Source organism: Suncus etruscus, chromosome 1 (genome assembly GCF_024139225.1).
Source record: "Suncus etruscus isolate mSunEtr1 chromosome 1, mSunEtr1.pri.cur, whole genome shotgun sequence".
Classification (NCBI taxonomy): domain Eukaryota; kingdom Metazoa; phylum Chordata; class Mammalia; order Eulipotyphla; family Soricidae; genus Suncus; species Suncus etruscus.
This window is the reverse complement of record NC_064848.1, coordinates 77,619,151-77,676,105: the sequence shown is the minus strand read 5'-3', so window position 1 is coordinate 77,676,105 and position 56,955 is coordinate 77,619,151. Positions and strand designations below refer to the sequence as shown.

General features: G+C 37.7%; 1 protein-coding gene and 1 pseudogene across 1 annotated transcript; both read right to left on the bottom strand.

Annotated features, from left to right (window-relative positions):
• Nucleotides 1-7,157: 7,157 nt before the first annotated feature.
• FKTN (fukutin) lies at nt 7,158-49,254 on the bottom strand. The gene is made up of 10 exons (XM_049770852.1): nt 49,137-49,254; nt 41,015-41,201; nt 37,524-37,583; nt 34,677-34,880; nt 33,585-33,862; nt 30,131-30,263; nt 25,221-25,350; nt 20,964-21,097; nt 18,587-18,714; nt 7,158-7,473 (listed from the first exon to the last, which is right to left on the bottom strand). The coding sequence occupies exons 2-10, from the start codon at nt 41,117-41,119 to the stop codon at nt 7,260-7,262; spliced, it is 1,386 nt and encodes a 461-aa protein (XP_049626809.1). The 5' UTR covers nt 41,120-41,201; nt 49,137-49,254; the 3' UTR covers nt 7,158-7,259.
• On the bottom strand, nt 42,285-48,674 carry LOC126010157 (BTB/POZ domain-containing protein KCTD6-like; annotated as a pseudogene).
• Nucleotides 49,255-56,955: the final 7,701 nt, after the last annotated feature.

Below are 56,955 nucleotides of genomic sequence, written 5' to 3'. Positions count from 1 at the left end.
CTAAGTACTTTAGATTTTCTTTCATTCACTGATTAGGATTTTGGCTACACCAGCAGTGCCCAAGGGTTTGGCTCAGAAGTGACCCCTGGCAGTGTTCAGATATATGTGCTATAGGGAATCACTGCATGCAAGGGAAACACCTTATCTCCAATATACTCTCTGCCCCAAACCCTAAGAATCTCAGAATGTATCATTTCCAAATTCACTAGTGTAGAAATTAGGTTCGTTCCACATGAAGTTGAAGTCAAACTCAAACTTTATTTATTAAAGTCCAAAATAGGTTTTATTTAGAAATTCTGAGGAAGAGTAGAGAGAGAGCTTCTCTAACAGCAGAGAAACCCCCAGTACACATTCCAGAGGTAAAAAAATGAAAGATACACATCTCAAGAGGAAAATATGGGTGACAATGCAAACATACCACATGGATGGACTGGCAACACACAACTGTTGATATATATATTATATATATAATATATATATATATATATATAAATTTTTTTTAATTTGTTTTTGTTTTTTTTGGGTCACACCTGGCAGCGTTCAGGGGTTACTCCTGGCTCTATGTTTAGAAATCTCTCCCTTGCAGGCTCAGGGGACTGTATGAGATGCCGGGATTTCAAACCACCGACCTGCATGCAAGGCAAATGCCTTACCTCCATGCTATCTCTCAGGCCCCTAACTGCGATATTTTTTTTTCCCACCCTAACTGTGATATTTTTATGACAGCATTGTTCCTTCCTTAAGTGAGATGTTAGTTAGTGGTCCTTTGACAAAGTGAAGAAGAATATACTTATTGGGATATTACTTCAGATTTTATCTATGTATACTTATGTATATATTATACATATATTGGTTTTTGGGCCACACCCAATGATACTCAGGAGTTACTCCTGGCTCTGCATTCAGAAATTACCCCTGGAAGACTTGAGGGACCATATGGAATGCCAGAAATCAAACTTGAATTGGCTGCATGCAAGGCAAATGCACTACACACTATGCTATTGCTTTGCCCCTAGATTAATTCTCTTTACTGCTAAGAATTGGAGTTTTCCTATGTTTTAAATTTACCACATATATCTATGTGTTAGAAAGTAGAAATGGGGGCCCGGAGAGATAGCACAGCGGTGTTTGCCTTGCAAGCAGCTGATCCAGGACCAAAGGTGGTTGGTTTAAATCCCGGTGTCCCATATGGTCCCCCGTGCCTGCCAGGAGCTCTTTCTGAGCAGACAGGCAGGAGTAACCCCTGAGCAACGCCGGGTGTGACCCAAAAACCAAAAACCAAAAAAAAAAAAAAAAAGTAGAAATGGTATACAAGCTTTAAATAAATATTGAGTTATTTCTTCTCCTATTGAAAAATTAAAGAATTGTTCATTTTTCAAGATAAAAGAGAAGACTTAGAAAAGATTAGTAATATATTTAAAACTAGAATATTTTCCATATTCAGTCCTATCCTCTCCAATTTATACCATAAACCCACAATAAATGATATACTAAATTGGAACAATAAAGTTCTTCCCTCTAAGGTTAGGCACAAGACAAGGCTGCCCACTCTCATCACTTCTATTTAATCAAGTATTGGAAGTTTCCTGCTATATCAATTAGGTAAGAAACAGATTAAGATCATCCAGATAGTAATGGAAGAAGCCAAGTTTCACTATTTGTAGATGACATTTAGAAAACCCAATATAAAGACTATAAATAAAGTAGCTCTTATAAACAGCAGGTTTAGTAATTTGGAAGTTTCAAAATCAACATGCAAAAGTCTATGGTTTTCCTATATGTAAATAATGAAAAAGACAAGAAAGAAAAAATTAATCCCTATGCACAACTCAAGTAATTAATTAAAAAGCTCAAAGATTTATACAAAAAAATATCCTACAAAACACTAATAAAAGAAATAAAGAGGACACAAGGAAATGGAAATTCATCGTCCCTACCTCCAACCCATGAATTGGGAGACGTAACATCATCAAAATATCAATACATATCAAAGCATTATACTGATTATATGCAACCTCTATAAGGATATCCATGACATTTTTTCAATGAAATAGATCATTCCTGAAATATAAACAAAAACATCACCCTGTTCCATAGCCTCAGACAAAAGATAGAAGAAACACTTTCCCAACTTCAAACTTCTACAAAGTGGTAGAAAATAAAATATAGTACTGGAATAAAAACAGCCACATAGATCAATTAAGTAGAATTGGAAAATCAAGAGACATATCTCAGGCATAAAGTCAGTTAATTTTCAATAAAGGAAGAAAATATATGAAATGGAGCAAGAAAAGACTTCAGTAAGTGGTCCTGGGAAAAGAGGTTGGCCACATGCAAAAAGCTGATGTAGGATGTCAGACCTCAGTGTAAAGTGGCAAGCATGATACCCATCAGTTAACAGTATTTTAAATCACAGTATCTAAAAGGAAGGAGAGAGAAAAAAAAGTGTCTGCTATAAAGGCAGCTGGGGGATCAGAAGGAAATGAAAGGCAGGTAGAAGAAAGTGGACAGTGGTAAAGGAATTGGTGTTGGAATACTGTATGCCTGAAATAACTTTATAAATTTATGTCAGTGATTTAATAAACAATTTAATAAAAATCATCTTTGAGGAAGTTTCTATTCATCTCTTCTTATTTTTTTTTATGAGTTTTCGTTGTTGTTAAGTTTTACAAATGCTAATAACTTTGTCAGATGGGTGCTGAGCAAGTACTTTCTCCTACTCCATGGGTGCATTTCTTAATTTGATGTAATATCATTTTTATTTTTGTTTCCATTTGTTTGGCCAGTGGCATTGAATCATTGAGATGACTCTAGATTTAATTTTATTAAAGGTTTCACAGATTTTTTATTTTTACAAAAAAGAATATAATGACCAAAGGTTGATATTGCCAGACACAAACAAGTTTGTGTCTTGAAGTCTGAGTATTTTTCAGAAAAAGGGTTTGAAAGCAGTCTATTATTTTAAACAAGAAAATAATACTCCTATCCTGATATCTGATGTCAAAGAATTCTGAGCACAGGAGAAATGGCATACACCCTAATTTCTGTCAAGCATTTCAAGAATAATTAAAAATTCTGTTCTATGGTACAATTAAATGGGTTGGGCCAGAGGTCATGGCACTTTTGAGTTTTTAATTAGTTGCTTCTTGTTCCAATGACTTTTTTTTTTTACAGGCTTATTTATTTTGTTATAAAATAAGAGGGCTTCCAGCTTTGTAAGGTTATATGCCTGGCTTTGTCCCCTGAGTACCTCCTGAGCACATAGCTAAACAATGCCAGATATGCTCCCACACACCCCCCAAAATAACAGTTTTTTTTTAAACATCATTTATTTTTGGTTTGGGGGCCACACCTGTTGGTGCTCGGGAACTACTTCCTGGCTCTATGCTCAGGAATCACTCCTGGCAGACTAGGGGGACATATGGGATGCCAAGGATTGAATCCAGGTTGGCCACATGCAAGGCAAACACTCTACCTGCTTGCTATCACTCTGGCCCCTTTTCCCCCCTCCCCCAAAAGCTGGGGCTACAAACATATATTGCAGTGAGGTTCTAGGATTCAAGATTCAAAAGCAAGATAAAGGATATTTGAGTGTTTGAGTTGGTTGGTAATAGACATTCTGCCATCTAGTGGTCACACTTATGGGTTTGTAGCTAGAGGAACAGAAAACAGCTTCTGAGGGATGTTCAATTTGGGAAACTGATTTATCAGAGAGGTTATATTTCAGTTGCTTACAACAAAGAGAAGGATAAGCAAGTGTTCCCTGCTAAGAACAGGTTCTCAGCTAAGAACTGAATGGTCACCAAGTGAGATGTTGTTACTCTGGTCTCAGTTTCTCTTAGAGATTTGTAAGCTAATATAATAGGTTTTCATCTTCTACCTTGCAAACTAGATTCTAGAGTGTCATAAAAAGCATGACTTGGGATATTCACGTGAGGAAAGAAAGGTGATCCAATAAGGATCACCTTTATTCACATTTATTTACATTTAGTGGTTGATCTACCTAACCTAGTATGCTGGATACTTACTCAGTGAAACAAAACTTAAGAAGCACAGGGTGAGTATGGTTTGAATCTCTCTCACAGACTATCCTGACTTTTAGAATCTGGAGAAAAGTTTTCATACTCTCAATTTAAGGAGGCTAAAAGAGGTAAATCTTTGAAACTAGATAAAATCAAGGGAGATATTTAGTATCCAGTAGCTAGTAGAGGAGACCAATGTAGCTTATATTTGGACACTTCAACAATTTTTACTCTAAGAACAATTAAAAGATAATCTGGCATCGGATCAACAGCACAACTAGCAGGGTATTTGCCTTGTTTGTGGCAGACTGGGTTTGATCCTCACCATCAAATTGTATCTTGAACCTGACTAGGAGTGATTCCTGAGCACAGAGCCAGGGAATAAGCTCTGAGTACCAACAGTTTGGGCCCCCAAAAATAGAAATCTAGGCGTAGGTGAAATTTCCCCAGGCAAATCGCCCTCTGAAAGGGGCAGAAATCTAGAGTATATGCAAGTCTAAATGCTCAACACAAATGATGCTAAGCTGAGTGGAATTTTCCAAGAAACAATACTGTTAAGTTATAATTTTCCAATCATAAAAAGGAAAGTTAGGCTCAGCTATTTAAATTTGGGTATAAATAGTAAGGGGTGATTTTCTAGCAAAGTAATAGCTACTTATAGTAGCTCATTATTTTGGGACAAGTTTGCTGATAACCTATAAAGGTTTCTAAACACCTGATTCTGTTATTGAAAGATGGATTAATATGCACTGAGAATTCATCCTAATGAAAAAAGCCATTGGTTGTTATTTATTAAAAAATTCTTTTTGTTTCAATGGTTTTAAAACCTGAAGAAGATATAGATCACTTCCCCAACCATACTGTGTCTTTTGTTTTGGGGTTACACCTGCTTGTTCTTAGGGTTTCCTCTTGGCTCCGTGCTCAGGAGATAATCTTCCTATAATACCTTTCCAGTCCTACTTTCTCAACTTTGTTTTAGGAAAAACTGTCAGTTTATTTCTTCAGACATTCTGATTTTCCCTGTTGGTCCCCTTATTATTTTCCAGTTTTAAAGTAAAACCTGGTTAAGAAAGAAGTCCAGGCTGCCTAGACAATATAAAGAACTTAGCTTTCTAACTCAGAAGAAAAAAAATGCTTCTTTAACCTTCACATTCCTTTACCTTTCACTTAGAATCTATACTCAAAGATACTTGTAATGAATAGGTAATACAGAACAATCTCAGCATATTCAGGGATGTATCTTGAGGAGAAAAGGGGAAGGGGAGGGTTTTAGAGTGCGGGTACTTGATAAAGTAGGAAAGTCTGAGTTTTTAATTTCATCAGTTTTCAACAGAATAAGTATGAATGACCAAACTCTAGGAACACTATCTAGGGTGGAAACAGTTGTGAAGTTTGCCATTTTTCTTCATTTTTGAGACCTGATACAAAGTACTAGAAGTGAAGAATAAACAGGTAGGCTTATATACCACTAAAATTGGTTTTATTTATTGGTTTGGGTTATTATCTGGTGGTGCTCAGACTCTATTCCGAAATCTCTGCTTGGTAATCAGTCATGGTTGAGTTGGGGGATGAAGTGCTGGGGATCAAACCTGGGACTCCAGTATGCAGTATGTGCACTCCAGCCATTGAGGTATATTTCTCACCTCCATTTATATTGACTTAGTGGCCATAAAATAAAAATAAAAATATGGTGCTGAAACTAATTAAATATATATTTAGTGCACTTAAAACTTAAAAAGGTATTTATATTAATATTTTAATGTTATTATTAAAATTTGAAGTAAAGGAAAATAAATTTAGAAAATATAAAATGTCCTAGCTTCTATTTTTACCCAGTGGTTGAAACTAAAATAAGGATGAATTTTGTGAAATCATAAACCTTTCAAAATCATGTCTTGTAGCATGGTCTCACTTGCATGATCTGTTAACAAGTACTAGTGGAGGGGCCGGAGCGATAGCACAGTGAGTAGGGCATTTGCCTTGCATGCGGCCAACCCGGGACTAATCTGGGTTTGATTCTGGACATCTTATATAGTCCCCAGAGCCTGCTAGGAGTGATTTCTGAGCATAGACCCAGGAGTAGCCCCTGATAGTTGCTGAGTGTAACCCAAATACCAAAAAAAAAAAAAAAAAAACCACCCCAAACCCCCCAAACCATCACCACCACCACCAAAAACTCAAGTACTAGTGGAAGTCAGTGAAACTATTCTCAGAATGGCTGGAAAATTTAGCGTTATACAATCACAAGCTTTCTTCTCATTGAAATGCTAAAATAGAAAGCATATGAAAATTCACTAAACTTTGACAGGGCCATAAATAAGCTTGCTTTCTCTTAAAGAATGGTGTTCTTTGTCTAAATCAATTTCATAATAAGATTGCTTAAAAATAAATCAGCTATCATCTGTGTGTGTATTGTTGGGAATTAAAGTTAATGCATCACAAATGCAAAGCAAGTATTCTAGTACAGAGCTACATACCCAACCTAGTATTTCTTCTTGACTACATCTGAAAGTATGATGAAAATTAACTGACTCCACAATTTATAAAGTAGTATTAACACTAACCAGCTTAAATGCTCATATCAGGAATGACTTATTCTTTTAAACTAGGATAACAAGCTTTGCCTGGTAAGCCTATCTTCAAGTGCAAATATTATCAAGTTAGGCAAACACTAAGAGCATTTTCATGAGTTCTATAGACAGAGATGTTTCTCTCATAGAAAAACTGGAGTGCTTACCAAAAAAAAGGGGGGAAAAAGCAGATTTCTTTTTTTTTGGGGGGGGGGAGGGTCATACCCGGCAGTGCTCAGGAGTGGCTCCTGGCTCTACATTCAGAAATCGCTCCTGGCAGGCTCAGGGACCATATGGGATGCCAGGATTCGAACCACAGTCCTTCTGTATGCAAGGCAAACACTCTACCTCCTTGTTATCTCTCTGGCCCCGATAGCAGATTTCTGATTAGATTATTTCTCTTCTCAGCATCTACATTATAACCTAGCATTGTATTGGGCACAAGGAAATTCCTTATAAATGTAAGATCAGAAAATTAAATCAGATGACTCAGGGGTCAGGACTTGTTCTATGTCATCAAAATTTCTCAATTTTTCTTTGGCCCCAATTTAAGTTTGACAAAAAGTTTATTTTTTCCATGTTTTAAAAAAGATAGACTCAAAATCTTTTTCATAAAGTTATCTATCTCCCAGGAGGAAAATTCATTCTATTATTTCAATTTAATATCTTAATATAACTGGATAACCTCATCCCAGTCAGAAATAGGCCAGACTCCATTAGGCTGCACATTGGGGGGAGAATTCTTCCAGTCCCATGTCTTCACAGGAATCTTCCAGGTCTTACCATAGTTGGCTTCAATGTATTCAGTGGTTTCACAGGGCACATGAACCTTCATATCTAAAAACTCAGTCCAGCATAGTGTAAACTTAGGAAACAAGTATCTGTGGCAAAACAAAGGCAATGTGAAAGGTATTAGGCTTCAACAATGAAAGTTTCAACTAACGAATCCATCTGCCAATAAAAAGACAGTTCTCTCCCATTAAATAGCTTTGGACATAGAATGGATGTTTTATTCCTTTTGACTGTCTAGCATCTCAATTCTTTTCTAATTTAACAGTGGTGCCTCAATATCCCACCCTCCCTTATCCCCCAGTTCATATGGGGATACTTCACCTCTAGATCAGAAGCAGAAAAGAATCCTAAAAGTACACTATAGTGAGTAAGGAATGAAGTTATACACAAATCAAGCAAATGACAGTTTTAAGAGTTATATTAGTGCTATCAAGTATAAGGAGCTCTTTTTCAAAGGTTTCTAAGATATTAGGATAATAAGTAAGCATTGCTTTTTTTATTAGAGTATCTCAAAATTAAGTAAAAGCAAAAGATGCAGGAAAATGGTAAGAATTCAGATATTTAGGGGTGGAGGAATAATAAAGGGGAGGGCTTTTCCCTTGCATATAGACTACCTGGGTTCAATCCCCACCATATCATGTCCTCTGAGTATCACTGGGAGAAGTCCCTAAGCACATGGTCAGGGATAACCCCTGAGCACTGGCAGTTATGACCCAACCCTTCTCCCCCCAAAACCTCCAACAATTCAGAAAACCCTGGAGAATTTAGGTAAATCAATAAATATTATTTTTTTTCTGATTTTATTTTTAATGCTAGTACTCTTGAGTACATGAAAGAAGCCATGAATAGGAGCAAGAAAAAACAGAACCCCCTTAGTCAACTACAGAATGTGAAATAGTCTGACAATATAACATTATCCAATGGCATCATGGATGCTTACACTATTGTAATAAATCACAAAACCCTATGTCCTGGGTTTTAATCTGACCCCAGAAAGTGTTAGAGTAGCGGGGGCTGACGGTGGGGAAAATTATTTGACATCTACTGTGCTCAAGGACTATTCCAAGCTCAGTGGTCAGGGATCACTGCTGATGGGACTCAGTGGACCATGTAGTGACATGGAACAGATCCAGGCATTCTAGTTATGCAATGAGTGTATTCTAATTCAATGAATTACCAGATGAGTTTTTGATGACCTCTTCAACTATGACAGCTGAAAAAGAAACACCAAGGTGGGACAAATTTTTCTCTTCTCTTTACTCATAAGTAATAAAAATTTCATACACAGCATATTAAAATAATAGTTAGGGTCCGTTAAATTGGCTTTATATGCAGTTTCATAACCTTACCCTCTCTTCAAATGCAGTATTGCAAATCTAATGCTTGAAAATGCAAGACTTCATTTTAAAATTCAAGATTTTTTTTATCTTCTTCCCTTTCTCTCCTTCCCTTCATGGTTGTAGAGGTTGTTTCAATGACCAGAGGTTTCACACATGCCTGGCTGTGGTGCTTGAGGAGGGTTGAACATCATGTGGTGCTTGCTTGCTTAGCTTCAATGCTAACCAAGTTTTGTAAACCTTTAGTTGCAGAGCTTGTATGCTAATCAGAGGGTTGCTGAGATGCTTATAAATATGCTAGCCAAGGCAAATCACTTCCTAATTAGTCTTGTATATCTTTTAGCTGCACAGCTCATGGGATTACACCACTTTTTGTGTGTTATATATACCTGGCTAGAGTATGGCCTGAATTGGTTGCAGTGGGAGACTCAGAACAAAGCATAGATTCTGGGCTCTAACATCAGAGCTGCCAGAGTCACATCTGGGTCACATGGGACAATGGAGAGTTGAACTTAAGACCATATATTTGCAAGGCAGAAATTTTAAGTTAATGAATTATTTCTCTGGGCTATAGTACTCTCAGTTTTATATATCCACTTTCATCACATTCTTTTATTTTACACTCTTCTCCATTCTTAAAATCTTTTCTTAAAAGTGTCTGCAATAGAGGCAGGCTGGGATGGGATGGCAGTGGAAGTGGGCATGAACACTGGTGATGGGATGGGTATTGGAATGTTCTATGACCAAAACCCAACTATCATCAACTTTTTAACTGTATATCATGGTGATTTAACTTAAAATTTTTCTCAGCCTTGATATTACTTTTTAATATCATAAAATCTATAAAAATCAAAGTGCTCCTAAGGGCCAGAGCAATAGCACAGCAGTAGGGTGTTTGTCTTGCATGTGGCTGACCCAGGACAGACCTAGATTTGATCCCTGGCATCCCACATGGTCCCTCAAAGCCAGGTGTGATTTCTGAGCGCAGAGCCAGGAGTAACCCCTGAGCATCACTGGGTGTGGCCCCAAAACCAAACAAAATAAAAACAAACAAAAGATCAAAGTGCTCCTAAAAGAACTTAGCAACACCATGAAGATAAATTTTTCACAACCTAGATTTCCAAAAACTATATGACAAGCATAAATCCAAAATGCATTATACCTTGGTTCATGACTCACATGAATGTAGCTATAGTTTCTCAAGTTGAAATATGTGAATCTAAGACAACTCAATGAATTGAATCCTGTCTAGGGAAATAGTTTAGTAAGTTTCAAAAATATACCAAGACATGTTGCTTAAAGGCTTTTTGTATCAGCAAATTAAATTCCATATATTACAAAGGAAAGCAAATGCTATAATTTTAAGTTTATATTATGGTGCTATGCTCTGTATTGATGTTTTCTGAGATATATCTCTTCTCTTTACAACATGAGAAAAGTTTCAGAAATGAGATTGGATATGTCAATAGAAATATCAATGGAATTTAAAATATAGTAGAATAAAGGTGGAAAGAAACAGGAAAAAGCTGTATCAAAGTATAATCATATTCCCCAGAAACTATTCTGTAGAACGTCTACCTTCCCATACTATCAAGCAGTTCTAGTGAACTTGAAATAACGTATAAATCACCAACTATCTAGTAAAAGAGGCCTAGAAACCTTTCTGAAAGTTTCCAGTCTCATAAATGAGGTGATAAAAAAAATCTAGAATAGATTAAGAATACTACATTTCTTTACATATTATTTGTGGATTGGTGAGATGGTAGAGGGGTTAAAGCACATGCTTTGCAGGTAGCCAGTCCATTTTAATCCCTGGTACTATGAAGTGCCCCATCATAGTAAGGTATAGGCCTGGGGCCCTACATACTGCTGGGGTGCCTGGGTAATTCCTGGTACCACAGTGTGAGTAATACCTTATCCTGGGGCCCTTTTGACTAAGACATGCAGAAGAGGTAGCAGTGTATCCAGGCACCAATTGGAAGCCTTCCCCACCAAAAAATATTTGGCATAATAAATTAATTATGAGCAAAAAAGAAACATCCAAAATGTATAAACAAACTGCTGTTAACAAACAAAACAAACCACTAAAAATAAAAAGGCCAGAGTAATAGTACAGAGAGTAGGGCATTTGCCTTGATTGTGGCCAACCCAAACTCAATACTCAGAATCCCAAGCACAGCCAGGAGTAATTCATAAGTGCAAAGCCAGGAATAATCCCTGAGCATTGCTGGGTGTGGCCCCAAAACAAGACAAAAAGAAAAAGGAATAAAGAAAAGAAAGAATTTACGTAAAATAATTGACCTTAATTTTTCCTAACAGGAAGCCTAAACTCAATTTTAAATGTGTTTACAATTAAAATAAAAATCCATTTTGAGGCTGGAGAGAGAGTTCGGCAAGTAGAGAACTTGCTTTACATATAGTCAAACTGGGTTCAATCCCAGCACCACCTATGGTACCCTAATTCCTGCTAGAAGTCAGCCTTGAACTCAGCTAGGTGTGGCTCAAAGATAAAAATAAACAAGCAAAATCTATCATCCTAAGAAAAAAATAAACCATAAAATGTAAAAACTGGTTGTAAAATGGGGCTGTAGCAAGTAGGCAGGAAACAGTAAATGACACAGAGGAGAACATACCAAGAATTCTGTCCAGGTTACCAGTACATAATGACTAAGACTAATGCACTATATATTTGCAATGTTACATTGTTTTTTTTTTAAGCTAATACATTCATCTGAACAATCTCTAAGTTTAACACCATTAAACTTTGTTAAACTGTTAAGCTTTGAGATAGGAGGATATAACATGTGAACAGATTTTTTTCTTCATAATACTTTAGGCAATATACTTACAATAGTGTTTAAGTTTTTGGTACTGATGCACAATGTTACTGCTCACCAGTAAATTACCCAGGTTCCCCTCACTATCCTATGTACCTCTCCCCACAGACTCTTAATAATTTATAATTATCAAGGCCAGTGGCTTGTTATTATTCAATACCATCTATTTCTGTGAACAGATTTAAAACCAGATGAAGTTGATTCTAAGTCAGAATTTAAGTCCAAGGGTTCTAATCACAAATACATTCATAAGCATTTCCAATCATTTTCTGTTTTGTATATGTCACTTAAGTTTTACACAAAACAATAGTTATTATGAATAACGTGAAGTATCGGGAAGATGGTTCGAACAAGGCGCACTTTTGCTAGCAGGTGTGAAACTCAAAGTTAGATCCCTAGTACGGCTGAACATACAATTGTAGCAATTCTGCCGTCTAACTAGGAACTCTGTTATCTGACCACAACTGACTTCTCACACTGTCACAACTGACTTTTGGCCCAAGGACAGCTGAGTATGTGCTAGCTGCAAGAATTGTAACTAAAAATGATTGACTGCCATGAGCTGAGCACCTGAGCACGTACAACAAGCTGGAATGTGAGATACTGATTCATCAACCACAACATCAACAGACAAAGAAAGGAAGAGGGATGTTTGGGGGACCAGGAGGTACTATGGACCGAAAACCTCCTTCATACAAAGTATATCCTCAATCTGTTGAATCATCTCTCTAGCCCCACTCTGATTTTCTTTTTTCTTTTTCTTGTTTTTTTTTTTTTGGGGGGGGGGGGACACCTATTGGTGCTCAGGGTTCACTCTTGGTTCTGTGCTCAGAAATTACACCTGGAAGGCTCAGAGGATCATATGGGGCGCTAGAGACTGAATCTGGGTCAGCCGCATGTAAGAGAAGCACCTTACCTGCTCTACTATCGCTCCCTTCCCCAGGATACTTTTTTTTTAACTCATTAATTATTGAGAGCATTTAAAAGCTTTCATACATTTAAAATTTAATTATTGGTTACTAATTTAATTCCACTGCAGTTACACAATCTATTGAAATGACCATGTTGATTTTTTTACTTAATTTGTCAATAGGTTAATTACAAATACGTAGATGAGTTCTTCTAATACTTTTAAATTTACTAACATTGCCCTTATAATGCAAAACATGATTAATACTTATAAATTTTGTAATCACACAAATAAAAGTATATTCATCAGACTCACCATTTTTTGTGAAGACGCTTACATATATATAACATATATATATATATCAAATAGAACTAGCTTATTAATACTTTTCCCTTTTTTGACTTTTGGATCACATCATGCAGTGCTCAGGGCTTACTCCTGACAGCCCCAGGGAGCTGGGGTGATACCAGGGATAGAACCCAGAGATACTTTGGTATGTAAGGCAAATGTCCTACCAGCTTTACTAACATTCTAATCCAAGCTTATTAATCTTATTCATATAGGTTTTTACTAAATTTTTCTTTGCTTGAGTTCATAATTTTTATTTCATTATTTTTTTTTTGTATATTGCTAGCCAGTATTCCCAACACCATTGGATCAACAGCTTGTCATCAATTAGTTTCCAATATGTTTTCTCTCTGTTTCTCTTTGGATTTGGGGCCACACACAGCTGCATGTAGGACTTATTCCTGGCCCTGTGCTCAGGGATCTCACCTAACAGACACTGGGGGACTCTACATGCTGCTAGAGACCAAACTGTGTGCAAGCATTTTACACACTGTACTATGTCTCCAACTCCCTTCTCATTTTTAAAAAAATATGGACCATGCCTGATAGTGCTGGGGTGAGGTGAAGGGCACTCTCAGAAGAACCCTGTCCATTATTGCTGGGAAACTACCAGGAATATACCAGCTACTGCTTGAAGGTATATTTGCCAGAGCAACCCTTACTGGTACTAGGGGAGGAGGATGAAGATATGCAGTGCTAAAGATCAACCTTAGGGTTTTATAGCTGCTAGGTATATGCTCTACCATCTGAGCAATCTCCCAGACTTTTTAGACAAATTTTACAGCATTTCTCTTTAGGGAATAGAGAAATAGTACAGCAGGCAGGGTACTTGCCTTGTACACAGCAGACCTGGGTTTGATTCCCAGAACCCCATTATGGTCCCCTGAGCTGAGCAAGGAATAATCTCTACATGCAGAAGCAAAAGTAAGCTGCAGAGCTTCCAAATCTCTTTCTTGGGGGCTCCCAAACAGTACTCAAGAGATCTGGGGGCCACTTCTGGCAAAACCCAGCTAACCATGTTGGTGGTTCAGTGCTAGGGTCCGAGGATGGGGTGTTGTTTGGTTCATGTAGTGGGGAAAATTAACTGACGCCACCAGGGAATTGCCAGAAAAGGTACCTATGATAAGGGACCAATCACTGCAAGGCTGCTCGGACCATCTCTCTAACTCAGCCAATCCAAGAGGCTTTTTCTGCATGCAAATTAGACAGTGTTTTGGACCCGAATCTACACTGTAAAAAGCCTGCTCAGATTGGCCAGAGTTAGAGAGGAAGTCTATTACAGTATAACCTTTGAACCTTTGCTTGTTGTGATTGGCTCACTGTGGTACATACAGTTGCAGCACAGAAACATTCTGTTTGATACAGCGAATATAGGCCTAAACCTATGTTTTAACTACAAAATTAGGGGTCGTCTATACACCGGAAAATACAGTATGTAATTCAACAAAACACTTTAGACCATAAGTACAAGGTCTTGGTTTTAGTTTCATGTACAGATTAGGTCTCATTCAATTTGACTGAGTCACCAAGCCCAATTCAATCAATAAATAACTCAGAAAGAAAAAACATCAAAAGAACCAAAAAAAAAGAATGAAAGAATTAAAGAAGGAAAGTTTATGGAACTCAAATAAAGGAATATTATTTCTAGTCCAAGGTAATAAAACTATCTTCAAAAGTAAGGCAACTCAACACTCTTAAAAAAGCAAATGTGGGTTAAGTGATGACATGAAATAATTTTATGTTACTAGTGACACAATCTTCAACTAAAACCAGTCTGTCTTTTAAAAAATTTGAGTGTCTAAATGCAATATGGTACTTTTGGATTAGGTCCTAGAATAAAAAAGAAAAGCAATAGTGGAATAAACTGATGAAATCCATCTAACATCCTGAGCATCGATGTTGGTACTCATGGTATAGTTTTACAAATATATCTTGGTATAACTACATTAAAAATATGAGAAACTGAGTCATAATATAAGAAATCTATATTATTTTTTAACTTTTTTTGAAAAGGCAAAATTATCACAAATTTAAACATTTATGTAAAAAATAGAAAATAAGAATAAAGCAGGGGGAGAATAAAAGAAAAAAAGAAAAACGAAAATAAGAATAAAGCATGTTGACAGAAAGTTATTCTTACTATTCTAATTATATCTCAAACATCTGGGCTCCATATCAGCTGATTTAGAAAGGAATAAGGAAATAACCCAAATAAACCTTGGTAACAATTATAAAAAATGTGAACTGGAGCACAACAATTTCATATCTTGGAGGTATAAGTGATAAATATAATATATTCTGTAATATATTATATTCATCATTTTTTATTATTGGTAATTGGATGATCAAAGAAAAATATAAACAATTCAGACAACATTAAAGAATTTAATTAATATTTTGGTAAAAGGAACGTACTTAGATAAAAGTATAATACATTAAGGACTGAAAGTGAAATGAATAATTCATCGGAAAAATGTTGCCCAGATAGGAAATAATACAAGTTATATAAAGTACCTATTTTTGTACCAGATACTTAGCACAAAGCTTAGTAATTACCTTTAATATTGGTATTAATATTTAAACCAATTACATAAGTACCAAAAACATTCTGAGTTCCTAAGATCCTAACTTTCTAATCAAGCATTAGGAACCTAAGTTCTTAATCAAGCATTTTTTAAAATGGTAATCAGGGGCCGGAGAGATAGCATGGAGGTAAGGCGTTTACCTTTCATGTAGGAGGTCATCGGTTCAAATCCTGGCATCCCATATGGTCCCCTGTGCCTGCCAGGAGCAATTTCTGAGCCTGGAGCCAGGAATAACCCCTGAGCACTGCCGGGTGTGACCCAAAAACCACAAAAAAAAAAAATAAATAAAAAAAAATAAAATGGTAATCATTCTATACTATAAAAATTTTCTCAGAATGGACTATTCATGAATAAAAAGTAAAATATTATAAAAATAACCTTAGACTAGGGTCAGCATGCACAGAACTGACATGGGTTCTACCCTAGGCCTGGGTGTGGCCTCAAAAAAAAAAAAAAACCAAAAACACCTTAGACTAATAGTTTTTTCCCCCTCTGGGAATAGTAGTAGCCATAAAAATACTATGGCTCCTTAGAGTAAATAGAGCTGAAAAGAATTTTTTTAAATGGCATATGGCTGGGGGAATTTTCCAAAGTATACTCTATACTCTGTATAGAGCAGTTCTTTTCTCTGCCTTTTAAGGTCATGGTAATGTGATAGAAAATTTGGAACTCACACCATCTGTCCAGACAGTTCTATCACTGCTCATTTCTCTTGCTAAATAATCAGAACACTTCACACTTCCAAAACACTGCAACTATAAAGAGAAGTTAAAGCAGAATGAAAGACTTTTCCACACAAAAATGTTAGAAATGAAAATTTCTTCAGATCATTCCAGTGAGAAGAAATCCAAGCCTTAGAAAGAAATTTAAGAATAAAATGATTATAATACAACTCCTAGAAAATGTGTTTTTAAAGAAAAAAGGTGGCATTTGCAAATAAATTTTGAATTATCTAAGAACAGAAGGGCTAAAAAGATGTATAGAGATTAAGGTACTGGCCTCAACACTTCTGACCTCAGTTCAATTCTTTCATTTATTTATTTATTTATTCATTTATTTATTTATTTTATTTTTGGGCCACACCAGGTGACACTCAGGGATTACTCCTGGCTATGCGCTCAGAAATCGCTTCTTGCTTGAGGGACCCTATGGGACACCAGGGGATTGAACCGCGGTCTGTCCTAGGCTAGCAAGGCAAGGCAGACACCTTATTGCTTGTGCCACCGCTCCGGCCCCCTCAGTTCATTTTTGTTTTGTTTTGGGTCACACCAGGCAGCACTCAGGGGTTACTCCTGGCTCTACACTCAGAAATCACTCCTGGCAAGCTCGGGGGACCATATGGGATGCCGAACCACCATCCTTCTGCATGCAAGGCAAATGCCTTACCTCCATGCTATCTCTCCGGCCCCTCAGTTCAATTCTTGACACTATACTTGGATAGGGAAACCACCTCCCAAGCATTGCAGGAGTAATCTCAGCACAGAGCCAAGAGTGATAAAAAAAAAAAAAGGAGAGAATTATTTGGTAGCTTAACATTGAAATAATTATACAGGTTTATAAATCTATAAAATTTTCATTAGACTAAGAAGAGGAATAGTATTTTACTATTATTACTATCACAACTACCATAGTCACAACTACCACCTTTACTACTACTAGCACCACTATCATTGCAACTATTAAACCTGGCAAAATAGCAGCTAATAATTGCACAGTAACTGTAATATGCTTAATACTCTTCAAAAGATTTTTAATCTATTCACTTAAAAACCACTCTAGATTGAAATTTCTATTACTCATATTTTACATGAAGAGGCTTAGACACAAGGTTTCCTTTCCTCTTATCCTTCCACCTTTATCCTTCCCATTTCCCTCTCTCTGAGAACTGAGTACAAGCTAACTGTATCACAAAGAAGAGTTATTGAAAGTGATCACTGTCGGGGCCGGAGAGATAGCATGGAGGTAAGGCGTTTGCCTCTCATGCAGGAGGTCATCGGTTCGAATCCCGGCGTCCCATATATGGTCCTCCCGTGCCTGCCAGGAGCAATTTCTGAGCCTGGAGCCAGGAATAACCCCTGAGCACTGCCGGGTGTGACCCAAAAACCACAAAAAAAAAAAAAAAAAAAAAAAAAAAAAAAAGAAAGTGATCACTGTCATTGAAAAAAATTCTGAAAGTGTCAAAAATGTCTACATTCCATCAATTCTAAGACCTTTTTTCCCTTATTGTTCCATGGACTCATGTATTTTATCATTCTTGCTGACTTTTTTTTCATTAGTAGTACATAAAAAAATAATGGGGCACTTTACATTTCATATCATCATCTTACATTTGACAAAGATGGTAACTCTTAAATCCAGTAAGTCTCCATCCTTTAAGCACTAATTTATATTAAATACTATGATAAAAGCACAGCTCAGAGGAAGTACAGCATTCATGGCCTCAATTTATTCATTATGAACTGTGCTCCTTTCAATTTCACTATACCTTCACTGTCTCTTTACTAACTCCTATCCATTCCCATTAAATTATCAAGATTCTGTAGCTCTGATAACTAGTTTTGGTTAGATTCTGTGTTTGTTCCTTGTTTTAGTTTCTATCCACAACTCTCTAGATGGACAAACTCTGGGCACTTCCTCCTCAGAGATTTTACTTATAAGAAGTATTCTTTTCACAAGCATAATCAGGCTCTATAGGTAAACAAAGTATTGCTAAGAATATAAGCTTGAGTCTTCCTTTTTCGTCATGCCCAGCAGTGCTCATGGGTTATTCCTGGCTCTATGCTCAGAAATCGCGCCTGGCACACACAGGGGACCATATGGGATGCCGGGATTCGAATAACCAACCTTCTGCATGCAAGGCAAATGCCTTACCTCCATGCTATCTCTCCAGCCCAGAGTCTTTCTTTTTTTTTTAAAGGTATGTCCTTATATGGGGCGCAGCGGTAAGACATTTGCCTTGGACGCGGCTGACCTAGGATGGACCACAGTCCGATCCCCAGGCATCCAATATGGTTCTCCAAGCCAGGAGCGATTTCTGAGCACAGAGTCAGGAGTAACCCCTGAGTATCACTGGGTGAGGCACAAAAACAAAACAAAACAAAACAACACAAAAAAGGTATATCCTTATAGCTAACTGCTTATGTTATTCCTCTAATCCCATTTATAAATACTGAACTGATTCATACTTAAATTTTTTTCCTGTTTTGGCTTGAGTGCCTCCATTCCATATATGGTCAGATTCTTCATAGAAGAAAAAAACATCAAGTTTTATATCATCTTTTCCCAGGAAAGAGAGTTCCAAGCTATCTTCCACCTAGAAGATTAAAAAATTTTCATAGATTTAAATAAAATATTATTCAAACTTTCTTATAATTTAGGGGTGGGAAGATATCACAACAGGATAAATGGCATGCTTCACAATCATTAAGGACTGGTCCAGGACTGCTCCGAGGCAATGTCACCCAACACCATCAGGAGCAACTATTGAAAACTGAGTGGAGTATCTCCCAAGCACTGCCAGTTAAGATCCAAAAATATAAACTAAACAAAACACTATATTTTACATGTAGTATTAATTGTATTATAAAATTGGAACTATACTATTTTAAATTTGGAACAACTCTAAAATTGGGATGTATCAGCAGCATGTTGAGTTCTTTCTAAAGTACATATAAAATGTTGCTTCATATAACTGACAACTGAGTAAGTGACTTACAATAGTTTAATATTATCACTGAGTAATATTTATGAGCTCTATCCTACTAAGGGAAGAAACCACAAGGAAAATATTCCTTTTAATAGCTAAGTAAAACTATCATAAATGTCTCCTATTAATAGTCAATAAGTACTCAAGTAAGAACGGTATTTTAGAGAATCATATATATGATATACTCAGAGCATCGCCAGGTGTAGCCCTGGTGGTCCTTGAGAAGCAGCAGGGTGACCCAGGTAATCAATAGCATTGCACTGTTCAAGCAACAGCACATCTTTGTTCCTTCCATTGAACTGCTAGCTGGTTGCACTGCTAGCCTGGTTGGTACTCTGATCTCCTGATTACCATTTGGCAGGACACACACACACACACACACACACACACACACACACACACACACACACACACACACACACACACACACACACACACAGCTTGGAGATAACAATTATAATACCAGCCATATAAAAAGTGGTTTCTTTTCTCCTCCCAATTAGACAGGACTACTCAAGGACTGTGATTTATTCACCTTTTTACAGGTGCAGAACACAGGTATAAAGTGGTGAAAAATGTTCTATGACTTTCATTTTGAATCCATCAAGGTATTATTAAATATTTTAATAAACTGAATGATTAAAGTTAAAGTAGTTAATTTTGTGGTGATTCAAACATATTTTTGCTTGCTTTCCAAGAAAATATCTCCCTGGAACAAGGAAATTAAGAGCATGATGATTGCAAGGTATCACGGAAATAAGGTATAGGAATTAAATTGCCTAAAAGAAAATTCCATCTAAGTCACAAAAAAGATATCTTTCTCTAAGAAATTTGTTATGACATAAAAAATTGTGAAATAAACATTAAATTCAGGTAAACAATTTTTAACAATTGCATTAATTCTCTTCTTTATCAATGAAATGTTTCATGTTCATAATGATATCTGTGCTGCCAAAATTAATTTAACTGCCTCATAAAAATATAATAAGAATATATGGTAATATTACTTATAATATTAACTGTAAATTATTTATTATAGGCAATATAATAACAATCATTTCATCCTAAGAGTTCAGATCTTCTCTTTTGGCAACAAACTTCTGTTAAATGTGTCTTACTCAACATTCATAATAAGATGATGTAGTAATGATAACTGTCTTTAAGATGTTTTTTTTTGTTTTTGTTTTTGGGCCACACCCGGCAGTGCTCAGGGGTTACTCCTGACTGTCTGCTCAGAAATAGCTCCTGGCAGGCATGGGGGACCATATGGGACACCGGGATTTGAACCAACTACCTTAGGTCCTGGATCGGCTGCTTGCAAGGCAAACGCCGCTGTGCTATCTCTCCGGGCCTTCTTTAAGATGTTTAATATAAATGTTTTCATTTTTTTGGTGTGGGGACACACAAAACTTTGCTGAGGGATCACTCCTGGTGGAGCCTGGCTATGGTATGGGTGCCAGGGATCAAATCCAGGTCAGCTGCATGTACTACAGCTCCAGTGCCCATACTTTTCTTTTAAGGCTTAGGGTCTTTAGGCAAGAAGATAGTACAGCAATTGGGAGCATATGCTTGGCATTGACTAGCCTGGATTTTATTCCTGACATCATATGCTTACCTGAGCATCATTGGATGCAGCCCTGGAAGCCCCCAAGTATCATTGGAACTTGTTCTGGAGAAACCCAAAATTGCCTTGGTGAGACAGTAACAGAGCCTACACAGTTGACATCCTCCAGCCCTGTGTTAAAACAATAGCTCAGTTGGCCTAAGAATCATATGTAAGGGTCTAGAACTACCTGAGAACCACTTGGACAAAAATATATGATACTTCAGTGGTAACGCATATTTTTATTACTGACCTTCCCAAATTTATGTTTGAGTGGAAGTCCTGCATTCTGAAATGCTGAAATAATATCAGATTTGTAATCTTGTATAAAAATTCCTAAGTCAACATCTTTACTATAAGGAATAATGTTGCATTGTCGATACCACCCTAAAAATAAAGAAAAAGAGTAAAAAAAATTATATGAGCTACCTCATTTAACTTAAAAAGATTATCTTTCTTTAATACTAGTCTAAACACTCAGAATCCACAAATAACCTTGCTTTAAATTCGAAATAGACTAATATAACTTAAATAAATTTAAATTTCCAAGTAAACTTATTTTTTAAAATGTCACGAAACTATTCATTTAAAATTTCAAATCACTATTGATACCTCATTTATTTAAATTTAAGTTACTTTTGTGAAGTTTAATTCTAACCTCTTAAGATAATGACTACTTAAAATATGCTTTAAAACATACTTTAATTATTTTTAACAATTTTTTTTTTTTTTTGGTTTTTGGGCCACACCCGGCAGTGCTCAGGGGTTACTCCTGGCTGTCTGCTCAGAAATAGCTCCTGGCAGGCACGGGGGACTATATGGGACACCGGGATTCGAACCAACCACCTTTGGTCCTGGATCGACTGCTTGCAAGGCCAACGCTGCAGTGCTATCTCTCCGGGCCCTATTTTTAACAAATTAATGTCAGCAATGTGATTTCTTTTAGTTAAACCATCTTTCAGGGTGAGCCACTGGTGGCCCCAACTAGCTTAAACCAATATTCCTTTGGGTTTTTTTCCTTTATTTTTTTTCTTTGCTCTTTTTTGTAGAAATTAACAGTTTTAACAGCTTTCATCTATGGTGGATCACTTAAAAAAGAAAAGGGACCAGAGTGATAATACATCAGGTAGGGCATTTGCCTTGCAAGTGGATGACCTGGGTTCCATCCCCAGAATCCTTTATAGTCTGCTGAGCCCACTATAAATTATTCCAGAGTGCAGGGTCAGGAATCCAAAAGTAACCTGAGCACTGACGGGTGTGGAAGAAAGGAAGGAAGGAGGGAGGGAGGGAGGGAGGGAGGGAGGGAGGGAGGGAGGGAGGAAGGGAGGAAAGAAGGAAAGGAAGGCAGAAAGGAAGGAAGGAAGGAAGGAAGGAAGGAAGGAAGGAAGGAAGGAAGGAAGGAAGGAAGGAAGGAAGGAAGGAAGGAAGGAAGAAAGGGAGGGAGGGAGGGAGGGAGGGAGGGAGGGAGGAAAGAAGGGAGGGAGGGAGGGAAAGTGGGAGGGAGGGAGGAAGGGAAGGGAAGGAAGGAAGGAAGGAAGGAAGGAAGGAAGGAAGGAAGGAAGGAAGGAAGGAAGGAAGGACGGAAGGAAGGAAGGAAGGACGGGAGGGAGGGAGGGAGGGTGGGAGGGAGGAAAGAAGGGAGGGAGGGAGGGAGGGAAGGAAGAAGGAAGGAAGGAAGGAAGGAAGGAAGGAAGGAAGGAAGGAAGGAAGGAAGGAAGGAAGGAAGACAGACAACAGTATCCATCTCAATTTTAGCATACTAAAAAAAGTCTGAGTATTTACTATGTATCTTGTTCATAATTAGGTGCCATAGTATTGCTCTAAAAATTAAATTTATACCTCAATATTACTAATGGACTCCTGGGTGTACCCTACATTTAACTTTCCATCTAATTTTTTTCCTTGTTTTTGTGTTATATCCAGTGGTACTTAGGGCTTACTACTGGCTCTGTGTCAGGGATTACTTCTGGTAGTCTTGGGGTCAACATGGGATACCAAGAATAAAATATGAACATTGTGTGCAAGAAGCACTGTACTATCTCCAAGGTCTTCAAATTATTTTAAAGGTAAATAAGTATCAACATTTATCTGTATAAATATTGCTACCAGTTGATACTGCTTGGAATGCTAAATCTTTCATTTCATTTTAATATAGATCTTTAGAGGCCTAAGATAGGATCTTACCTCTACTCTGAGAAAAACACTATTATCTATCAATAAATAAAAAAGAAAAGTGAATAAACTACATTTGCCAAAAAATAAAATTGTTAACAATATAAGTCTCTACAGTGAGGTGGCTTAAAGGTGGCTTAAAGGTGCAGCTTTGTTATGTGCAGGAGCCTGGTTCAATGCCCTGTATCACAAGTCCCACAAGGTGCCCCTAAGCACCAACCAGTATTTCCCTGGAGGTTCCCAGCACTTCCAAGTATGATCTGGGTGCCCCAGGAATGAAAGACAAACTTGGTACTTCCCAGAACTGAAAGACAAAGTAACACTATGCTCAGGCCCTAGCATTAAATTGTCCAACTTGATCTGCCAGTACTGCTGAGAATTTCCCCCTGGGACCCATTAACACTGCATGGAAGCCCTTAAACCTCAAAAAAAAAAAAAAAAAAGAATTAGAAAGCTCTTTAAATAGCATCCAACCCAACTCTTATTTTATACATTCCTTTAAATCAAGAAAATCATAGGGCTAACATTCAAAACAATTAAAGACAATTAAGAAGTTGTCTTTTTTAAATGGCCGATAAGGAGTTTTTTTGATTGATGAGGACATTATAAAGGCAGCTATGACAAGTAGGAGGAATAAGAAAAACAGACAATAAAGCAAATGTTATTAGGACTGAGGATTTAGCTCTAAGGGCTAGAGCACATATTTTATATATTGGATCTTTTAAGAAGAATTATTTTTGTTTCTTTTTTGAGCCACATCCAGTGACGTTCTGGGGTTACTCCTGGCTATGTGCTCAAAAATCGGTCCTGGCTTAGGGGACCACGTGGGACCTTGGAGGATCGAACTGCAGTCCATCCTACGCTAGCACAGGCAATGCAGACACCTTATCATTCTGCGCCACCATTCCGGCCCCTTAAGAAGTATTTTTTTTTTTTTTAAGAAGTATTTTTGATGGCACGATTCACAAAGCAATTTTGCTTCCATAAGTTAAATCCTAAGGAATATAAAATATATATAAAATAACTTTTATATAATATATAATATATAAATAATAAAGTGTTTTATAATATACCTATGTTTAACATATATAATAACTAATATACATTACTATTATATTACTAATAGCAATTAGTAATTGCTATTACTCCAGAAAAAGGTGTGCTTTTTCTATTAAGTTTATACTTTCATTTTTTAGAGTATCTTGATTTAAATATAGACACACCAATCCTAAAAGCAAGAGAATTGACTTTTATATCACTATAATCATGAAAGAGCAAGTATAATTATAATTAACTGCAGTTGTAAATAAGAAGAAACAATTAAATTTAAGATGTTAAATAATTATAAATGTTAAAGAAGTTTGATCTCATGGATAGTGGGCTGAGTTCTAGAAATCTTTCTAGTTTTAACAACTTGCCTAAGAAATCCAGCAATCTTTTTTCCTCATCTCAGAGTAAACAGAGGGCAATGTATGATGCCCGACAATGATACTACTGGTAATTAGAAAAAAAAATTTTTTTTTTTTTTTTTTTTTTTTTTTTTGGTTTTTGGGTCATACCCAGCAATGTTCAGGAGTTACTCCTGGCTCTATGCTCAGAAATCGCTCCTGGCAGGCTCAGGGGACCATATAGGATGCCGGGATTCGAACCATCAACCTTCTACATGCAAGGCAAATGCCTTACCTCATTGCTATCTCTCCGGCTCAGTAATTAGAACATTTTATGGAAGAACTCATAATAAGCCCTCTTAGCTTCCTGTATTAGAAATTTTTGGTGTAATATATAAGCTGTCTTTATGATATTAAAGAAAAGAAAAAATTTTAATGTTGAGATTAATCTTTCTGGATTAGCTGAGAAGGTAGTTCAACTAATAAACAACCAATTTCTATATTACTTTATACACAATACTTAAACATTTATATAATCACAAATATCTCCTTCCTGTTTCTTAAATTAATTTCTTTAAAGAAAATAAACAATTCCTTTGGGCTGGAATGATAGCACAATGGGTAGGGCATTTGCCTTGCACACAGCTGACCCAGAACCAACCCAGGTTCGATCCCCGACATCCCATATGGTCCCCCGCGCCTACCTGGAGCAATTTCTGAACGAAGGGCAAGGAGTAAACCCTGAATACCGCCAGGTGTGGCTCAAGAACAACAACAAAAAAAGATAAAAGAAACACTCCTTTTTCCAGAAAAAGGAGTGCTTTTTCTATTAATATTGACATTTCAAAATTATTACTATTTTTTCATTTCAAATTATTTGGCATTTCAATTCCTACAACAAAAAAGAGGATAAAATGACAAAAATATAAACATAAATCAACAAGACTTACCTAAACAAGTTCCACTGCTCAGCCAAAACTGTACTCCCAAGTTGTTTAAAGTTTTGGCTGCTAGTTGTAACAATTCCTTAGCACTCTTCCTAAAGGCCATAGCTTCCACAGTATTATCATCAAGGTACTGCTACAGATGAAAGAAAGATTATAACAGTTTAAGATTATTAGAAATGTTCTAAATTCTAAATTGTTATAAACATTCCTGTCACACTAATTTTTATTTTTTGTTGTCTTTTTTCTATTACTAAATCAAGTTTTTGAGTTCCCATTTAGTCACAAATCAAAATCAAAATACAAAAGAAAATTCTAGGAAAGACAAGTTAAAGGGGAAGACATATAATCAAGATTCCTAAAGGATGAGACATATTATCAACTCCTTCTTCCACAACACTATTTAGAAGGTTTGGTGCATGGCAGAGAAAAAAGGCTAGTTAAGAGAACTACTGTACACATACCTAAATTAAATGCATTCAATGACATTTCATAATTCATTGATGCAGCTGGTCTTTAGAGACTAGAAGAGTCTTGATTTGAATCAAACTGTATCTGCTCAAGTTTAGCTTCATTTCTTTTCAACTATGATGCTGGGTATTGATAAACTTAAGAGAAAAATGACTTTATTCTGTTTATCACTGTATCTCCACTATTTATAAGAGATCCCGAATTTCTTCTAAATAAAAGAATGAAAAGTTATTTGATATTTTTAGATATAAGAATATAAATATAATGTTTCTTAGATATAATGTTCTCATCAGCATTTAAAGGATGATAATTATACAATGCTGGACTGCTGTGAAGATTAAGTAAGATAATATCAGGAAAAAGTCTCATAAATTCTGAAGTTCTATATGAATATTTTTGTGTTTTAGACTTCCTTCTTATATATCTTTCTGTTTTGTACTTTTTTTTTTTTTTTTGGTTTTTGGGCCACACCCAGTAACGCTCAGGGGTTACTCCTGGCTATGCGCTCAGAAGTTGCTCCTGGCTTGGGGGACCATATGGGACACCGGGGGATCGAACCGCGGTCCGTCCAATGCTAGCGCAGGCAAGGCAGGCACCTTACCTTTAGCGCCACCGCCCGGCCCCCTGTTTTGTACTTTTAATGTTTCATTTTTACTATTCTGCAACTGAAGGAAGAACCATAAATTTTTCAGTGGGATTTTATTACCTAAGAGACACAATCTATACTTCTATGCATGACAAAAACATTTTGTATTCAGTTCCTAACTATTCTACTGGTCCAGTCTTATCTCCACCATACTCACATTTCATGTATAATATAGCAATAACCTGTAACTCCCCAAATGTACTACAATTTTTCAAGTCTTTGGGCCATTACATATGCCACCTATTTTTTGTCTGAAATGCCCTTGACTAACAAATTCTTTCAATTGTCATATTCACTCACTGAGAAACACTCCTGTTTTTCCCAAGAAGAAATATGTCTATTCTCCCTATGGCTCTCTTCAGTTCAACAGTATCAAGAAAATAATTATACTTGGTACTGAATACAATACAAAGACAAAATACTATATTTAATGAACTAATCTTATCCACTAGCACATATACACTTACTATCATTCTTATTAGATTTAGTTCAACTGTTGGTTTTATTTCTCTTTTTTCAACTAGGGCAATGTTTCCTAAATTGGGTACTACCATCACCCAGGGGCTGGATACTGGAGCAATTCTGGAGGGCAGCAATAGCCTTGGATGCAACTGGAAGGCGCTTCCTGTTTGTTTGCTAACTAAAATAGATTTCTTTTTTTTTTTGTTTGTTTGCTTTTGTTTTTTTTTTGGGTCACACCTGGCAGCACTCAGGGGCTACTCTTGGCTCTACACTCAGAAATCACCCCATCAGGCTTTGGGGACCATATGGGATGCCGAGATTCAAACCACCATACTTCTGCATGCAAGACAAACGTCCTACCGCTGAGCAACCTCTCCGGTCCCACTAAAATAGATTTCTAAAAAGAACTGGGTAATTCTGTTCTGAAAAGGTTCAGTAAGTCAAATTAATTTGGGAAACAGGCTAAAAACGATAGTTCCGTAAGTGTGTGAATGGAATCTTTGATCACCCTACATACACCTTTAGAATGGTATTTAACGCAAAAAATAAATACTATAAATACTAACACATGCATAAATGATTGGATAAGCCCTTCTCATATCTGCAGTACATTAAAATATCATGCCATTCTTTTATATCTAGATGAAATACAATTCCTAAGAGGACTCTAAGGATCCTAAGTAAAAACACATTCCTAGAGAGAGGAGTTCTTATTTATGAATTGCCTTTTCCAGAATACATAAATTATGTGGCCTCCCTTCATGATGAAAGCATTCTCATAGGTATAACTTCTCTTAAAACATGTGATCTGAATGAAAAATGCACTTACCTGAATGACAAATTATACTTGCTATAGTGGGAAAAAACCTAAAGTTGGAAGGTTAGTTAGGGAACCCAGGTTGGTTCATGCTCAGCCTATTAGGGCTGTATAACTATCATTCTGAAGACTGTTTCTTAATAAAATATGTGTCTTGTTTCAGGGAATTGATTCAATTAAGTAACATGTACCTTGGAACTTTGATGGTACAATAACTTTGTATACCAAGGCATAAACATTAACACTACTCTAACCATGATTCTTCAGTTACCAAAAAAAAAAAAAAAAGTAAAAAAGAAGTATCTTCACACAGTATCTATTAATAGGTATCTATTAGCTACAAATGTGAAAAACCAAAACTTTACAGGGGTGTAGCTAGCAAATAACATTCTCATCAAGTAATCAATGTGAGCTATCAATAGTTATAGGGCAAATAAAAATCATGCAATATCTATTAGGACATAATAAGAAGAGAATAATATCAAAACCTGACTCCAACATCAATTAAAAAGACAAACTTTAAATGAAGTAAATTTATGAAATATTTATCTTGTAATCTTCAAATGTACTTAGTCATAGAAGGAAAACAAGGAAACTGTTCTAGACTGATGGAAATAAAAGAGAAAAAATTAAAAACAATGTGTTTCTAAAATACTTTTTAATTTTATTATTGGCACAATATAAAAATTTTAAATAGGATTAAAAGCTAAAAATTTGTGTGCTGATGTACTGATTTTAATACTAAAACATGTATAAAAGAGAATATTCTTTTAGGAAATGCTAAATTATTTGAGGTATGGGACACACAATTTACTCCCAAATGGTTCAGGGAAACGTTTTATTTGTTGTATATTTGTAATTTTTCTGAAAGCAAATGTTTCAAAACAGTATTAAAAAAATTAGGAGGTGCTTTATTAGATGTATCAAGTGAGTTCATTGCTTTATACCAGTTATAAACTGGCGCCATCAAGTGGTCAATGACATGATAGTCACTTTAATTTAAAAACCCATTCCTGTTATCAAAAATAATCAAAAGCATTTTATTAGATGAGCACTGTATTATTTGTGTTTTTCCCACAATTATAGGATCTTTTCTTTGCTCCAGATACTACACTGAATAATGGGGCTACAGAATAAAACAACATGCCTGTCATTAATAAATTCACATAATCTAATAGGGAGATAAGACAAATATTTACAATAAAATTATGCTAATTCCTGTGAAATGGCAACCAAAACTCCTTTAAAGCAGGAAGTGAGCAGTCAATATCAAGCAACAGATCACACTCTTCTGTTATATGTTGCTGTGTGGCAGGATTGTGATGGGCAGTACTTTTTTTTACTAGAGAATGCCTATTCATTCATGTGGTCCTCTAGCTTTTAAGTTGTGAGGCTGCCTGAGCAAATTCCAGATTTCAGGGATAGAGCTAGCAAAACTTTTGTAGGTTCTCAGACCAGTTCTTAGAGACCAATACAACATGCCAGAAAAGACTTGTGTTAGACTGTTGGCCAATGATGGTAAAGTTTTATTATTTTCCTGTTCTGCTTCTGACATTCCTTTGAAGGGAATTCCAGAAAACAAAGGGCAAATGGAATGATTAGAGCATCAAACCCCATGGTAAATTTGATTCTTTTCCACTGCACCTCTGTTTTAAGTCATCTCTTAGAGATAAACTTTTATGTGCTTCAAAATCATCTTTATATCCCCAAGGCCAGTAGACTTCCTGGAAAATAGGCTTTTCAATAAATGTTTATTAAATGAAAGCAGAAGCAGCAGAATAAAGTAAAGTTCAAGAGCACTTGGTCTTTGTATAGCATTTACCTTAAAGAACGTTCATAAAAGTCACAAAAAAAAATCATATGCAGTGCATACCCTATGAGAAAAGCTGAATTTCCATAAAATCTTTTCTAAATCCACATGGCCCATCTTCTACAGGGCTTCATTCTATTAGATTGCTTCAGGAAAAGAATATACCATGTTTTATAAATTTAGGCCTATCCTGACTGAAAGCAGAGGCCAGAGATAAGCCTATCAATGTATTCAAATAAAACAAAGTCTCTAAAGGTCAGGTGATCCAGCCTACGGTAGAAAGCTTGACACAAAGAGCACTGAGTGTAACTAGAGTAGAGAAGGGTCTCCTAGGACGATAGTTGGAAATGATTGCTCTGGAGAAGAACTCATGCTGCAAGTGAAGAAATTAACAGGCAAGGCAGCCCTTCATTAACAATAGTGCAAACCACAGTGTCATAAAGGAAAGAGAGATAGATAGATGGGAGGAGGGGGTTAATTGCCTATCTATGCAAAGGGGTGTGGGTGGAGGGTGAGGGTGATTGAAAGGGTGCACTGGTGAAGTATGATGTACATTGTAGGACTTAAACCCAACAATGAACAGTTTTATAACCATGGCATTTAAATAAAGCAATTAAGTTAAAATGTGTTTGTGTATTTTCCATAAATGCCTTCATTTTTACCTTGGGAGTATGAAAAACAAACAATTTAACATATTTAGTAAGCTCTACCTGAAAGAATGCTCGAGCTTCTTTATACCTGCACTCAATAAACCTAGAGTGTGGTATTTCTTCTAGAAAGCGCATTGAATCTTTTGGGACGAGAACTTCTAGACCATCAACAGTTAGTGGCTGTAATATTGGCCTGAAAACAAAAATTAAGATTTATTATAGTAACTTACCCAGTATACTGGACCACCTCCTTAAGATATACAACAAAAAGCTTCTTTTCAAGCATGCTTTCCTAAGTTTCTCATCTTTAAAATGTCCCAGATCTTTAATTAGCCTAGAATTTTCTGTTTGTTTTGTTTTGGAGCCACACATGGTAGTACTCAAGCCTTACTTCTAGTATGTGCTCAGGGGGACCACTCCCATCAGTACTCAGGAGATTCAATATGTTGTTCAGTATTGAACTGCGATTGGCCACATGTGAGGCAAATATTTTAATCCCTCTACTAGCTCAATAGCCTTTAGCCTAAAATTTTAATTATCTATTGAAGCTGATGACTTACAGCAACTGCATTTTTTATGGTTTGGTAGTGTATTTTAAAATGCTTTTTGCATTTACTCATATGTAATTTAAGACAGAACATTTACATGACTAAATAGCCCCCAATTTTTTAAATAACTTTTATTGTGATCAACATTTTCACAGTAATATTTAAAGGACATAGTGACATTGAATAAGGGGTATTCCCACCACCAGTGTTGTCCTCCCTCCAACCCTGTTCTCAGCATCCCTCTCTTGTGCCCCCCAGACTGTTAGTATATCTGGTTCCCTTTGTGTATAGCTTGCTGAAGATTGGGTATCAATTCTGTTGTCACTGACTTTGGGATTAGTGTTTAAGTCTGATCATTTTTTATTTCTACTCAATGTTCATATGACCCAGTTTTCTTTTTAGAGAAAAGTTTTCAGCATTTAAAGAACAAATAAATGCCCTTTCCTTCTGCCTTCTCTGATTGGCCCTCCATTCCCTTCACTGGTTTTCTGCAATGGTGTCTCATGACAGCAACACCGGTTATGGTGCTTATTATTTTTAAATTTGCAGTGATAGCTGGGAGTTACACATTTTAGTATAGTACTCATACACATTTTCGCTGTAGTGCTTACTAGTTTGCACACACAATTACAGTTCTCAGACTTGTTTAGGTTTGGACACTTGCCAAGGGTCACAATGTTGACCACAGCTAATACACATAGCTATAGTGATGAATGGATGTCTCATACTTTAGTTGTCCTGTTCCAGAGATTAAACACTTTGCTGCAAATTGGAAATCCCACATAGCAGTGTCTTTGCGATAAAACTGGGTGTGAGGGACTCAAAATCAGTGTCAAGAATCCAATATGTATGGCATTCCTGGTTTCATGATTGCAAAGGCATTCTACCGCTGAGCTATCCTCAGGACCTGTTCTTAATATTTAAGACAACTGGTTAAATTACACTAGTGTGAGGGGCAATCTCATTAATGGGAAAAATGCTAATTTAGAATTAATCTTACTTATTTTGTATTTCATATTCCTAAATATTTCTTGAAAAAATATTTTTGAGCATTTTCTGTTCCTTTCATTAAATATTATTTTTCTTGTTTTCTTGTTTTTATATTAATAATTTTTATTTTGACCAAAATCGATTATAAATCATTCACAGTCGTATTTCAGGTACACAGTGACATTGAAACAGGGGCATTCCCACCACCAATATTGTCCTCCCTCCACCCCTGTTCCCAGCATGCATCCCATATCACCCTACCTTTGCCCCCCGGGCTGCTAGCATAAGTGGTCCCTTCTGTGTCTAGCTTGTTGTAGATTGGGTATCTATTCTGTTGCAATTGGCTTTAGATTTGGTATTCAAGTCTGATCATTTTTTATTTCAATGTTCATATGACTGTTTGGTCTTGGTGCCCTCCATTATTTCCCCTCAATTTGTGAGGCAGAACAAGATGGTTCAAGTTATGTGGGCTTCCACTAAACATTATAAAATGTACAGATTACTTACTAAGGATTGACACACATGTTTAATAGGTCTTTGTTTACTGACAAATTTAAATTTCATTGCATTTAAAACTCTGAAGTTAAAAAAATTGGGGGTGCTCCAACATGGATCATAGTGAGAGCCTGGGGATGCAGTGCTTCTCAGCACTATAGCACTGGAGATTCCCCAGTGGCACTCACTATGAAAGTATACATCCATCAAAACACGTGGTTTAATTTTTTGGAAGTATAAGCACGAGATTTACATTCTTTTATGTCTTGCTGTTGTTACTCTACATTGTTGGCTTCATCCAAGTTGCTGCACAGAGTACACAACTTTTTATTTGAGCCACTGAAAACAATGAATATATATGTGAATAAATAAATATTTTAATATATGTTGGCTACCGTGACTGACTCAGTGGTTACTTTTGCAAAACTCCCTGCCATTTTTTCAGTGCTAAGTGCTGTTTGCTATAAGCCCATATACCAACAGGAAAAAGGCAACCATCAAGTAATAAGTAACTTCTCAGCCTAGGGGAGGAAGACACTGCCTGATACCATGGAGCCAAGTCTCCCTATAACTTACATTCCTGAGTTAATAGCTAAACCTCATCGCCCTATGCAACAGAGCTTGCCCCACCATAAAACCTGCTGAGAGTTCCAGAAAGTGGTCTGCAAACCCTACTTTAGGGTCATAGGGCAATTCCTTGAAAGCTGCTGATTTAGGAGTGCTTGCAAGATTGTCACTGCTTCTCCCTCCCTTCTGGAAAATGATTTACTCTCTTTGTTTCTTCTTACCTATACTGGGCTTATACCTTATTTAGAATAATGAAGCAATTTGCCCGCCAAACGAATGATTGACATGCCTTTTGCCTGCCCCCTTCACCTTCCCTATATAAGAGGTGCAGGACCCCAATAAAATCACCTTTGAACGGTCTGATCGTCTAAGGACATTTTTACTAACCTCTCTCAGATTTTTACAGGTGTGGTTGTGCTTCTAGCCCTGCTAAATAAAGGTGCGGTCGTCCGTAAGCCTCTCGACTGATTCCTGCTGGCCGGGCCCCTCCGGGGGGCTTGCAGGACCCCGCAAATATATATTCATATGTATTTTGGTAATGTATATATATGAGTTTCCTGTTGCATTTTTAAAATTTAAAGTTAATATATAAAACTTATAGATTATAATTCATTCTAGTATTGAAAATTTATGACTGGATGATATAGGTTTGTTTATCTTGTGTTTTTTATCTTGTTTATTATCTTGGGGTTTTTGTTTGTTTGTTTTTTCTTTTGGGTCACAGCTGGCAGTGTTCAGGGCTAACACCTGGCTCTGCACTCAGAAATTATTCTTGGCAGGCTCAGGGGACCATACTGGATGCTGGAGATAGAACCTGGGTCAACTGTATGCAAGGCAAATACCCTACTCACTGTACTATTGCTCCGGCCCAGGATGACAGTGCTTTTATATGTCCTCTTAGGTCTGGAACTTACCTATCAAAAGCTCCAGGGAAGCGACCAAACTGTAACTTTCGAAAAGGAACAAATTTCCTATCAATGTGCCCTTTGAGTCGTAGATGGCCATGCCAGAGGTAGTTGCCACTCCTCTCATGAAACACCACCAAGTGGATGGCATGAGTGGCCAATCTGCAGATGTAGTGTAGGGGAATCTCTGTTCCAGAAAGTGAATCTATTCCATCTAAACGAGGATCTTTGCTCTCAATCTTTAGGCATTGGAACCCCATATTTTCAGCTATCTGAAACCAACTTTCCTAAAAAAAAAAAAAAAATCAATTTTAAATATGTCAGACCAAACACTAATAGCAGCACTAAATCAAACCCAACTGATTTTTGTACTTCATGCTTGAACTTTTTAATCTATATTTTGCTTTATTTTGGGCCATACCCAGTGGTACTCAGAGATTTTCCTCCCAGTGGGATCACAGTCCATATGGGTTCTGGATATCAGACCAAGATCGGTCATATGCAAGGCACAACTTACTCTCTGTTGTACTATTGTTCCAGTTCATTAATGAGCTTTTTAAATGAAGGTCATGAAGAAAAGAATGGTAAAAGGGGAAAGTACCCAAAAAAGAAAGTAAATAAAAGTTATGTTTAGACTCTTTTTATGAAAAGTAATCAAACCTTTTTCTTATACTTTCTTTAAAAAAAAACTCAATGTAGTGTTCTTTGGTTAGTATCTATAAAGTAAATGTTCCTATTTTTTTTCTATTTTTTCACATACACACTGATAAAATGCTAATTACATGCCATTTTAGTTTATTTTACAATCAGAATACATGTAATTTATCGTTCCAAATAATCAACTAGTATTAGTTTACCAGGGCTTCTGAGAAAATTTTTGCTTTAAAGGAAAGATGGTAGGAATCCCTGTTCTTTCTTTCATCTTACTACATTGAACATGGATGTGATGCCTCAGAACTATCTCCAGAAAGCAGAAATAAAAACAAAATTTCAGTGATGCAAGCCCTGAGCAAGAAAAAGTATTAATGTTTCACATAAATGTTTCACATGGTATTTTATAAAAGACACATATTCTATTATCTAAAAAGAAAATTATCTTACCTCATTCTTCCATAGGTGATACTGAAGTGCAAATGCAGTAAAGTCCCTTGGACCACAGAAAAACTTGCATTCTGAAGTGGAGTCATGAGAAGAGTTTTTTACATGTTCAAAGTTTTTATTAATCAATTCCAAAATCAAAGGATCAATAAGAAATATTGGTACATTTTGGCTGGATGTTACCATAATAAATTTTTTAACTGCACGCTGTTCAAAATAAAGATAATGTTCTTAATTCTATTAAACCTATATAATAATCTATTAAACATTTATTCCCTGCTTTAATAAACTGTATAGAGCAGGGGTCTCAAACTCAATTTACTGTCAATTCAAAATTGCAATCAACACCACGGACATAAATTGTGAGCTGTGAGCTGCGTAGTGTCTGTCATATCTGTGCCCTTGTCAAGAGCAACATTTGGCTTTCTCACACAGTTAATGATAAATGTCACTTGACATGTCAGAAATGCGCTCTGCCACAATGTTGGCAGAAAGGCTGATTTTGCTAAACTGACCTTTCTTTTTAGGATAGATAATACTTGCAGCCTGTAACATTCATTTTTTTTTTTTTTTGGTTTTTCGGGCCACACCCGTTTGATGCTCAGAGGTTACTCCTGGCTAAGTGCTCAGAAATTGCCCCTAGCTTGGGGGGACCATATGGGACACCGGGGGATCGAACCGTGGTCCTTCCTTGGCTAGCGCTTGCAAGGCAAACACCTTAACTCTAGTGCCACCTTGCCTGCCCCGTAACATGAATTTTTTAACAAACTGTCCTTCTGTGAGTGGTTTCCCTGCCTTAGCAATCATCTCACTAACCATGTAACTAGCTTCGACTGATGCAACATTCTCTTTGGTTGCTTTCTTGAGAAATCTTGTTGCCTCATTAGACATGCTTTAAGACTGGCAACCAGCTTGGCTCTCTCATTTCCTTGATATTTTGCACATTCCTCAGCATGTTTAGTTGAATAATGGTGTTTCAAGTTGTATTCCTTGTGCACTGCAACTTTCTCTGAGCAAATAAGACATGTGGGGATGCCCCTGTGCTCAACAAAGAAATACTGCGTCTCCCACTTTTCCTGAAATTGTCTGTGAAGGGGCCGGGCGGTGGCGCTAAAGGTAAGGTGCCTGCCTTGCCTGCGCTAACCTTGGACGGACCGCGGTTCGATCCCCTGGTGTCCCATATGGTTCCCCAAGCCAGGAGCAACTTCTGAGCACATAGCCAGGAGTAACCCCTGAGCGTTACTGGGTGTGGCCCAAAAACCAAAAAAAAAAAAAAAAAAAAAAAAGAAATTGTCTGTGCTTGTCATTGATCTTTCTCTTCACTGCAGGCTTTGATGAAGTCATGATGAAGGTATGACAATATCTAATTCTGTAATAAACTTCTCTCCCTTCTCTCCCTTAGGCCTCTGATAATGCAAGGGACAGTGGGCAGGAGCAGCGGAAATGACGTCTGCGCTAGGTGCAAAGTATTCGCAATTATTCGCTTACCGAATATTCGCAATAAAAAAATCGCAAAAAATCGCATTAAACATTTGCATACCCCGAATGGAACTGTTCGGGGTATGCGAATGTTTAATGTGATTTTTTTCTTACTAATGCAATTTTTATTGCGATTATTCAGTAAGTGAATAATCGCGAATACTGCGATATTTGAAAGCCAGCCGTGGGCCACAAAATGTTGTACTGAGGGGTCGCAAATGGACCGCGGGCCACGAGTTTGAGACCCCTGGTATAGAGTATTTTCCTTACTATATACCCCATGCTAAAAAATAAGATTAGATTATATACTGTCCATGTTTTTTTTTTAACAAATTTGCAATGTACTGAGAAATATAAACAAATATATTCATCATAATATGCTGATAATAAAAATACATGTTAACATATAAAGTACATATTTCTGAGCATAATGCTAATAATAACATCCAATAAAATATTACAAAATAAACTGTGACACTCCAAATGCTGATCAAAAAAACACTTAACAATAAGAGGGCCAGAGAAATAGCACAGCAGTAGGAATGTGATAAGATGTGTATATATATATATATATATATATATATATATATATATATATATATATATATATATATATATACACACACACACATATATATATACACACATATATATATACACATATATATGTATATAGAGATAGAGTAGGAAATCAATCCACTATCAATCAGACAAAAACGAATCAGACAAAAAAAAAATAAAACTGCAAAGAGTGGCTTGCTAGACAAGTGGCTTATCCTGGAACTATACCTCCAGCTCTTTTATTCATTTTGTAGTAATAGTTTTTAGTGAGTAGAAGTGCTAAATTTTTACAAGAAAATTTACTAATTTTTTTCATAAGTAGAAGAATAAAAGAAAGAAATCATTTTGGAATTGATAAAATGGTAAACACTTGTTCATAAGTATTTAATAAAAGCTTAAAGAATAAATCCCTTTCAAATTGGTGCTAAAATATGAATATGGTGAGCACATTTTATAGTACTTAATGAGATATTGGATGTAAGGCTTTTATTATAAGGCCTGTCTCTGTCACTTTTTCTCACTTCCCACTAAGGCAGTTATTACTATAGTCATCAATTAATGAATACTTGTTGAATATAGTGAATAAATAAACTAAATGAACATTATAAGTGATAAATTTGGGAGGGGTACACATGACAGTGCTCAGGGGTTAGTCCTGGCTCTGCACTCAGAATTCAGTCCTGGTGCTACTCAGGGGACCAAATGGAATGTGGCAATCGAACCTGGGTAAGCCATGTGCAAAATAAATGCTCTACCCACTGTACTATTGCTCCGGTCCTAAATAAGGAATTTCTTGCTTATAGTACATACCCATTGTGTGCTATCAAATCCAATTCTGCTTCCTTTGGATTTTGATAAGCCAGCTCCATTCTAGGATGATAATAAAAGGAAACTTTAGTAATTGAAAGCCCATCAGGGCAACATTATATTTAGCTATATTCCGTAATTATATAATTGGCTCACAATCTTTAAAAAGCTTTATCCAAATACCTATTTTCACAGTCACATGCTAAGAAATTTACAGCTATATAATTACCCAAGGTGAAAAACATTTTGAAGAAAACATTTCATTAAACAGTAAGGTGATATACATTTGATTGCCATGGGTTCGCCAAGTCACTCATAATGGTCTCATGTAAATTTCAAATCTATTCCATCTCTTGCTTCTATAAATCTATTCTTAACTACGTATTTAAGACCATTTTTTAAAAATTATGTTACAAATTATCTCAAAACCTTTCCTATTGTTTGATTTCCAATCCCATTCAGAATACAACTCAAAATCCTTCAGATAGGTTTATTTCACCTTATACAACTCTCAGTTTATATACTGGCCTCCCCTTCTAACTCCTTTATAGCTATACTGATCTTTTGCTGTTCTCAAATGTGTCAGGCATGTTCCTGCCTCAGAACCTTTGTGTTGTTTTGTTTTCTACTTTCTATGCTGCTCTTCCAAATAACTATATAACTTGGGGCCCGAGAGATATTATGAAGATAAGGCATTTGCCTTGCATGCAGAAGGATGGTGGTTTGAATTCCGGCATCCCATATGGTTCCCTGAGTCTGCCAGGAACAATTTCTGAGTATAGAGCCAGGAGTAGCCCCTGAGCGCAGCTGGATGTGACCCAAAAACCAAAAATAAAATAAAATATCTTTGTAGCATATGATCTAAACAGCTACAAATCTAATTTCTATCTTCAGTAATGCAATTTTAAATTGTTCAATGTAAATGATTATTGCAAAATTTGAAATCCAAATTCCCCTTTCAACTCCTATCAAATACGTAACTATTATTATAAAATTGAAAGTTGTATTATAGTTAATAAAAATGGCTGTTTAATTACTATAAGAAATAGTATTATTTTTGGTCATAACTCAAAAATATCATTTAGGCCTATCTTGAATATAGGCAGGGGGTGGGGGAGGATGGAGATGAGGGACACTGGTGGTGGAAATGTTACACTGGTGAAGGGACGTGTTCTTTTTTTTTATTACTGAAACCCAACTACAAAATGTTTGTAATCATGGTGCTTAAATATATTATTTAAAATAAAAAATATCATTTAGGTTTGGTTCACTCACTGCTTTATACTGTTCACTGGCTTTATCTTCCTTACACAAAGGTATCAATTTTTTTTCAAGACATTTTTGCTGAGATTCAGTATTTCATAATGTCACCTCATTTTATATCAATTTACTAATGCTATAGTACTTTATTTGAACTTACTTGTACTTATATGTTGGAGTGGCTCTATGAGTAAAAACATAAACTTTAAAATCTTAATTAGCAATATTCACCAAGAAACATAACATATTATGTCAATGTGAAAAAATGTAAGCAAATGAGAACACTAGAATCACTATACATAACTTTATCAAATTGCAACATCGACCTTAGAAGGACTAGATCAGTGTTTCTCAAATAGTGGGGTGCGCCCCTGGGGTGCATTTGACCTCGGCAAACACTGTCATAACAAGCTAAGCCTCATGTTTATGTCTCTGTATGTCTCTGGAGCTGAGCGTTGCTATGTCCTGCTTCAAACCCCGCTTCAAAAAGCTATGCATTGCAAAACGTGCTCATTGTAGCCATTAATCCGGACATCATCTCTGATTAAAACATCAGCTCAAATTATTTTATATATTTTTGTTTTGCAGGTTAAAGTTTTTTTTTTTTTTTTTTTTTTTTTTTTTTTTTTTTTGGTTTTTGGGCCACACCCGGTGACGCTCAGGGGTTACTCCTGGCTATGCGCTCAGAAGTCGCTCCTGGCTTGGGGGACCATATGGGATGCCGGGGGATCGAACCGCGGTCCGTCCTAGGCTAGCGCAGGTAAGGCAGGCACCTTACCTTTAGCGCCACCGCCCGGCCCCAGGTTAAAGTTTTTTAAATAAAGATTAAGATACTATTTACAGTTGCGTGGGGGGTGTGTGCAAAAATGTTTTCTTCTTCCTAGGGGGGCATGACAGAAAATAATTGAGAAGCACTGAACTAGATAAACCACTACTTCTGAGCATCTGCCTTGTATCATACAACATTATCACAACAGCATAATTGCAAATAACTGCATTTAAAGACATCTGGGGGCCCAGAGAAATAGCACAGCGGCGTTTGCCTTGCAAGCAGCGGATCCAGGACCAAAGGTGGTTGGTTCAAATCCCGGTGTCCCATATGGTCCCCCTTTGCCTGCCAGGAGCTATTTCTGAGCAGACAGCCAAGAGTAACCCCTGAGCACCGCCGGGTGTGACCCAAAAACCAAAAAAGACATCTGGGCCTAAAGATGTCACATTCTAAAGAAGTCACATCCTATAAGCCAAACAACTGAAAAAGAACCAAAAATTATCTAGGTTCCAATCCAAAGAAAATTTGTATTTTATGTAATTTAAAAGAGATGTTAAATAATATTCAGGTAAAATGTTAAATATCCTGGTAAAACAAAGTTTAATGAAAAGAAAGAAGGGGCCGGAGAGATAGCATGGAGGTAAGGCATTTGCATATGCCCTAGGAACACAAAAACGCCCTGCTGAAGCCATACCTCCTGCTTCCATCATCCACAATCACCATTTCCCAGATGGCTCTGCCTCATCGACTCTAGGATTCCTTCGGAGGACACCAATGTGACCAAACTTCAAACTTCAGGTATGCCTGTTTGGGGGCTGATATCAGTAGGGCTTTTTATAGTGAGTGTGGGCTCCCCATATCTTCCTTCTTCCAGGAAGCCTGACAGCTAAGTATATGCCCCTAAAAATCATAGTATCGGTAATGGTGCTTGAATATCTGGATACCTTCATTTGTTTGATGCAGTCATCACTAAAGGAACACCCCAATTTAACAGAATGAATGGCTAAAAGCAAGAGTTTACTAAACCTTATGCCACTGTATTAATAACTTCATTGGAGATAAAGAAATTTTATCTTGTGCTTGCTACTGTACATTTCACTTTTCTTTTTTTTTCTTTTTTTTTTTTTTTGGTTTTTGGGCCACACCCGGCGGTGCTCAGGGGTTACTCCTGGCTGTCTGCTCAGAAATAGCTCCTGGCAGGCACGGGGGACCATATGGGACACCGGGATTCGAACCAACCACCTTAGGTCCAGGATCAGCTGTTTGCAAGGCAAACACCGCTGTGCTATCTCTCTGGGGCCTCACTTTTCTTAACTTTCTTCAATATTATTTTTCATTTCTTTTTTTAATAACTTTGCTTTCACTTTGGAAACAAATATATTATTGTCAACTACATCAACTATGTGACGCAATTTCTTTAAATAATTTTTAATTAACTAAAAACAAGAAAAATGAAAAACATTACCTTTGTTGATAAATAGTTCTTGTAGTAATATAACTGAAACAGCAGAAATGCAGAACTTGTCAAAATTAAAAGGAACAAAATCACGTTCTTATTGATTCTGCTCATTGGTCTCTGGTGCTCACTTGATTGTCTTCTGATAGTAACCCAGTTGATTTCATCTTTTTAGATAAGTAGATAATCTTATTTTCTGTAAACAAAAACAATTTCCAAAGAGACAAATTTTTTTTTACCTTTTTCATACTTAGTAATCAGCATAGAATTAAAAAAGATGCCTAAAGTTCTATGGTGAAATAACAAAATCATATCTTAGCTATCACAAAGAAATAAAAAATATAAATTGTAAATATATGCAAAGCAACAACAGAGACCAGATAGTCTCTCCCCAGGGTTGGACTCAGCACACCTGGTATTGGGCATCTGAATTTGCACTTCTAAGATTCTCAATACTGCTGACAATACTAAGAATCACCATAAAGAAATGGTTTTGTCAACAGACATAATTTATGAGAGTTCTGTTAATTGTATGGCTTTTGGGGAGGTAATCTAGGATGTGTTCAGTGCTTATAAACAGCCGATATGTATTTACAGTTTTTAACAAGTGTAAAGAAAGTCATAACTTAAGTTTTTATTTTTTCACCTTTGGTCCCATCTCTAATTTCTTTAGGGCTAAGTAACTTTATTTCTTCTTACTCCCTCCCCACTGTTTGGTTTTGATTAAATGTTATTATATTTCTTTAAATATGCTAATGCATCTTTTATTTGATGTCTTTTGTTCTATATTTTGTTCTATAGTGTCTTTTGTTCTAGTTATAAAATTCTAGGAAATTGGCAAATTTATACTACCTCCTGTCTTCTGTCTTTCAATCCTGAAGTAACCCCTGAGAGCTGCTGGGTGTGACCCAAAAACCAAAAAAAAAAAAAAAAAAAATGTTTATGTAATATTTAAAAACCAAATTTTCCTCATTTTGCATTTTTCATATGCAGAATCACTTTTTTCCTTGTGAATTGTTACATGTTTAAATATTTTTCTGATCTAATGTTGAATTCTCTATTTCCAGAACTAGAGTTAAGCATTTCTTTCATCTTTTTATTCCAATTTCACCTTGTTTAACTTCTAAAAAAAATGTCATTGTGTCCTTTACTGGATCTTAATTCTTTTTCCTTCTAATTTTTATTTATCTGGCTTTTTTTATTTCTTGAGTGTCAGGTTATAATTTATCATATACCATATTTTACCAGGTCTTGCGCTTCCTGAGTCACTTTTTTTTTTTTAATTTTTTATTTTGGGCCATCTTAAAGTAAGAGTCCAGTTTTGAGAATTGTGAAAACCTTGTTTGGTAATGTATTCCATCATGTGGACCCAGAGAGATACTTCCTGGTGATAATCACAGGGTTCAAAAGTAAAGAAAACCTGGCAATCTCTGGTGTCCATTATGTGTTTATTCCATTTCATAAAATAGTTTGAGATACCTCTTAGTAAGGAATAGATCTTGGTGGTGATGGTTAACTGAGTTATAGTGACAGCTACTGGATTAACCTTACTTAGAGAGCACTTCTTCAAAAGTATCCATAGGGACAATGAATCAATAAAAAATCTGCTTCTTTCCTCAGTAGGTCAATTCTTTAAAATCCAGGGGTATGTTTAACTCTGAAGTCCTTAAGAAATTGAAAATATAGCAAAAAAGAGGTCCATCCCGATCAATGAAATAATTGCCTTAAGGGTCTAGAGCTGTGGGAAAGTCTCCTCAAAACATGATTCCAAGCATGGGATCCAGGTATATAGTTAACATGGTGAGAGTTGTATACAAATACCAACCTACAGGGCCGGGCGGTGGCGCAAGAGGTAAGGTGCCTGCCTTACCTGCGCTAGCCTTGGACAAGACCGCGGTTCGATCCCCCGGCGTCCCATATGGTCCCCCAAGCCAGGAGCGACTTCTGAGCACACAGCCAGGAGTAACCCCTGAGCATCACAGGGTGTGGCCCAAAAATAAAAAAAAAAAAATACCAACCTACATTTAACATGACAGTTACCAGTTTCAAAATGTATCTGTCAAAAAAGCCTGTCACCATACATATAGCCCCAGTCTCCATTATCCATCTGCTCCAGTGCTGAGTCCCCAGGAGCCTAGGTTCCAGCCAAGGAGGCACAGAGGATGACAGAGTCTATGCCCGGAGTTCCAGCTCCAGCTGATGGAGTGGGTGGAGCCTCCCAACACTTCCATCTGTTTTTATTAAGAGATTTATGACAAGGGAATATCTAGAACATCTGATTTTGTCATAATTTACTCTTATTGTGTTAGACTACCTCCTACCCTTGGTCCTCCCAGGTCCATAGCCAATTCATTAGTTCACAAAAAGAAGCCTCAGATAGCAGACCCTTAGACACTAGAACATAGGGCAATACATTTTGTCCCTATGTCTGTCACTCAATTTGTTCTCTAAAAATCTGATGTTAACTCTTGTTTGAGGGCCACACTCAGCTGTGCTCAGGGCTTACTCCTGACTTGGCACTCAAAAATTACTCCTGGCAGGCTCAGGGAACAACCATATGGGATGCTGGTGTTGGGAGGCAAACACTCTACCTGCTGTACTAATGTTCTGGCCTGTTAATTTTTAATAAGCCAGAGAACAGCAGGTAGATAAAATTTTCCTCTATATTCAACATAAAATTTTCAGCTGATCTGAGCCAAAAAAGTCTGGAATCAAAAACCTAAACACTGCTTTTTTTTAATGTTCTTTCCTTTTAATGCTTTTTAAAGGGAGGGATACAATAGCTGGAGGATAAGACTATGAGGTTGAGATATCTTTTATTCTGCTTATTATTAATTCACTAAAGGGTCCCCAAACTATGACCCTTGGGCCACATGCAGCCCGACGAGGACATTTAATTATCCCACTGCACTGCTTCCTGTCCTGATTAGCAGCCAACTCAGCCTCGGCCCACAGTATGCATATATCAGATGTGGCTGGACTCTCTTACTCCTCCTCTCAGTCTCAGGCAGGGATCCAGCCAAAAGCAGGTTCACAGCTCCCACTGAAATACTGCTAAATTTGTTATTTAACTTTACTTGTTCATTTTAAATATTGTACTTGCTCCTGCCTTTTTTTTTTTATGTCAAAATAAGGTATGTGCAGTGCGCACAGGAATTTCTTCAGTCTTTTTTTTTTAAACCTCCAGTGGTCTGAGGGACCACTGAGGGCCAGTGAACTGGCCCTGTTTAAAAAGTTTTAAGACCTCTAACTAAACATCCTATCTCAATACGCTGGTACTTGAAGATAAAATAGTAAGTTCATGTGATGCTCTAGAAAAGTTATAAACATATAGTGTCAGATGTCTATGGAGAAATGGGCTTTTGCAAAGAGAGTAACTAAAAAATAGACCTCAATAATGAAAAGAAGTTAAGAGGGGACTGATATGATAAAGAGAAAATAAAAAGGTAAAATGGCTACTAAATATCACCTATTATGCTGTTTGATATAAAATTTGTTTATTGGGGCTGGAGAGATAGCATGGAGGTAAGGCAAATATTTGCCTTTCATGCAGAAGGTCACCGGTTCAAATCCCGGCATCCTATATGGTCTCCCATGCCTGCCAGGGGATATTTCTGAGCATAGAGCCAGGAGTAACCCCTGAGTGCTGCTGGAAGTGACTCAAAAAACAAACAAACAAAAATCTGTTTATCAACTAATAAGATTATTTCTTTGTGCTTTCTTACTCTTAATGATTAGGTAAGCATTCCATGTCTGCTGGTTAACTCCTAATAAACATTTCAGCAGAAAACAATAAATATATAATTAGTATATATGCATTTTATAACATTAATATATGAAATATGACGACCCATCAATTTTATGATTTTCCCATCTATTCTAGTAATGCTCTCATTTTCTCTAGTGATTAAAAAAATGTGCAATTCTAAGCCCACATGTAATGAGTCACCAAGCTATAATTTTTGTGTCTATTTTTTTTTTAATTTTTGGGTCACACCCAGTAGTGTTCGGGAATTACTCCTGGCTCTGCACTCAGAAATCACTCCAGGCAGGCTTGAGGGACCATGAGGTGCCGGGAATCGAACCACTGTCTGTCCTGGGTTGCTACATGCAAACACCTTACTGTTGTGCTCTCTCAGGCCCCTGTGTTTCTAAATATTTTATTTTATTATTATTATTGGCTATACCTGGCTATATACAAGGGTAATTATTGGCTCTGCACTTAGAAATCACTCCTGGCAGGTTCAGGGGACCATAAGAGAAGCCAAGGATTGAATTGGGTTGGTCACACTGCACTATCAGTCTGGCTCCTAAAAACTAGCTTTATTCTTTTTTTTTTTATTTTTTTTTTATTGTGAACAAAGTGGATTACGAGTCTTTCACAGTAATATTTAAGGTACATAGTGACAATGAATCTGGGGCATTCACACCACCAGTGTTGTCTTCCCTCCACCCGTGTATGCACCCTATATCTCCCTCCTTTGTATCCCCCCAGACTGCTAGTGTAACTTGTCCCCTCTGTGTATAGCTTGTTGTAGATTGGGTATCAATTCTGTTGTTGACTTTGGGTTTGGTGTTTAAGTCTGATCATTTTTTATTTCTACTCAATGTTCATACAACTGTTCGGTCCTGGTACCATCCTTTTATCCCCCCCCCCCTCAATTTATGAGGCAGAACAAGATGATCAAGTTATTTGGTTCTATGTGAAAAGAAAAAAGAAAAGAAAAAAGAAAAAAAACTGGGAGGAGTTCTATCTAAATGTTATAAATATCAATTCAAAAGAAGGAAAAAAGGAAGAAATACATAATAAAAACAAACAAACAAAATTAAAAAACTAGCAACTACAAAAAAGCACAACAGTGGGGCCAGAGTGGTAGTGCAGTGGTAAGGCATTTGCCTTGCATGTGTCTGACCTAGGATGGACCAAGTTTCAATCCCCCCTGGCATCCCATATGGCCCCCCAAGCCAGGAGTGATTTCTGAGTGTTATCAGGTGATGCCCAAAATAAAAAAAAAAAAGCATAATAGCAATATAAAAAACCAACCAAATAATAACCATAGAATGAAAGGAAAATAAAAGAGGAAGGAAGGCTGGTGTGGCAAGGTTTTGTGTATGTGTGTGTGAGTGCGTGCGTGTGTTTTATATAGGCACAATAAGTATTGAGGAAATTAGAAAAGGAATTCTCTTGGCTTAAGAGATACAGGGTTTCTCTGCCCTTGACGCATACTGTCATAGGAACAACTACAAGCTCTATACATGCTCACTTTCACACCCCAAGGTCTTTTTTTGCCTGTCCCCCTCCCCACTCCACCCCAAGGTCTTTTAATGGTGCCAGGAAACTTTCTGCTCAGTTGTGGATTATAAAATCAGGTCTCTGTAACTAGAGATCTTGGTATTTGCACAGGTCATAGGACAAAGCCTAGGATAGTCTTTCTAGATTCTTTCTTTATAGTTCTAGAAATTCTGTTCCATCACTGTTGTTGTAATCAGTCTCCTTTAATTAGTGGTCTTGGTTTTTGCTCAGATCCTAGGATAAAGCCTAGGATGAAGTCTTTCATTATGGTTCCAGAAGTTCTGCTCAGTCTCAGTTGTCAAAGTCAGACCTCTGGAATTAGAGATCTTGGTTATGGTACAAGTCCTAGGCCAAAGCCTATGCTAGGGTCTTTCTTTTTGGTCCCAGGATAAGTTCTGCCCAGTCATGGTTGTCAAAGTCAGTCTTCTGTAGTTAGTGATCTTGGTTTTTGCACAGATCAAAGGATGGTATGTCTTCTGACTTCATCTTACCATTAGGTGATGAGCTAGGGCAACCTGCCATTTCCTCATTGTCAGGATGTTATATCAAAACTGGTACATGTTTGTGCCAGAGCAGTATTAGAAATTTCCCAAGGGGAGTTTGGTTCCTGGTGCTGTTGCAGGGAACTGTGTCAGTTCTATGTCTGAGATCTAGGGTTTGGGATTGGACCATAGCTGTCCGATCACATGGAGTCTAACTTGGTCCACTTGACACATGTTCAAGATGGGTGGTGCCCCTATATTATAAAATTAAAAGCTATCATTTCTTAACTAAGCTTGTGGGGGTAGGAGAAGGAAAAGAGATAGATGAGAAAGAATCTATAGAGGTGAAGGTAAATTGGCACTTGGTGATGGGCTGATCTAATAACACTGTGAATCTAAAATATACATACACTATTATATCAATTTTTTAAAAACAATACCTGTAATTTATTTTCTACTTCCAGTATAGTCTATATGGAATATAATGAAACATAGTAAGAGAATATCAGTTGATCAATGGTAATGGTAACTAGGAGTTGTTCTACAGAATTGAGTCTGCCAATGTGATGGGGTAGGACACTGAGCCACTGGTAGAGAGATGCCAGCATGGTGGTTCGTGTGGTGAAGGAACCCTGTCTGCTTTAAATTCTATAACTAATAGTATTGTAAATCATGAATTAAAATTGGGAGGGGATAACTTATCTTCAGGATCAATAATATCAAATGTTTACTCAGTATTATTCTTTTTTTTTGGGGGGGGGGGGCATACCCAGTTATGTCAGGGGTTACTCCTGGTTATGTACTTAGAAATCATTCCTGGCTTTGGGGGATCATATGGGACATGGGGGATCAAATCGTGGTCTGTCCTAGGTTAGCATGTGCAGGCAAATGCCCTATCGCATGTGCCACTACTCTGGCCCCAGTACTATTCTTTTTTTCCTTTTCTCTTCTTTTGGGCCACAGCTGGCTGTGCTCAGGACTTACATCTACCTCTGCACTTTATTTTTATGATCATAATATTTGTACATAAGGATATTTGCTATAGACACATCATGGTTCACCTTATCTGGGCAGTCATGGAGATGGATGTAGCCTCTTGGGAGGTGGGGAGAAGTTATGGGGAACACAAGAGAGATGATTACAGCAGATAGGCTGTTTGCTTTGCACATGGGCAAACTAAATTCTAATCCTGACACACTCATAAGTCCCCCGGAGCACATCAGTTGAGTCTGCATTGTATCTACCCCTTCAAAAAAAATAGCTCTTTATCTTCATTGATTATGATTTTCAGAGAAGGGACTTGGTCCAACCTCATCACCTTACAACAAATATAGCCCAGAGCTTAATGACTGGCAGTTGACAAAGTATAAATGCAGAGCTGTACAATGTGCGTCACCTTACTACAAGCACACTTGATAGTTTTAGATAGCACAGATAGAATTCGTTGTTGTTGTTGTTGCCCAACAGCACTTGATTTTAAGGCCAAGCCCCTTGAAGCTTTAAGAAGTCCAAGACATCAAGTTTTGGACACTGCTGACATTGCTTTTTCTTCTTCCTTTTCAGAGCCATTGGCACTTTCGTCTTTGGGGTGTGTGTGTGTGTGTGTGTGTGTGTGTGTGTGTGTGTGTGTGTGTGTGTGTGTGTGTGTGTGTGTGTGTGTGTGTGTGTGTGCCATCCACCTCAAATTTTGTGGCCTTTTAAATCTACCTACATAGGCTGACTCTCAACTACATGCATGGTGTGGGAGTGTCTACTGCTGCCAAAGTTGGGCTCAACACAAGATGAGCCCTGGTGATTATTCCAACCTGCACATCCACCCTCGGTGGACAGCTCGGTTCCCAGCCTGGCCACCTTGCACACGACTGTCCCCTCCACTTCCAAACGATCGATGCATATTGTCAGAGATGTCTGTTTCCAGGCTGCTTGCTGACAGTTCTTTGCAAAACTCACTGCACCGGCAGGACGTCGTCGTCTCGATCCAGCTCCAGGAAAGCAGAAAGAAGCGGGTGGTGGTAGTGTTCTCCACGTCGCCTCTTGGGGGGTTCCCGGAGCGGCTCTCCAAGGAGCCCCGCCATGCCCGGGCGGCAGACGGGATGGCCCTTGCTCCGCGTGGCCCCGAAGCCCAGGACAAGGGCAGGCCCGGCGGCCGTGGCCCAGGAGGGGCTCGCGAACCGACTGGCCCACGAGCTAAAAAAGCCGGTTCCGAGGGCGCTCAGCTCGAGTTCTGCCTCGGCCTCCACGGACCCCGTGGGTACCCGGTTTGCAGGAAAGACCCCAGGACCGCGCCCCCGAGTCACGGACGACGCCCCCGCCCCCGAGCCCGCCCGGCGCCCTACAGGCTGCCCCGGCCACTTACCTCCCGCCCCGGCTGCCACGGCGGCTCCGCTTTACGGCAGCCGCTGCAAACGCCGCGAAAGGGGCCGTTAAGCGCGGCGCTACGGACGCCGCCTGGGCGTTCGTCGCGACCCGGGGAGCTGCTGCTTTGGTGTCTCGCGCGTCCAGGCCACCCGGTCTCGGGAGCCGGGCAGGTCTTTGCACGGCCGCGCACGGGGGAGGAGGGTTTCTGCAAGCAGCGCCTGAGCTCGCGCGGTGGGTTTCGAGGCCGGTGAAAGGGACATTTCTGACCCACGCGTCTTGGCTGGTTCTTGTGCTCTGCAGAGAAGCTCAGAGTCCCGGGGTGCTGGTTGGCAGGGACAGAGTCAGGTGGTCGGTCACCACGAGGGGGAAAGAAAAGTGCTGGAGTGACTGATGCTCTGCTCCGTAGCCTGGGTGCACGCAGACACACTGTCTGTCTGTCTGTCTGCCTGTCCCTCCCTCTCCCTCCCGCCCCCCTCCCTTTTCTCTTTTGTCCTCTCTCCTTCCTTTCTTCTCTCCTCTCTCTCTTTCCTCTCTCCCTCCTCTCCTCTCTTTTTCTCTTCTCTCTTCTCTTCTCTTCTCTTCTCTTCTCTTCTCTTCTCTTCTCTTCTCTTCTCTTCTCTTCTCTTCTCTTCTCTTCCATAGTCTGAGGTACACACACACACACCTTCCAGACCCCCCCCACGCACACACTCCCCTTTCAGACCACCACCCCCCCCACACACACACACACACTCCTTCCAGGTAACACTCACATATCCCCCTTCCAGACCACACACATTCCTCCCAGATCACTCACACACACACACACACACACACACACACACACACACACACACACACACGCACGCACGCACGCACTTTCCAGATCTCTCTCTCACACACACACACACACACACACACACACACACACACACACACACACACTCCACTTCAGACCTATTTGTTGGTTTTACTTTTCAACCATGCATTGTTAAAGATCAAATATAAACCTATTTTATATCATTTTGAAAAGTATAAAGCACCGATTGCTAACATGTTTAATTCTACAGAAATCACTGTAGGCCCATGAGAAACATTTTGAGAAAAATCTAAAAATAACATTTGTGTTGCTTTTTTATTTGTTACTGAAAAATAGAAAATTCTTTTTCCTTCTCATTGCTCAAGGGTTATGATATTTTAACAATTATTTTCTTCCACAAAGTTTGTGAACTTTGTAGAAACCCTTTTATTTAGAACTAGTTCTACATGCACAGAATTATAGTCACATGTATGTTAGATTTACTTACTTATTGGGTTTTGTGCCACCCAATGATGTTCTGGGGGTTATTCCTGGCTCTGTGCTCAGGAATTACTACTGACAGTGCTCAGGGGGTCATATGGAATGCCAAGGATGGAACCCCGGTAAGCAAAGTGCATACACCCTACCCTCTGTCCAACCTCTATGAGTTGTAGGTTTATTGAAAAAAAAAATGAGTTATGAGTGGTAAGTTTATTTTAAAAAATAACAAAAAATTATCAAATGTTAATAGGATTTCTTTGATAATCCTAGCTTGAGAAATCTAAGCACTGGAAAATCTGGGCATCAAAATTATTAACTGAAGCATAGAAAATATATCAAAGTTCTTCACTCCATTTTTTTTTTTTTTTTTTTGGGCCACACTCGGTGAAGCTCAGGGGTTAATCCTGGCTATGCGCTCAGAAGTCGCTCCTGGCTTGGGGGACCATATGGGACACCAGGGGATCGAACCGCGATCCCTTCTAGGCTAGCGCTGGCAAGGCAGACACCTTACCTCTAGCGCCACCACACCAGCCCCTGCTCCATTTCTTAAATAATAAACTTGTTAAGTCATCAAAGATCACTAGGGAATCCAGTGCATTATCCTGAAAGTTGATAGTGGAAAATATTAAGCATTTATCCTGCCTTTTTGTATGGCTTTTACTTAAGTGTAATCAAAATGCTAAGAATTCCAACTAATATGAAGAATGGATGATAAAGTAATACTTCAGTTACCATATTTTTCGGCATATAAGATGACTTTTTAACCCATGAAAAACTTTTTTTTTTTTCCTTTTTAAATTGGTCACACCTGGTGGTGCTCAAGGGTTACTCCTGGCTTTACGTTCAGAAATAGCTCTTTTCTTTTCCTTTTTAAATTGGTCACACCCGGTGGTGCTCAGGGGTTACTCCTGGCTTTTTTTTTTGTTTGTTTTTTGGGTCACACCCGGCAGCACTCGGGTTACTCCTGGCTCTACACTCAGAAATCGCTCCTGGCAGGCTGGGAGACCATATGGTATGCCGGGATTCGAACCACCATTGGTCCTGGGTTGGCCATTTGCAAGGCAAATGCCATACATACCACTATGCTATCTCTCCGGCCCCAACCCATGAAAAACTTCTTAAAAGTTGGGCGTTGTCGTGTACACAGGTATATGGTATGCTGAAACTTACTCCAGCTTCAGGGAGTGATCCACCCCCCTCTTACTACGGCATCCCATCCAGCTGCCAGGCATCATCACTCAGTCCTCTGCTTGTCCTGGTTCATCTTTCAGGGCTCAGAGGAACTTAGTTACCTAGCGCTGCATCTCATCCAGCTGCTGGGTTATGTGGCTTTCAGCCTTTATGAGACACAGAGAAGGTGCTCTGCCTCCCTCTAGCCTTCCTATTAATCATTGCACCCAGCCAGCTGCTTTTGAAAGGAGCCTCCTCTCCCTGCTCTCAATGTAAATCACAATTAAAAAATTACAGTCACTCACTACAAATGACAAATGTAAAACGATTGTTGGTACTCCAAAATCTAGCTTTAACATATACTGTTAATCTTTGATGGTTCTACTCTTTTTCTCTTGTTTTTTTTTTTTTCATTTCCATTTGGTATGCGTTAAAAGAGAGGTCTTACATGGCGAAAATAGCCCAAACTCTTATATTTTAACAGAAAAAGTAGGGGGTCGTCTTATATGCCCAGTCGTCTTATACACCAGAAAATACAGTACTCTTAAATAATATACATACATATTTTATTTTAAAATAAAATGCAAAGCGGCTGGAGTGGCGGCACAAGTGGTAGGGTGTCTGCCTTTCACTTGCTAACCTAGGACGGACCACGGCTCCATCCCCCGGTGTCCCATATGGTCCCCCAAGCCAGGAATGATCTTAGTGCATAGCCAGGAGCAACCCCTAAGCATCACTGGGTGTGGCCCAAGAAACCAAAAATAAAAATAAAATAAAATGCAAAGAACTACATTCATCAGTAAATGCTAAAAATAAGGTAAAATCTTGATGAAGAATTTTATTGTATATGGATAGCACCTGAACCAACTAATAATGCTAGACTTGGGACAGCCATAAGATACAGTATATATATATATATATATATATATATATATATATATATATATATATATATATATATATATATATATGTGTGTGTGTGTGTGTGTGTGTGTGTGTGTAACATACATAAATACACATGACAAGGATTTCTGCCTAAAAATTGGGCCTGCATTTCATGAAAACTTGTGTATAGTTTAGAGAACAGATCAGCTAAAATCACACTTATGGGCTTTCCACAAAACAAATCCCCCTTCCTTCATCAGTAGCATTTAAAATAAGAGAAAGGCATAATTATAAAATCAGAATTAAAATATATATTCTGGATTGTAATTTGAGAAGGCAACCGGACATTTTTTGTTGTTATTTTGGTTTGGTTTGGTTTGGTTTGGGGCCACACCCAGTGGCTCTCAGGGATTACTCCTGGCTCTGTGCTCAGAAATCACTCCTGGCAAGCTCAGGGATGATATGGGATGCCAGAGATTGAATCTGTGTCCATCCTAGGTTAGCCATGTGTAAGGCAAATGTCCTACTGCTGTGCTATCGCTCTGGCCCTATGGAGAGATTTTTATATGAACTGAGCAATTAGATAGCATTAAGAAATTACTAATAACTTGCTAAAAATTAGAGTGTGGATATTGTATTTGAAACCAAACTCAGCTGTGATCAAGGCTTACTCCTGACTGTGCTGGGGATAGGACCTGAGCTGAAGGTGTACAAGGCAAGCACCTTACCACTATACTACTGTTCTGACCCCAGAAAGTGACTATTCAAAATTAAAAGTTTATTACATTTTTTCCCATTTTCTCCATTTTTCTGGACCTATGCAAACATTGGCGATTGCCACTATCACACTTTTACTATATTTTTTTACTCTAAGGAAAATAATACAACTTACTGAACTTAAAAAACAAATTACTGTAGTAGAATGCCTGTCTCGAAAACAGGCAGGGGATGGGAAGGAGGGAGGGGGTAATGTTGCACTGGTGAAGGGGGGTGTTCTGGTTATGACTGTAACCCAAATATGATCATGTTACTTAAATAAAAATATATTTAATAATAAAAAAAAGTTTATTGCATTCTGGGGCCGGGCGGTGGCGCTAAAGGTAAGGTGCCTGCCTTGCCTGCGCTAGCCTTGGACGGACCGCGGTTCGATCCCCCGGTGTCCCATATGGTCCCCCAAGCCAGGAGCAACTTCTGAGCACATAGCCGGGAGTAACCCCTGAGCGTTACCGGGTGTGGCCCAAAAACAAAACAAAAAAAAACAAAAAAAAAAGTTTATTGCATTCTTAGGTTGAAACATACTTTAAATGATTAAGTATATAGCAAAATGATATTATCAATTGATAAGTGTATATGATGAGTACGGATGTCTTTTATAATTACTTCCACTTTTCTTTATATTTGGAAAGTTTAAGAAAAGGAAAAATGATCACATTCTTAAAGAAAATACTATTTTGGGGTAGTGGGGTGGGATCAAGTGTGGTGCCTGGAGCTAATCTGGTTTGGCTGTGAGTAAATCAGGCATCTTACCTGCTATCCTATCTCTCTGGCCCATAAAGAAAATAATTTCTATGTGCCTATTTGAGTTCTATTCCATGAAAAGTTGGATTACATAGGCCAATCTTTCAAACTGAGCTATTTGTACAACACAACTGATTATAGTTTGTTTATGGAAAAATACAGACAATATAGAAAATACAGTTTCTACTTTCTATTTCTTTAAAGTGAACCAAAGGCTTAATAGGGTTAACTGAACCAGAGATATAGATTAGTTATAATTTTGCTTTGATTTTAATTTCTAACATGTACAATTATCTTGGACACAACTCGCTTTTAGTTCCATTTTAGTCTTCACCCCTCAAGTTTCTCTAATTTTTCTTCCAAGTATCTTTTTATGGCATATTGAAATACTTAATTTATTTTATATTGAAATTAATAGATAGCCACTAGTATACACAGAATGAAAAACAAACAGCTAAATAGAGCTTAAAGTGCTGAAACAAGTTCTCAAACATACCAGGGGGGATTCCAGTGAATCTTCAGCTTAGTGTAGAAGAGTGAATTAAACTGGTCAGCGAATCCAGTTGGGAAAATGGGCAAAAATAGTCTATTATAATCAAACATCCAGCTTTTTAAAAACCATATGTACCTATACATACTTCCTACTTTCTTTCCCTCTTCCTGTGTCCTAAGGCAAGAATACACATGAAAGACAGGGGACAGAGGGATAGTACAAAGACTGGTATGCTTGCCTCACATGATGCTGTAACTCCTGATTTGAATTCTAGCACTGTGTATGTGTATGTCCCGAGAACCATTGGGTGTGGTCTGAGAACAGAACTGAGTATCTATTAACCCTGCCCTCTCAAATGGAAGGCAACCCTGATAGTTAAGTGGCTAGCTAACTACAGTATTAAGATGTTCTTTCTCCCTGACAAGTAATTCATTTCAAGGAACAGAAATCTGTCCAAATTTTAAATTCTTAGGCATATGCTGAAAATTGACAGCATAAGATCTGTCATATTTTCCTCTCACCAAATACTTAAATCTGTCTCTTCTAGTCTGTTTGCCACAGGAATCCCAGAATTTAGGCTATGACTCCCCCAAGTCTGACTACCGAGCTCTATCTTGACTTACAAACTGCCATTCCTTGGATTTAGCAAGTAGTGAAGTCCTACAGGACAGATAAGAGGAAGAGGCCTACCTGCACATGCTTCTGAAGCAAATGCTGGGCTGACTGGATAGAGTCCTGCTATCCTGAGTCCAAGCTATAAGATGCATAGTTTGAAAATGGACTCAGTTTCCAAATAGGTACAATCCTTTGGCATTTTCAGCTTTTCAGTACTTGAGAGGCACAGGCAGAGAACTACTGTCTGGGCAGCTTCCTTGTCCAGTCCAGGCTTAGGCACACATTCACGGTATCCAACAGTTGGACTTGCTTTCCATTTCAAACCATGAATACCTTCATTATATGTTCAGTAGCAGTTGTTGAGGGTCACATAAAAAAAGGGGGCCAGAGCGATAGCACAGCAGGTAGAACATTTATCTTGCATGCAGCAAACCTGGGTTTGATCCCCTGCATCCTATATGGTCCCCTGAGCCACCAGTAGTGATTTCTGAGTGTAGAGTCAGGAATAACCTCTTAAAACTATTGGGTGTGGTCCAGAAACTAAAACAATCATCCTGGATAGGGAGTATAGAATAGCTTGTGTTTGGCCAACCTGAGTTGGACCCCCAGCACCCCATATAGTTTCCCTGAGCCTGCCAGGAGTGATTCTTGAATGCAGAGCAAGGGATATCTTGTAACAGTGCCAGGTGTAGTCCAAAAACCAAACACCAGACAAACAGAATCTAATCATCCTGGGGTATAAACATTACCCATGCCAAGCAATGTAAATGTACTTATGGTTTGGGTCTATAAGAAAAATACTTGGTCAGAAAAGTAGAGTGTATACATTTCCTAATCTTTTATCCCACAGAGATGCAGTTATGCACTGGACTGGAACATCAAGAAAAGACCTCTGAGGAAGCCAACATCTATAAAGGTCCATATATTGATAGCTTATGGGAGTGGGGAAATGAGAGACAGAATAATTTCAGTAACTATGTACCAAATGTGGCAAGATATACAGGACAGCCATTGAAATTCTGGTAGCCTGTTGTTTAATTAACTATTCAATGCTCAAAACTGACTGTTCTGAATGCTGGCTTATGTATTTAAGAAATATCTAGATAGGGAATTAAGTTTTAAAACTTGTATTTGAAATTTTGGTACTCCTAAATTGTTCTCTTGAAATGGCACACCCTTCATTCTATCCCTTATTGGAAGACTACATGTCCCTCAATGTAGTTTACTCTCATTTCATGACCCAAGACTATCCAATCTCCATCCCTAAGTCTTCATTCTTCTCCTTTGAAGATGATCTTAGTTAAGAGTTCATCTCATTTTGAATTTTTATGTAAACTGGTCTCAAATTCCAATATACATTTTCAAAAGGCTTAGGTTCCTATTTTCTCTAGTTATCATCTACCAGATGTCTCAAGTTTCAAACTCAGAAACTAAATATTTTTCCATCATTGTATAAGTTCTGTCAAAAATAGTACTGCTATAAAAGTTCAAAGATGAGAAGACCATGGCTTTTTAAAATCTTTCCATACCTAACAGTACATTTCATAAGTTGATAAATGTAAGCACTAAGGGGGAAAGAAGCCTAGCATAATGGAGTTAATTATTTAATGAAATATTACACATACATTTTAAAGAGTTTAGCATGGTCATTCATAAAAAATACAATTATTTAAACATCAAGTTACTTTGGAGCTGGAACAATAGCACAGCAGGCAAAGGAGTTTGCCTTGCATGTGGCCATGGGTTCAATTCCCAGGATCCCACGTGGTCCCCCAAGCACCATCAGGAGTAATTTCTGAGTGCAGAACCAGGTGTAACCCCTGAGCACCAAAAAACAAAATAAATAAACATCAAGTT

What these genes read in the sequence shown, in the direction of transcription:
- FKTN (XM_049770852.1), bottom strand. Translation starts at nt 41,119, where the DNA reads ATGAGCAGAATCAATAAGAACGTGATTTTGTTCCTTTTAATTTTGACA. An exon ending in ATCACCTATGGAAGAATGAG is followed by an intron (nt 33,863 to 34,676) that starts GTAAGATAATTT and finishes TTTTTTTTTTAG; the next exon opens with GAAAGTTGGTTTCAGATAGC. An exon ending in GAGCAGTGGAACTTGTTTAG is followed by an intron (nt 21,098 to 25,220) that starts GTAAGTCTTGTT and finishes CTTTATTTTTAG; the next exon opens with GGTGGTATCGACAATGCAAC.